The sequence below is a fragment of the Notamacropus eugenii genome, chromosome 1 (assembly GCF_028372415.1).
Source record: "Notamacropus eugenii isolate mMacEug1 chromosome 1, mMacEug1.pri_v2, whole genome shotgun sequence".
NCBI lineage: Eukaryota > Metazoa > Chordata > Mammalia > Diprotodontia > Macropodidae > Notamacropus > Notamacropus eugenii.
Window position 1 is genome coordinate 13,760,983 of NC_092872.1, and position 71,817 is coordinate 13,832,799.

General features: G+C 42.9%; 2 protein-coding genes across 2 annotated transcripts; both read left to right on the plus strand.

Moving 5' to 3' along the window:
* Nucleotides 1-1,678: 1,678 nt before the first annotated feature.
* On the plus strand, nucleotides 1,679-41,012 carry LOC140533871 (protegrin-2-like). Its single transcript, XM_072654210.1, has 4 exons — nucleotides 1,679-1,904; nucleotides 39,219-39,326; nucleotides 39,585-39,656; nucleotides 40,797-41,012. The coding sequence occupies exons 1-4, from the start codon at nucleotides 1,719-1,721 to the stop codon at nucleotides 40,929-40,931; spliced, it is 501 nt and encodes a 166-aa protein (XP_072510311.1). The 5' UTR covers nucleotides 1,679-1,718; the 3' UTR covers nucleotides 40,932-41,012.
* A 24,811-nt stretch (nucleotides 41,013-65,823) lies between these two features.
* On the plus strand, nucleotides 65,824-69,463 carry LOC140533879 (cathelicidin antimicrobial peptide-like). The gene is made up of 5 exons (XM_072654223.1): nucleotides 65,824-66,147; nucleotides 67,688-67,795; nucleotides 68,053-68,124; nucleotides 68,316-68,342; nucleotides 69,257-69,463. The coding sequence occupies exons 1-5, from the start codon at nucleotides 65,977-65,979 to the stop codon at nucleotides 69,377-69,379; spliced, it is 501 nt and encodes a 166-aa protein (XP_072510324.1). The 5' UTR covers nucleotides 65,824-65,976; the 3' UTR covers nucleotides 69,380-69,463.
* The last annotated feature ends 2,354 nt before the right edge of the window (nucleotides 69,464-71,817 follow it).

The window sequence follows — 71,817 nt, forward strand, 5'->3', positions numbered from 1 at the left end:
CCCCCTGGCTTCTATCTGTAATGCCAGCTCTTACCACAGTACCCCACACATAGTAAATGCTTAACAAATGTTATTGACTTCACCTCTTGGTGCCCTTGGCAACTCTTCTTTTTAAATATGCTTGTTCTATTTCTAGGACTTGTTACACAAGATGGAATTCTGCAGATACACTGACAGTATTCTGCGCAGAGACTGTCAGGCAATCGCCTGCTGGGAAGTCCATGCGTCCCTTGGACCAGAGCGCTCCTGCTCCTGCCACCGCTGCCCCCCTGCACCAGAGGCTGCCCCAAATCGCGATCAAAGCCGCTCTCCGCGCACTCGCTGCCCTGTTCACGGAAGTGTCAGCCCAAGGACTTTGGCTGCCTTCCGATGAAGGACCCCCAGGAGCCACTCCGCAGACACCCCCGCGGCTGCCTCCTCTCCCACCCCCACCTCCCTCCCCGTTTTCTAATTGGTAGATCTGGAGTCATCATTCTGGCTAGAGATGTGCTTTCTCCCAATGATCCATAAAAGCAGTGAACAAATTATCTTTCCAATGTTGATAAGAATTATTAGAACTTAACTTCCTTAACTGTCCTTTCAGTAATCCATTCCTTCTTCCAATTAAGCCAGATGTTTGTGCATAATATGGAATATGATGTATTCACTCTCTGTTGCTTAATATACAATATCTCTTCATTTCATTACCTTTCAGATGTGACCCATTGTCACTTTGAATCTGCATTCCATCATAAAGACTTGTAATATCTAGAATTTTACAGATGTTTTTCTGGGTCACATTCTCATAAGGACAAGCCATTGTTACATCTCATTTGGTCTCAAAACAAGAACATATAAATTTGCATCCTTTATGTTGGGCTAGGAGTCCAATATAATCTACTTGCCAGATTTGGACTGGGACTTTTCTCCTTGCTCTCATTCCATTTACTATCCAAGGAATAGTTCCTTCCTTCTCCAGTTGACATGTGACATTCCTCAGCCACCTGTTTCAGCATTGAATGAGAGACAGTAATCCCTCAGTCTCATGCCCACTGGTAGGTGGCCACCCCTAAATGGCCACCTGTTGCTGGACTCATTTTGCTAGCACCAGATCATCAGTTCGTTTCAGAGTAGGGACAAGATGTTGAGGACCAATCTTTGCTAGTAAATGAACATATGCATTGTACTCATGTTCTGGTGTAATGAGGGCCACGGGAGGATCTACAGGAAAAACTGACCAATTAGTAACCTGGGGCCTGAGCATTTGGGAAGGATCAGAGTAGAATACAGAGGTCAGTTTAAACAACTCTAACTCTGTTGCAACGTTCCTTGAGTAACTGGAAAGGCAACCCAATATGCCAGCTGACTGAACTATCCACCCATCTGCCAGGCCTGCAGGTCTTTGTAAAACAGAGAGAGATGGGGAACATATTTATTTTTTCACCTCCCTTTATCTCTCTAATATACTGCCTTCCTCTTCTACTTTTTCTCCATACTTCCCCTCTTTGTCCAATCCTTCCTTTTGATTAAGTCAAGGGCTGCATGATGAAATGGAAGGAGGAGACTCCCAGCCCTGGGGACAAGAGGTGACCAATCACAAAAGTATGGAGGAATTCACACACCTCAGGCAACTGTTAGAAGCCAATGCCTGCAGGTATCCATCATCCTTCTGTAAGGCTGGGAGGAGCCAATGAATAAAGGATAACACCTTTCTGCCCAGAGCATTGAGCAACAAGAGGATGAGGGGCTCAACCATGCAGGTACTCCTATTGGTGTTGGGGCTGCTCAGCCTGATGACTCCACTTGCCTGTGCCCAGGACCAGCCATACCAGGATGTGCTGAATAGATTCATTCAGGAATACAACAGAAAGTCAGAATCAGAAAGTCTCTTTCGTCTCTCAACTCTGAATCTGCCACCAGAGGAGGTGAGTAGCATTGGAATGGTGGGGGAGGGCTCCCTCTGCCAAGATTCTGTAACTCAACCTCTTCACTCCAGAAAAACTTGATTTCCATTTGGGGAGCCATTGAGATACAGTGGAAAAAGTCAGGCAGCTAGGTGGCAGAGTGGATAGAGCACTGGCCCCCAAATTCAGAGAGACCTGAGTTCAAATGCACTCTCACACACTCACTAACTGTGTGCCTGGGCAAGTCATTTTACCTCTGCTTGCCTCAATTTCCTCCACTGTGAAGTGGAGATAGTAAAAGCCTCTACCTCCTAGACTGTTTGTCAAGGTCTAATGAGATAATAATAGTAAAGCACTTAGTGTATTGCCTGGCATGTAGTAGCCAGGCACATAAATATATATGTGTATGTGTATGTATGTATGTGTGTACGTACATGTATAAATATGCACACATGTATTTGTACAGGTGCTTGCTGTTATTATTGGCATTATTGGCCTCAGAAGATCAGAAAAGGCTTTTCTGGATCCAGTGCTTTCCCGTTCTTCATGATTTCCTATTTGTCCTGCACACAGCTTGCTTTGTGTATATTCCCTTGCATGCTGTCTCCCTCTCATTACATTGTAAGCCCCTTGAGGGCAGGGTCTGTCTTTTGCCTCTTTTTGGAACTCTAGGTCTTAGCAGGTTACCTGGCACACAGTAGGTGCTTAATAAATGTTTAGTGATTGATTGAATGCCTTGTTATGTCCTAGGAACAATGCTAAGTGCTCAGAATACACACAAATTCCAGGTCTTCAGACTCCACATACAGGACTCTTATCCCTACTGGAACAGTCATGTGGCCCAGTGCAGGTTTAAACTTGTATTGGTTTTTTTCCTTTTTGAAGGTTTTAGTCTCCCTCCCAGCCTGAGGTGCTCGCTGAGGACCTGGAATGTGGAAGCTGAGCACAGAGGATACCCCCAGGTCCCTCAGTAGACTCTGTTCCGGATGCCCCTGTTCTGATCCTGCTGCCAGTGTGACCTTGAGCAAGTCACCTAATTTTCCTAGGTCCTAGTTTTCTCATCTAGACATCCATGGCGTCAGAGTAGGTGGGCAGGGAGGGTGCTGAGCTCTGCTTTTTGCTGCCCTGAAGAAAGTGATTTGTCCCACATGAGAAGCAGAAAAATTCTCCTAGGGGGCTGGCTGGGGCAAAGCTTGAGCTTGTTGTCAGTCCTGGTATGTGAGGGACACACATTACAGACTGGCAGTCCTGAACTCTCTCTGCCACCTTTCACAGCTGGTGAAACAATGCATTGGAACCAATGACCTGGATTCTCCCAATCCCTCTGTTGATATTTCCTGTGATAGGGTAAGTGAGGAATCCTCCTTGGGGGCCTGGGAGACGAGCCTCAGCCTCCATTTCCCACTAGCTGTCCATGATGCCTTCTCCCTTGGAAGCTGCTGGGATTGATGTGTAGCTAGAGGGGATTGGGATCAACTTTGACCCTTCTTCCCTCTTTCCAACCTTAGTGTCTGCCTAGCTCTCTTTTCTTCCTTCAGGTTGCAGGAGGGGATGTAGATACAGAGGCAGGAACATTTCTCTTCTCCAGCCCACTTCCATCTCACCCAGCCACAGATATGCAGATAGCGAGTTCTGTAACTTCAGAGTCCAAGGGAAAGAGGGGGAAGTAAAGAAGGCCAGTTGTACAGAAAGTACTACTAGATATGCATTTCCAGAGAATCAGTCTGGGGAATTTGAATTGGAGGGAGACCTAGAAATTATCTAGTCAAATACAATTTATAAAGAAACTGAGGTTCAGAAATATGTATTGACCTTCCCTGAAGTCATAGTGCTAGCTAACATCTGAAATGAAATCGTTCTTCTGACTCCAACTACCTTGGCAACCCAAGAGCTCAGCTCTGGCCCCAGTGATGAAATGGGTTAACAGATCTAGGTTGGGGTGGGCTAAGGGGTGCAGGCAGTGACCCTGCCAGCCACTCTGAAGTCGGGGCTGTGAGATCAGGAGTGGTCATGTCAGGGGCAGAGTCAATGTGACCTGGTCCCAGGGTGTTCCTGGAGGGTAGAATCAGTGAAGGGGTGGGGTAAGGATTTCTTGTTCTCCTTTGCATCTTCTGCGCAGGAAGAGGAGGAGGGTGTCATGGGAAGACTTTTAACATTTTTTCAAAATGAACATGAGGAAGGCCCTGAGGATTTAGCTTTCTCTGCTGGGGGAACACTGCAGTTAGAGTAGAAGGCTGCCGATTTGGGTTTGACCCCCAAGTCTGTACCCTGCCAGCTATGTTAGGATCTGTCTCCTGTTTCCTCCTTTCCCATGGGGAGGTTGCACCAGATGACTGTGGAGGGTCCTTCAAACTCTGAGTCTCATGAAGCTCTAAGTTATACTCTCTGCCCCTGGGGTGGGAGGTGGGTGGGCCGGTTTTTCTTCCCTCTTCAGGTGGACCCCCAGAGGCCCTGGACAAAGGGGCTCTTGTTTGTCTTCCCTCTGCAGCCTGCGAAGGTCAAGAGAGGACTTTGGGACAGTATAAAGAAGAGAATGGAGGTACTCCGGGAATACATTCAGCAGTTTAAAATTAAAATTTAGTGTATGAGACTGAGCCTCAGTTTACATCTTAAGGCCTTATACTGTGCCCTCATTGCTCAGATTAATAAACCCCAATTTTACTCTCTCTGCATGTTTTCTCAGACTTCCTCCTCTATTCAGTTCATTTCTCACTGAACATTTAATTACTTATCATGTACCCTTGGACTGCACATTAAAAGGTGAAAAAAAAGCTAACCATCATGTCTGCCCTGAAGGAGCTTATAGTCTAGGAGGGGTGGGAGCAGGAACAGGACTGCAAGCATACAATGTGATGTGTGGCAGTGGGCTGGGACCAGGACTCACCTAGACAATGTGGTCTAGACAATCTGAGAGAGATCACTTTATGGTTAGGCCTTGTGGGGAGGAGGGGGTGATTGGGAGGGGGAGTGGGTGGGGGGGGTGGGAACAATAGACCTGTGAAGGCTTCAGGAAAGTAGGGAGGTCTGAGCTGGGCCTTGGAGGAAGAGAAGGCTTTGAGTGGGCAGAGATGTAGAAGGGGTCCATTCCTGGCAAAGGTTGAGCAAACAAATCTAGTTTGCCAGCAAAATTATTACAGCTCAAGGAATGTAGTTTCTAAGGTGGTGTAGGTAGGTTGGGGCCAAGAGGGCTTTATTAGCAGATGTTCTCCACACATTTGTAATTTATCCTCTAGAAAACAGGGAGTCCCTGAAGGTTTTTATTTCTTTCCTTGGCTATCTGTTTTAAGCAGGGAAGTGACAAGATCATATGTTTTCAATAGGAGAATAATTTGATTAGGAAACTGGGTGCACAATGGAGTTGAAAAGGTTAGGATTAGGCACAAAGGGATCAGTCAGCAGGTTATTGCAACAGGTGTAAAGTGATGAGGGCTTGCTCTGGGCTGGTGGTGATTAGAGGAATGGAAATGAGGGTTTGGATGGGAAAGGTGAAGTGGACAGGACAGGAGAGAGAATTGACCAGATTTGGTAACTGACTGGATGAGGCTCATGGTGGAGAGAAAACAGTGAAAGTTGACTCCATTGTCTTGGGAATGAGCTGCCTACTTAGACCCAGTTCACTTTAGAGAACCCAATCCAGTGGTTCTTGTGAGCAAACCAACCATAGTGTATACAGGAAGGGGGAAAAGGAAGACTTGTCCCTTTGAACAAGGAAGAATTTTACTAGCAAGAAGTTTAATCAGATGGAGATCTTTTCTCCCAGTTTTCCAAACCAATATCCCACTAGGCTCCAAAGCCTCTCAGACTGTCAGGGCTCCATTCACAGGCTAGGATGGAAAACCCCTCACTTTCCCTATTATTTACCTATCACCACTTCTCTGAATTAGATACTCCTCCTATTCTACATTTAAAAATAGGCACACAGTCAACAGAACTCCCAAATTTCCCCACACACTCCCTCACTGTCACCTCTAGTGAGAGTCACCTCAAATACCAGTGAATGTGATAGTGAAGACTTCTCAGGGACCTAAGTCTAAAGTAGATTGACCCTAGGACTGAGTTTCAATTCCTTGGGAATCAAGTGACATAGGGGAACTCGAAATTGTGAAACTACCTGAAACCATCCCTCTCCCCTTGTTCACTATTTCCTTAATCCTTGTATCTGGGGCAAATTTCTGAAAATAAGTTACTTGATCAAACTCTTGACCAAAAGGGTAAAGGGGGGGTGGGTTTCTGGTTTGGGGCTATATAACCATCCTTCTGCTTCTGTATTGTATCTCCCTTCTCTAGACTGCCTAGTGAAGGTTGACACCTGCTTCTCTTGGGAACCTAATAAAGGACTTCCTGTTTGTACCTTGAGACGCCTCTGAGTAGACAGTTTGAGAAGGGGTCTCACCATCCCACACACCAGGAAGCCTCAAAATCTACTGCTTTTTCTTCAGCAACATCAAGGGAATGAATGCCTATGAATGCATGGCCAGTTGTAGCCTGACAAAAGAACCTAGACAGAGCCATAACTAGGATAGAGTGGTGGGGCTTTGTTCAGGGAATGGACTTCTGCAGGCATGATTAATCTCTGAGGCAGTCCTCAAGCTCATCCCCCTGTCCCTCATCGGGGCCCAGGCTGCCACCAACCTTCCCCAGGGTCTCACTGTTCTAGATCCCTTCTCCCTAGACTTCTACTCCCCAAACACCCCTGTCTACAAGCCATCCCCTTCCCCACCCCACTGCCACATCCTCCTAGGGAGTGGAGGTCTGGGCACCATCATCTATTCTTTCAGACCATGGGGTACAACTGCACCAGGCATAGACTATCTTTTAATCTCAGTTCTATCCATCCCCAAGTAAATTTGTCTTAGGCTTAAGATTCGTACTTTTGATTCAGATCCTGTCCCAGCGTCTGAGGCATACTGACTTTGCTTTTAAACTAGACAGTCCCCACATTGCATCACACACATTCAAAGTAACTGGGAGAGAGTCTTTCTTTCTGGAATTTTTCACACTCTGACTTATCTATGTGATTATCTTATTACAAGGAAGTATCTCTGTGTTTCTCCTACTCTTGCTTCAAATTCCTTGAATTTGTTTTCTTTTCCAGCACCTCGAACAGTACTTTGCACATTATAGAAGCTTCCCAGGTATTTTTAATTGAATAACTACTTTTCAAACACATTATGGGAGATAAGCCTGAATTAAATGAAAGACTGAACTCTGTGGCCTCTGAAATCCCTTCCAGTGCTGACATTTCATAGATTGTCGTGCCCTCTAGCCTACAAGCAGACTTCTTGGGGCATTGAAGCCAACACTGTTCTCTCTTCCTTCCTCATTGCCATTGCCCTACTTCTCTTTATAGTCACTAGTGAAAGCTTTTTGTAGCATTTTAAAGTTATTAATCCTTTTCCATGTGTTATCTCATTTAAGGTAGGTAGCACAGAAACTATTATTGATTATACACATGAGGCACCTGAGACTCAGAATCAGCAGATGACTTGCCCAAAGTCAGCATCCAGGAAACACCAGAGCCAAGACCTCAGCTCTCATCTTCTGACTCCAAGGCCAGCACTTATTGCATTATACTCACCTTCCTTTGGTGCTGTCCACAGGCCTGTGACCAGAGATGAATATTTCCAACAGAACTCTTAGGTGTGATGCCTCAGACTTCTTTGGGGAGCATCTAAGCCTGACCTTGACCCCTGAAGAGGGCAGAACTAGGCTCTCAGTCAACCCAGATCATACTACTTTTTTCCTGCCAAAATGCAGGTTTCTTCTACCTGCGGTAACTACTTCTCTGTCTGAAAGAAAATGGTCTGTTAGCCTGAAACAGTGTTAGAGCAAAGCCTGAGGGGGAGCCTCAAAGATGTCAAAGGGAAGAAAGGAGAGAAAGGGCAGAGAAGCTGAGAGATGACATCCTGGCCCCCAACATGACAGAGAGAGTCTGACATCCTTCCAGCCTTCTTTTCCCTTCCTGCTCTTCTCATTTTCTATCCTCTAGACAAATTGGACTATTTTTTGCTCTCTCACACCACCCTTTGCTGTTCCCCCACATGTATTTGCCTAGGCTGTGCCCTCTGCCTAGAAGAGAACTTCTCCCCATCACCCATTGAAATCTATTGACATCTTTGCCCTTCTATAAGATCCAATGATCAAGTTTTCATGAAATCTTCTCTGATCCCTCCACTTAGAACTGATCTCTCCCTCTTCAAATCTTAGCACACTCTCCTTGTATATTCTATTTGTGTAAAAAATGCAATTTATGTAACCCTCTGATCAAAGATGATCTGTGTAAGACTTTCCTCACTGGTGGAAATTGATTACTTAATAATCTGAGTGTGTGAGATGAGTGGAGTTGGTAACACCTTGAAGGAAGAGAGATCTTGGTTTTCTGACTTCCAGCACCTAGAGAGAAAAAAACAACAACATGGTTCCCTACTCTCTCCAAGGAAAGGTGCCTGTAGGATCATGGAAAGACCAATTTTCACTCCTGAGGTTATTCTTATGCAAATGGACAGAACTTCATATATTTTAGTCCATAAAGGCAACTCTACTTGGTTTGTAAAAATGCCAATGTATTCATGCTTTGAAGAAATCTAACTATATCAGTGTCTGTGGAGTTCTCTGGGAGTGCAAAGATCTGTGGTATGAAGACTTGCTCAGGGCTACTCATCCATTTCTTTTCCATCTGACACCAAACTCTCTCTGCAGCAGGGCAGAGATAACCCCTTACCAAAACAATCTGGGTACACTGAGTAAATCAGATTTAGGGTGACCTTTAGGCCTCATATTCATTGGGAAGTCAGGGAGATTTCTACCTCAGGTATGTGAAGATGTTCCCCCTTAGAATGCATTAAGGAAACCAACTTTTTCCAAAGGCCATGAAGGGGGCTGATGTAGCTGCTGTGAAACTCACAGAACTTGGTCGGAGATCAGATACCAAGTTGTTCCATTACTCCTCCAGCCATTACCACTCACCTTGACTTTCGTCTTGCCATTGGACTAATGTAAGGACTAATCTAAGAAGAATGAAGATATCAGGAAATCCCATTCAAAATAACTACCAAATGCATAAGAGTTGCAGGTGGTCAACCTATCACTAAACTCAGTACTTGGACAGATATACCTATAAAGCACTCTTTGAATAAATAAAATCCAACTTCAGTAGCTGGAGGAAGATTCAGTGCTCATGCCTGGGTCATGTCAAAATTACAAAAATGGCAAGACTATCAAAGGTCATTTATAGTTTTTATGCTATATTAATCAGATGATGAGAGGGATGGTATAGAGAACTCACCATCACTCTGACCAGCCCATTCCATTTGGGGAGAGCCCTATTCCTTAGCAAGTCTTTCCTTATTACCAAGCCTAAATTTGCCTCTTTGCACTTTCCCCCATGCCTGGATGGCTCTGCCTCCTTCCTTTTGATTCCTGATCTATCTGGATCCCTTCAAGCCCCTACTGAAATGACATCTTTCCAGGAAGGCTTCCCTACAGTATCTTCAGGCACCAGAAAGTGCCTTCCTTCTGTTACTTAGTTCCTCTTCATCATGTATGTAGCTCATCTTGTCTGTATTTGTTTACTCCGTGTGTCCTTCATTAGATTGTGAGCTCCTTGAGTCAGGTCCTGTTTTTTGCCTCCTTTTGTATCCCCAGTGCTTAGCACAGTGCCTGGCACATAGCAGGCACTTAGAAAATGTAAACTGACCTCCAAGACAGTTGAGAAAGACTCATGGGAGACAATGTTCCCCACATCCAGAGAAAGAGCTGATGGACCCTTAATGCAGATTAAAGCTTCCTGGTTTTTTCTTTATTTATTTTCATGATTTCTCTTCTTTTCCAAAGTAGAATTATTTTGACAAACTATTTCTTCTTTCAGAACATGTCCAATATGCAAAAAATGTCATAGGTTTGCATACATTTAAAGTATATCAAATTATTTGTGGAGGGGAGAGGCAAGGGAAGGAGGGAAGACATTTGGAACTGAAAATTTTATCAAAAAGGAAAATTAAAAGTTTTCTTTGCATGTAATTAGAAAAATATTATTAAGAAAGAAAAGATATTTCTTGGTTCATGTCTGTAATATTTAATTTTAAAGATTTCTAATAGGCACTGTGTGACTTGTCCAGGGTCACACAGCCAGTCTGTATGAGTGGCAGGACTCATACCCAGGTCTTCCTGCTCCTGGGCCAACTTGACAGCATTTCCTCTTTTTCTCATAATCCCCACTTTAAGTTACTCTCCTCTTCATTCTGGGGCAGCTAGGTGGTGCAGTGGATAGAGAGCCAAGTTTGGAGTCTGGCGAATCTTATTATAAGTTAGACCTCAGACACTTACTACCTGTGAGACCCTGGTGAAGCCATTTAACCTTGTTTGTCTCAGTTTCCTCCTCTGTAAAATGAACTGGAGAAGGTAATAGCAAACTACTTCAGTATCTTTGCCAAAAGCACCCCAAATGTGATCATGCAGAATCGGACATTTAAGAAATGACTAAATGACATCAGGATTGCATTCCAGCCAAACTGAACTCCTCACCCAGTTCCCCAAACTGAAGTCTATCTTCCATGTTACTCAAATGACAAAGGCCACCCCACATGCCTGGAGTGCACTCACTTTTCAGGTCTTCCTCTCAGAATCCTGATCTTCCCTTAAAGCTCAACTCAGCTCCAACTTCTCCTGTGAGCCCTTCCCTGATCCCCTGTTAGTGGCCCCACTGTCTCCACAGATCTATTCACTTTTCATGTTGGGAATGTCTGACTGGATACTTTCTTCTTGGGACAGTGTATGGTAACTGGATAGTCCTGGCCCTACTGTGAGGGCAAGATCGGTTATATTGCATTCCCTCCGCTTGTCTAGTACCCTGAAGTGTTTCTCGTTTGAGCCATCATCTCTTGTTTGCTCACTTACCCAGTTATTATGGGTCCAGGCACGAGCACCTCATTTTTTTTTTAAACACTTCATAGCTCCATTAGCTATGACACAAGGATATTTACCTCAAAGATATAGCAAAAAGAAACATACAAACATTCCACTCAGTACTTGGGAAGCCTCACCCTCAGGCACACGCCACCTGTCTCTGGACAAGGAAGTGAAGTTCACAGTAGAACTCAGCTCCTATGTAACATTAATCCACCAAGTTCAAATCTGAAGCCTAGCTAGCATAGTGTTCCCTGATGATTGCACCTCAGGATTTCTCTGCTGAGTTGACTGTGACCCCCAGCCTGGATTCCCTGATGTCCAGTATTCAAACTGGGGAATTCATTCCTTGCTCCTAGAATGGCAAAAGTCAAAGCCTCTGGATCATTTCCAGGTGCTGCATGACCTGACCAGGCAGGGACAAGGAGGTAGGCCACAGTCTCAGGGTAGAACATAAAAAAAGTGCCAATTGGGCTCAGTCTGGCAATTTAAAACCCCAGAAAACTTCCCACTAAATGGTCAATGGACAATGTCTTCTCCCTCCTCTTGATAGTTCAGTGTAGAATGTCCTTGCATGAGCCAATTCTCCTGTCTTTAAGAAGAGTCTTCTATATAGGATATGATGCCATCTTAGATGGTCTCCGCTTGTGCCATATTCCCATTAAACAGTTTCTCCACAGACAATGCCAGTTCAAGAGCTTTTTCTGTTAAGTTTCTAAGCCAAGATGCCCCAGAATGGTTTGACTCAGTGTGGGACAAAAGACAAGGAGCAGTGTGTGGAATTTAGGGCAGAAGGAAATGGTTGATGAGACCATCCCACAGCAGTGCCTGTCCTCTTGCAGCTCTCTTACCTTGGACTGTGAGACACAGACAGTACTATATGGGTGTTAACTTTCAGGTGGTCCCTGGAGGATTCTAGGAATAGATGACAATATAGTGCAGAAGAGGATTCAGAGAATGATGGCCAGGCTGGATGGAGTCCTGGGTGTTCTCTAGAGGTGCTCCCTGGAGGGCTTTAAGCAAAGGCTGCATCATCTTTGCAGGGAGTGAGATGAAAGGAAGTCCTCTTCAGGTATTGGTTAGATGAATTGAGTTCCCCTTCAACTCTGAGATTATATGATTACATGAATTCAATTTAAACTACATTTATGGAGAATGTATACTGAGCAAACCACTAGTAAACCACAGTGTTAGTTATTATGGCTTGAAAGCAAAAATGAAACAGTTGACAAACTATTCAGCACCTCCTTGGAGGAGGTTGGGTTTTGCTGGGAGAAGAGAACATGGCCCTAAATACAGATATGTAATGGACATGATCGTATAGCCAACCACTATTTATGATCTTTCAGTCAGTAATCAGCTCTACACACACAAGAGCACCTGCTACCACAGGTTTTTTGACCTGCTTCTCTGAAAGGAAACAGAAATTTTTAAAAATTTATTCATTTATTTTTAGTTTTCAACATTCATTTCCACAAGATTTGGAGTTCCAAATTTTCTCCCCATCTCTCCCCTCCTCCACCCCAAAACATCATGCATTCTGATTACCCCTTCCCCCAATCTGCCCTCCCTTCTGTCACACCCCTCCCTTCCCTTATTCCCAACTTCTCTCTTCTTTCTATACCCCATTACCTCCATTTCTTATTTCTCAGTTGCATGCAAAATCAATCCTCAGAATTCATTTCTTAAACTTTGAGTTCCAACTTCTCTATCTTCTTCCCTCCCATCCATCCCCACTGAGGAGAGAAGCAATTCAGTATAGACTGTGTATGTGTAGCTTTGCTAAAGACTTCCATAACAGTCATGTTGTGAAGGACTAACTATATTCACCTCCATCCTATCCTGCCCCTTTTTTATTCTATTCTCTCCTTAGACCTTGTCCCTCCCCTAAAGTGTCTACTTCTAGTTACTCTCTCCTCTCATTTTCCTTCCCTTCTATCATACCCTCACCCCACTTATTCTCTTCTCCCCTACTTTCCTATAGAGGATTTAGACAGATTTTCATACTAAACAGTGAGCATGTTACTCCCACCTTAAGCCACATGTGATGACTGTAAGCTTCACTTTTTCCCTCTCAACTTCTCCCTTTTCCCTTCCATTGGAAAAGCTTTTTCTTGCATCTTTTATGAGAGAAAATTTGCCCCATTTCATTTCTCCCTTGGACAGGCAACTTTTGAGGGGTTAACAATCACTTGAATCAAAGACAGGTATCATTCATTTAGTTTAGAGGAAAAACTAAGCTCCCTGATCTTTGGAGAAAATACACAGAAGTAGAGATCAACAGACCTATCTGACCAGAATCTCTGTTTGACCATAATCAATACACATACCAGAGATCAACAGATGGGTCCAACTGTCTGAACACAGTTATCAGAAAGGGAAGCAACAACATTTGGGTTTTCCAAGCTGGGGGAGGACTTCGCAGAGTCCTCCTTTGGCCAAACAAACACTTCCAGTCAGTAAGCCCCAAACTAAAACCTCAGCTTTCAAGTATTTATACACTTTGGGGGCAGCTAGGTGGTACAGTGCATAGAGCACCAGTGCAAGAGTCAGGAGAATCTGACTTCAAATCTCACCTCAGACACTTGACACTCACCACCTGTGTAACCTTGGGCAAGTCACTTAACACCAATTGCCTCACCCTGGGTCATCTCCAGTCATCCTGATGAATATCTGGTCACTGGATTCAGATGGCTGTGGAGGAGAAGTGAGGCTGGTGACCTGCACAGCCCTCCCTCACTCAAAACAAAGTCAAGTGCAAGTCATATCATGATTTCTCTGATGGCTTGGTCTGCTTCAGAAAGGCAGGAGGAACACACACTTTTCAGAGCCAGAGGGCCTGACCCTCTGACCCACTGCCTCAAGAGAAAAAAAAAAAGGTACTTGGGAACCTCCTACAAAACAACTCCCCTCATCAAGCTTCCCTCAATGGACAGGCTCATCAATGGGTGGGGAAGATCTCCTTTAGTCACTTTCAAATAGAGGCATTATACTTCTGGATTATACTAAAAGAGAAACAGCAAAAGATCCTTCCTTGCTTGGCCTCACAGGACTCTAGCTTAGGGGATAAACAGCAGCCCCCCACCTGCCTTGTCAATTGCTTTAAATTGACAGGACCCCAATCACATACATTCCGTCACTCCTCTTCTGCCCTCTTGGAATAGAGTTTTTATGAGTTTTCAAATGAAATGTTGATATATTTTATTTTTTACATCACCTATATTTCATAATGCATTCCATTTCCCTCCTTCCGAAGAGTCAACATTTAGAAAACAAAAGTAACATAAGGGGAAAAACTTCGACAAAACTAACCCACTTATTGAAAAAAACCTGATGGTATATGGAACATGTCATAGCCAGTGTCCTTCATCTCTGCAAAGTGAGAGGGGAGGAGGGGAAATGGTGCCTATAATTTTTTCAGTTGTTTTCAGCTGCATTCCATCCCTGAGTAGAAGCCTTTATTCCTATGGTTTCAGCTGTTGTCCTGAAATCCAGGTTCCATGCTCAAACAGCATCTTCTGAATAAGCTGAATTGTAGGGAATTCAACTGAGTCATGTGAGGTTGGTAACACAGGTCTGATTCTCTCCATTGTATAGAGGAGGAAACAGACTGATGAAACTTCAATGACTTTTCCCACTTGGCAAGTTTGAGGTGTCAGGATGGATTAAGGAAAGTGTGGAGCCAAGCTGCTCTTTAGTTCAGAGTGTAGATAGAACAAAGACACACATATATACACACACATTATCTCAATCTCCTCAGATAGCTATTGCCAAGACTTGAGCTTAGACCTTCTGTCTCTCTAAGTCACTAGTCAAAGGGATAGTTAATTTGCATTTATTAAGTGTTTAGTATGTTATTTTAGTTGCTTATTATTAAGTAAGTTGAATTGCTAGTTTGGGATAATTTTACTTTTGGGGGCTCAGGCTTTTTTAAAAAATATATACATGTATTTCATTTGTTTTTCAGTTCTTAATATTCACTTGCACAAGTATTTGAAATCAAAATGATCTCTCCATCTCACCTCACCCTCCAGTACAGGACAGAATGCACCCCATCCATCCCTTCCTCTAGTCTCTCCTCCCTTCTATTACCCACCCTTCTTCCATCCCCCTTCCCCTCTATTTTCCAGTAGGACAACATAGATTTCTATAGTTCATTGCCTGCATAGCTTAATTTCCAGTTGCATGCTAAAACAATTTTTAACATTCATTCTTAATGCTTTGAGGTCCATATTCTCTCCCTACCTCACCACCCACCTTCATTGAAAACACAAGCAATTCAGTATAGATCATCTATATGTAACAATGCAAAGCAATTCCATAACAGTTATGTTGTAAAAGACTAACCACATTTCCCTCTGTCCTATCCTGCCCTTCATTCATTCCATTCTCTCCCTTGACCTGTCCTCCCACAATAGTGCTTGCTTCTGATTATCTCTTTCTCCAATTTGCTGTCCCTCTCCTATCCCCCTTCCCCTTGTTTTCCTGCAGGGTAAAATAGATTTCCATATCCAATTGAGTGTGTGTTATTCCCTCCTTCAGTCAAATCCCATGAGAGTAAGGCTCACTTATTTCCTTTCATTTCTCGCCTTCCCCTCCATAGTAGAAACTCTTCCCTCTTGTATGTGAGATGATTTGCTACTTCTATCTCCCCCATTGTCTTATTGCTAGTATATTCCATTCAATAGTAAACTTTATTTTTTTAAGTATTCTCCCTTCATATTCAGCTCATCTTGCACCATCTGTCTCTGTGTGTGTGTATATACATATATGTAATTTACACTATATATACACCTACACATATATGCATATATGAATGCATACACATATATATACATATACACATACATATACAAATCCACACCTATATAATATACATATACATACATATCCATATACACCTACACACACACACACACATACACACACACACATCTATATATATGCTCTCTAAGTACCGTAATAGTGTAAAAGGTCTCATGAGCTTCATATAACATCTCCCTCATCCATGGAGGAATTTAAGCAGTTCAACTTCAATAAGTTCCTTATGGCTTATTCTTTCTTTTTACCTTTTCATGTTTCTCATGATTCTTGTATTTAAAGATCAGATTTTCTATTGACCTCTGGTGTTTTCTACAAGAATGTTTGGAAGTCCTCTACTTCACTGAAATTGAATTTTTTCCTCTGAAGTATTGTACTCAGTTTTGCTGGGTAGGTGATTCTTGGTTTTAGTCTCATCCCCTTTGACCTCTGGAATATCATATTCCATGCCCTTCCATCCCTTAATGTAGATGTTACTAAATCCTGTGTTATCCTGATCATATTTCCACACTACTTAAATTGTTTCTTTCTAGGTGCTTCTAATATTTTCTCCTTGACCTGGGAACTCTGGAATTTGGGTATAATATTTCTAGGAGTTTTCCTTTTGGCATCTCTTTCAGGAGGTGATCAGTGAATTCTTTCTCTTTCCATTTTACCCTCTTGTTCTAGAATATCAGGGTGGTTTTCCCTGATCATCTCTCAAAAGATGATGTCTAGGCTCTTATTTTGACATTGATTTTCAGATTGACCAATATTTTTTAAATTTTCTCTCCTGGATCTCTTTTCCAGGTCGGTTTTTTTTTTCAATAAAATATTTCCTATTGCTTTCCATTTTTTCATTCTTTTGGTTTTGTTTTATAATTTCTTGGCTTTTCAAAAAGTCATTAGCTTTCATCCATTTTGTATTTCTAGGGATCTGCAAGTTCTCAGTTTCTCCAAGGCAATACAATGAAGGGAGAGGAGTTTATGCCTCTCCTAGGCTGAGCTCTGTTCTGAGAGCAACCACAAGCACTCTTTTCTGCCCGGGATCTGTGAGTAGGATTACCTCTGCAGAGCCTCCACCAGCTACACCATGCCAGTGTTCCTCCTCATCTGAGGACTGCCACTCAGGACTTGGTTCTTTCACATTTGTTCTTGCTTCCCTTTTACCTTTTCCTACATAATTTTGTTTTTTAGGATCACTCTATTATACATTACTCAGTCACAAGTGTTCTTTCAAACTAATATAGGATTATGACAGCTTTAAAAATTCTGATAAGAGGGGGACGGAGCCACGATGACAAAGTAGAAAGACACACATACACTAGTTTGGAACCCACAGCCCATAAAATATCTGTAAAAAAGAACTACCAACAAATTCTGGAGAAGCAGAAGCCACAGAACAACGGAGCGGATGAGATTTCTGTTCCAGAGAGCCTGAAAACCTCTCGCAAAAGGTTCTTTGCCCTGCAGACCCGGACACAAGCCCAGCCCTGTGTTGGCTGCCTGATGCCGAGAGGAGCAGATCCGAGCAGGCTTCAGGGATGGAATCTCCAGTGGCCGGGCGGGTCCCTCCACTCACAGGTGACAAGGGTTGGTGAGAGGGTCTCTTTGGTGGGTTGAGAGGAGGGTGGGGTGCCCCCATAACTCAGGCCCCCTCGGGAGGCAGCAGCGGAGGCGGCAGCAGAGCTGGGCTCCCCAAGCAGGCAGGAGCCTGGATCCATTGTTGAAGGTCTCTGCATAAAACCTCTGAGGGAACTAAGCCTGTGAGGTGGCCCTGCCCCCACCTGAGCACTTGAACTTAATCTCACACTGAATAGCAGCCCTGCCCCTGCCAAAAGCCCTGAGGCTGGGAAGCAGCATTTGAATCTCAGACCCCAAGCACTAGGTGGGAGGATCTGGAGGCAAAGTAGGTGTGAAGAGAATACTCAGAAGTCAAGTCACTGGCTGGGAAAATGCCCAGAAAAGGGAAAAAAATAAGACTATAGAAGGTTACTTTCTTGGTGAAGAGGTATTTCCTCCCTTCCTTTCTGATGAGGAAAAACAATGCTTACCATCAGGCAAAGACATAGAAGTCAAGGCTTCTGTATCCCAGCCCACTCAATGGGCTCAGGCCATGGAAGAACTCAAAAAGGATTTTGAAAATCATATTAGAGAGGTGGAGGAAAAACTGGGAAGAACAATGAGAGACATGCAAGCAATGCATGAAAAACAAGTAAACACCCTGCTAAAGGAGACCCAAAAAAATGCTGAAGAAAATAACACCCTGAAAAATAGGCTAACTCAATTGGCAAAAGAGGTTCAAAAAGCCAATGAGGAGAAGAATACTTTCAAAAGCAGAATTAGTCAAATGGAAAATGAGGTTCAAAAGCTCACTGAAGAAAATAGTTCTTTCAAAATTAGAATGGAACAGATGGAGGCTAATGACTTTATGAGAAACCAAGAGATCACAAAACAAAACCAAAAGAATGACAAAATGGAAGATAATGTGAAATATCTCACTGGAAAAACAACTGACCTGGAAAATAGATCCAGGAGAGACAATTTAAAAATTATGGGACTACCTGAAAGCCATGATCAAAAAAAAAGCCTAGACGTCATCTTTCATGAAATTATCAAGGAAAACTGCCCTCAGATTCTAGAACCAGAGGGCAAAATAAGTCTTCAAGGAATACACAGAACACCGCCTGAAGGAGATCCAAAAAGAGAAACCTCTAGGAACATTGTAGCCAAATTCCAGAGTTCCCAGGTCAAGGAGAAAATATTGCAAGCAGCTAGAAAGAAACAATTCAAGTATTGTGGAAATACAATCAGGATAACACAAGACCTAGCAGCTTCTACATTAAGAGATCGAAGGGCATGGAATAGGGTATTCCAGAAGTCAAAGGAACGAGGACTAAAACCAAGAATCACCTACCCAGCAAAACTGAGTATAATACTTCAGGAAAAATTGGTCTTTCAATGAAATAGAGGACTTTCAAGCATTCTTGATGAAAAGACCAGAGCTGAAAAGAAAATTTGACTTTCAAACACAAGAATGAAGAGAAGCATGAAAAGGTAAACAGCAAAGAGAAGTCATAAGGGGCTTATAAAAGTTGAACTGTTTACATTCCTACATGGAAAGACAATATTTGTAACTCTTGAAACTATTCAGTATCTAGGTACTAGGTGGGATTACACACACACACACACACACACACACACACACACACACATAGAGACAGAGTGCACAGAGTGAATTGAAGAGGATGGGATCATATCTTAAAAAAATGAAATCAAGCAATGAGAGAGAAATATATTGGGAGGAGAAAGGGAGAAATGGAATGGGGCAAATTATCTCTCATAAAAGAGGCAAGCAAAAGACTTATTAGTGGAGGGATAAAGAGGGGAGGGGAGAGAAAAACATGAAGTTTACTCTCATCACATTCCACTAAAAGAAGGAATAAAATGCACACTCATTTTGGTTTGAAAAATTAACTTACAATACAGGAAAGTGGAGGATAAAGGGATAAGCAGGGTGGGGGGGATGATGGAAGGAAGGGCATGGGGAGGAGGGAGCAATTTGAGGTCGACACTCATCGGGAGGGACAGGATCAAAAGAGAGAATAGAAGTAATGGGGGGCAGGATGGAATGAAGGGAAATATAGTTAGTCTTATACAACATGACTATTGTGGAAGTCATTTGCAAAACTACACAGATTTGGCTTATATTGAATTGCTTGCCTTCCAAAGGGAAGGGTTGGGGAGGGAGGGAGGAAAAGAAGTTGGAACTCAAAGTTTTAGGAACAACTGTCGAGTAGTGTTCTTGCCACTAGGAAATAAGAAATACAGGTAAAGGGGTATAGAAATTTATTTGGCCCTACAGGACAAAAGAGAAGATGGAGACAAGGACAGAGAGGGATGATAGAAGAGAGAGCAGATTGGTAATAGGGGCAATTAGAATGCTTGGTGTTTTGGGGTATGGGGTGGGGACAAAAGGGGAGAAAATTTGGAACCCAAAATTTTGTGAAAATGAATGTTAAAAGTTAAATAAAGAAAGAAAGAAAGAAAAAAAATTCTGATAATATTTTTGTGTTTATAATAAGGAAACATGTTGACCTTCACGAGTAATTAAGAATTGGACTTTTGTTCTGGATCTTTTAAATCAAATTTTCCAATGAATTCTTATCTTTTTGTTACAAATAATTGGAAGTCTTTCAAATTGTTGAACGACCATTTTTTTCCTTTGAACTTCACTGACTAAGTTGATCTCGAATATGACTTTTGCTCTATCAGATAGAATGTTCTAAGATGTACTTTGAGAGTCTTTCCTAGTAGATGTTGCTAAGTCTTGTGAAATGTTAACCATGTTTTCACAGTTTTTCAATGGTCCTTTTCTTTTATTTCCCAATTTATTTATTTATTTTTAGTTTCCAACATTCCTTCCCACAAAACTTTGAGTTTCAAATTTTCTCCCCATCTCTCCCCTCCCCACACCCCAGAACACCTTGCATTCTGATTTCCTCTTCCCCCAATCTACCCTCCCTTTTATCACACCTCTCATTTCCCTTATCTCCATCTTCTCTCTGTTCTTTAGGGCAAGATAGATTTCTGTACTCCATTACCTGTACTTCTTACTGCCCAGTTACATGCAAAAACAATTCTCATTATTTATTCCTAAAACTTTGAGTAATAACTTCTTTCCCTTCCTTCCTCCCTAACCATCTCCATTCAGAAGGGAAGCAATTCAACATAGGCTATATATGCGTAGTGTTGCTAAAGACTTCCATAATAGTCATGCTGTGAAAGATTAGCTACATTTCCTTCCATTTTGCCCTGCCCTCCCATTTATTCTATTCTCTCTTTTGATGTTATTCCCTCCTCAAAAGTGCTTACTTCTAATATCCCCTCTCCTCTCATTTTCTTCCCTTCTATCATTCCCTCACACCCTACTTATCTCCTTCTCTCCTTCTTTCCTGTAGAGTAAGAGAGATTTTCATACCAAATTGAGTGTGCATGTTATTCCCTCCTTAAACCAAATGTGATGATAGCAAGTTTCACTTTTTCCCTCTCACCTCCCCCCTTTCCCCTCCATTGAAAAAGCTTTTTCTTGCCTTTTGTATGAAAACTGATTTGCTGCATTGCATTTCTCTCTTTCTCCTCCCAATATATTCCTCTGTCACCAATTAATTTTATTTTTTACATATCATTCCTTCCTATTCTACTCACCCTGTACCTGCTGTGTGTGTGTGTGTGTGTGTGTGTGTGTGTGTGTGTGTGTGTAATCCGTCCAACTTCCCAAATACTGAGAAAAGTCTGAAGAGTTACAAATATTATCTTTCCATGTAGGAATGTAAACAGTTCAGCTTTTGTAAGTCCCTTATGATTTCTCATTCTTGTTTACCTTTTCATGCCTCTCTTTATTCTTGTGTTTGAAAGTCAAATTTTCTATTCAAGTCTGGTCTTTTCATCAAGAATGATTGAAAGTCCACTATTTCACTGAATAACAATTTTTCTCCCTGAAGTATTATATTCAGGTTTGCTGGGTAGGTGATTTTTGGTTTTAATTCTAGTTCTTCTGATCTCTGTAATATCATATTGCAAGGCTTTTGATCCCTTTATGGAGAAGCATCCAGATCCTGTGTTATCCTGATTGAACTTCCACACTACTAGAATTGTTTCTTTCTGGCTGCTTGCAATATTTTCTCCTCGACCTGGAACTTCTGGAATTTGGCTTCAATATTCCTAGGAATTTTTTGAATCTCTTTCAGAAGGTGATCTGTGAATTCTTTCAGTATTTATTTTACCCTCTGATTCCAGAATATCTGAGCAGTTTCCTTGATAATTTCATGAAAGGTGATGTCTAGGCTCTTTTTTGTATCATGGCATTCAGGTAATCCAACAATTTTTAAATTTTCTCTCCTGCATCTCTTTTCCAGGTCATTTTTTTCGAATGAAATATTTCCTATTGTTTTCCATTTTTTAATTCTTTTGGTTTTGTTTTGTAATTTCTTGGCTTCTCACAAAGTCATAAGTCCATCTGCTCCATTCTAATTTTAAAGAACTCTTTTCTTCAGTGAGCTTTTTAACCTCCTTTTCCATTTAGCTAATTCTGCTTTTTAAAGCATTCTTCTCCTCATTGACTTTTTTGTCCTTTTTTGTCATTTGTGTTAGTCTATTTATAAAGGTGTTAATTTCTTCAGCATTTTTGGGTCTCCTTTAGCAAGCTGTTGACTTGTTTTTCTTGCATGGCTCTCCTTTCTCTTCCCAGTTTTTGCTCCACCACTCTCACTTGATTTTTGAAATCCTTTTTGAGCTCTTCTAAGACCTGAGAGCACTGCAAATTCATTTTGGAGGTTTTGGATGCAGAAGCCTTGAATTGTAGGTGTTCCTCTTATGGTATGCATTGTTCCTCCTCATCTGAAAGGATGGAAGAAAATGCCTTCTCACCAACAAAGTAAACCTCTATTGTCTTATTCCTTTTCCAATTTTTGGTCATTTTCCCAGCTACTTACTTGACTTCTGAGTTTTGTCAAGAGGAGGGTATACTCTGTTGACCTGTAACTTCTCAGTTCCTCCAGGGGGCACAATCAAGGGAGAGAAATTTGCTCCCCTCCTGGCCTGTGCTCTGGTCTGTGAGGAGGGTCTCCCCTCCACAGCTTCTACCAGCTCCACCATGCCAGCCCTCCTCAACACTCAGCTTCCACTCAGGCCTGAGATCCAGAGCAGCTGCTCAATCTCCCCAGGATCTTTAGACAGAGTGTCCAACAAGAGCAGCAGCTGCTTGGAGCTGGGGCTAGACTGTTGTTTTCCCTTCTCACACAAGTGAAAGAGCTTTTTCTCTGACCTTTGAAGCTGTCTTTTGCATTTGTGAGTTGAGGAATCTGGGACACGAAGCTGCTGTTGGTGATGCCTTGAAACCTGCTCCAGTCCTGTCCTTGCTGGGCCACAGCCAAAGCTGCACTGTGCTGTGCTCCTCACCCGGGTGTGATACAACTTGTCTGTCAGCCTTCCAGGCTAGAAATCTCTTTAACTTTGGAAAAGCAAGGATAGAGACAGTGGGGGCATTAACAGGATCAGGGAAAGGCTCACAGTAGAAGTTGAAGTGAATTGAGCTTTGGGGAAGATAAGGATTCTGAGAGGAAGAACTGAAGAGGGACTGCACTCCAGGCATAGGGGATAGCCTGGGTAATTGAATGACATGCAAGATAGAATTCAATTTGGGGACCTGGGTGAGGATTTCAGTTTTGCTAGAATGCAGACTTGATACTGTTTATTCATTTCCTAAATGCCTGTCTCTGCATGACCTTATTTGGGGTACTTTTGGCAAAGATACTGGAGTGGTTTGCTAGTACCTTCCCCAGCTCATTTTACAGAGGAGGAAACTGAGACAAACAAGGATAAGTGACTTGCCCAGGGTCACTCAACTAGTAAGTGTCTGTGCTCTGACTTGAAATCAGGTCCTCCTGACTCCAAGCTTAGCTCTCTATGGGCTGCACCACCTATCTGCCCCAGAATGCAAAGTATATTAACTTAATTGAAGGAGTATCAGAAAAACATGAAATGCTATCAAGTTGGCCCAGGATGCAAGGAGACCTGGGTTCAAGTCTTGTCTCTCACACAGACTGGCTGTATCACTGTAGACAAGTCACTCAGTGGTTTTTTGGAATTATTTTTTTTAATTAATTAATTTTTAGTTTTCAACATTCATTTCCACATTTGAGCTCCAAATTTTCTCCTCATTTCTCCCCTCCCTCCACCCCAAGACACCATGAACTCTGATTACCCCTTCCCACAATCTACCCTCTCTTCTACCACACCCCTCCTTTCCTTTCTCCCTATCTCCTCTATTTTCTTGCAGGGCAAGATAGATTTCGATATCCCCATTGCCTGCATTTATTATTTCTCACTTACATGTAAAAGCAATTTTTAACATTCATTTTTAAACCATTGAGTTCCAACCTCTCTCCCTTTCTCCCTCCCCACCCATCCTCACTGAAAAGACAAGCAATTCAGTATAGGCTATACAAGTGTAATTATGCAAAAGACTTCCATAAGAGTCATGCTATGAAAGACTAGCTATATTTCCCTCCCTCCTATCCTGCCCACTATTTATTCTATTCTCTCTTTTGACTTTGTCCCTCCCCAAAAGTGTTTACTTCTAATTACCACCTCCTCCCATTTGCCCTTCCTTCCATGATCACCCACACCCTGCTTATCCCCTTCTCCCCTGCTTTCCTGCAGTGGAAGATAGATTTTCATACCACATTGAGTGAGCATGTTATTCCCTCCTCAAGCCAAATGTGATGAGAGTATACCTCACTTTTTCCCTTTCACCTAAGCGCCTTTCCCCTCCATTAAAAACCTTTTTCTTGCCTCTCTTATGAGAGATAATTTGTCCCATTCCATTTCTTCCCTTCTTCTCCCATTATATTCCTCTCTCACCCCCAAATTTTATTTTTTTTAGATATTATTCCTTCAAATTCAACTCACGCTGTGCCCTCTGTCTATATGTATCTAATTCTTCCAACTACCCAAATATTGACATAAGTCTGAAGAGTTACAAATATTATCTTTCCATGTAGAAATGTAAACAGTTCAACTTTAGTAAGTCCCTTATGATATCTCTTTCCCGTTTACATTTGCATACTTCTCTTGATTCTTGTGTTTGAAAATCAAATTTTCTGTTCAGTTCTGGTCTTCTCATCAAGAATGTTTGAAAGCCCTATATTTCATTGAATGACCATTTTTTCCCCTGAAGTATTATACTCAGTTTTGTTGGGTAGGTGATTGTTGGTCTTAATCCTAGCTCCTTTGACTTCTGGAATATTATATTCGAAGCCCTTTGATTCCTTAAGGTAGATGCAGCTAGATCTTGTGTTCTCCTGATTGTATTTCCACAATACTCCAATTTGTTTGTTTCTGGCAGCTTGCAATATTTTCTCTTGCCCTGGGAATTCTGGAATTAGGCTGCAATATTCCTAGGAGTTTTTCTTTTTGGACATCCTTCAGGAGGTAGGATTGATGGATTCTCTCAATATTTGTTTTGCCCTCTGCTTCCAGAATATCTGGGCAGTTCTCCTTGATAATTTCATAGAAGATGATGTCTGAGCTGATTTTTGATCATGGCTTTCAGGTAGTCCCATAATTTTTAACTTGTTTCTTGTGGATCTGTTTTCCAGGTCAATGGTTTTTCTAGTGAGATATTTCACAATGCTATTTTTTCATTCCTTTGCTTTTGTTTTATAATTTCTTGACTTTTCATGCAGTCATTAACTCCTATCTGCTCCATTCTCATCTTTAAGGAATTACTTTCCTGAGTGAGCTTTTGGATCTCCTTTTAAATCTAACCAGTTCTGCTTTTTATGGCATTTTCTCCTCATTGGCTTTTTGGATGTCTTTTGCCATTTCAGGTAGTCTATTTTTTAAAGTGCTATTTTTTTCAGCATTTTTGCATCTCCTTTAGCAAACAGTTGACTTGTTTTTCATAATTTTCTTCCCTCATTCTCATTTCTCTTCCCAATATTTGCTTTGTTTCTCTTACTGGATGTTCACAATATTTTTTGAGCTCTTCCATGACCTGAGATCTCCAATCTGGCTGGAGGAACTTTGACTTTGTTTTCTTCTGTTTATATGCTTTTGTCTTCCTTGTCACCAAAGCAAGATTCTATAGTCTGATTCTTTTACTGGTTTTTGCTCATTTCCCCAGTCATTTACTTGACCTTTGAGCTCTTTGTCAAGGCACTTCTTTGCTTCCAGTGGGGGTGGGGGAGTGTACTGTCAGTCATGGATCCCCCCACAATCTGTGGGCCTAGAACTCTAGAAACAGTGGCTGCAACTGTCACTGCTGCTGCTGTGGGTGCTGTGGGTTCCTTTGCATCTCCTCCCTCCAAGGTAACTGGGGCTGAGGCCAGAGCATTCCACTCTCCTGCTCTGGTCCCAGAGGTATTTCCCACTTACCTCCTAATTTATCCTCAGTGTTTTGTGGTCATGAAGTGTGGAAATCACCCCAGGTCCCTGAGATTCATTCCCCCTGAGGCCTAAAATGGTCTCATCCATGCCCAGGCACAGCCCGTGGTGCACTGTGTTCTCCTCACTTTCCAGCTTGAGAGACACATGCCAGGAACCTTCCAGGCTGTCTTGTGCTCCAGAATTGCTTCGCTTCATCATTCTGTGGATTCTGCAGCTCTAGAGTTTGTTTAGAGCCATTTTTTACAGGTATTTGGCTGGGCTTGGTGAGAGCTCTTTAGAAGGTGAATGCAATTGCTCTGCCACCTTGACTCTGCCCCCAGGACTTCACGAAAATTTAAACCTACTGATGTCAATCAAGAAACTTCTTTTCTTATTTTATAGTATTTTTCAAATTGCATGCAAAGAAAATTTTTACCTTTGCTTTTTTATAAAGTTATGAGTTCCAAATATCCTCCCTCCTTTCCTTTCCTCTCCCCTCCCCAAGAATTTTAATACAGTTTATATACGTGGAATCCTGTAACACTATTTTCATATCAGTCACATTGTGAAAGGAAACAGTTTGCCAAAATAATTGTACTTTGGAAAAGAAGAGAAATCACGGAAATAAATAAAGCAGAAACAGGAAGCTTTAATCTGCATTGAGTCCAGCATATCTTTCTCTGAATGTGGGAAACATTTTCCACCATGAGTCTTTCTGAACTTTCTTGGAAATCAGTTCACATTTACTCAGTGCCTAGTATGTGCCAGGTAATGCGCTAAGCCCTGGGGATACAGAACGCGGCAAATATAGCACCTGGTTCAAGGAGCTCACAATCTAATGAAAGACATAAGGTGCAAATACAGACAAGTTCAGCTACATACAGGATGAAGAAGAACTAAGTAATAGAAGGAAGGCACTTCTAGGACCTTAACACACTGTAGGGAAGACATCCTGGAAATGATGGCATTTCACTGGGGGCTTGGAAGGAGCCAGGGAGGTCAGCAAGCAGAATGAAGGAGGGAGAGCATTCCAGGCATGGGGGACAGCCAGAGAGAAGCCCCAGAGGAAGGAGATGGGTGTGACAGTGGTGCAGGACTTGAAGAGCTGTCCTGGGGGAGAGGGATTAGATTGGTTCAGTTCAGCCAGAGAAGACAGGACTAGAAGTACTGGGTGAAAGTGTGATGTGCCAAATTTAGGCTGGATAATAAGGAAAGAGTTGCTGAGGAGTAGGGCTCTCCTCAAATGGAATGGGCTGCTCAGAGAGATGGTGAGTTCTCTAAACTATCCCTTTCATCTTCTGATTGTTATAGGATAAAAACTATAAATGAACTTGGATAGTTTTGCCATTTTTATAATTTTGACATGACCCAGCCATGAGCACTGAATCTTCTTCCTGCTACTGCAGTTGGGTTTTGTTTCTTTAAGGAGAACTTGATATCTGTGCAAGTACTGAGTACAGTGATAGATAGACCATGCTCAAATTTTATGTATTTGATTGTTGTTTTCAGTGGGATTTCCTGATATCTTGATACCTCTTAGATTAGTCATTAGATTAGTCCAATGGCAAGACAAAAGTCAAGATGAGTGGTAATGGCTTGAGAAGCAATGGCTGAACTTGGCATCTGATGTCTGATCAAGCTCTGTGAGTTCCACAGTGGCTGCATCAGCCACCTTCATGGCCTTTGGAGAAAATTGATTTCTTCAATCCGTTGCACTGGGGAAATCTTCACATGCTTGGGATAGAAATTCCCCTAACTTCCCAATGGATTTGAGGCCTGTGAATTACCATAACCTTATTTAGTCAGTCTGCCAAGGTAGTTTTGGTATGATGTGGTTTCTCCCCTGCTACAGATTTTGGAATCACAAGAGAGGTTTTGGTGTCAGATGGACAGAAACAAATTGATGAGTATCCCTCAGTAAGTCTTCATAACACAAATCCTAGCACTCTCAGAAAAGCCCATCCTTCCTTATAAGGTTAGACTTGTTGAAAGGAAGAATATTTTGGCATTTTTGCAAACTATGTAGAGTTAGATATATAGAGAAAAACAGAAAAAGTGAAGTCCATTTGCCTAAGAATCAATGAAAGATTGGTCTTTCTTTCTCATGGCACTTCTTCTTGGAGAGAAAAGAGAATCATGTTTTTTTCTCTCTGGATGATGAAAATCAGAAAACCAGGATCTCTCTTTCCTCAAGCTCTTACCAACTCCACCCATGTCATCGGTTTAGCATATAAAGAAATCAGTTTCCACCAAGGTAGAAAGTCTTATACAGATCATCTGTTGTCAGAGGGTTACACAAACAACATTTTTTACACAAACAGAATACAGAAGGAGACCATACTAAAATTTGAGAAAGGAGAGATCAGTTCCAGGTGGAGGGATCAGAGAAGACTTCATAAAAACATGACCAATGGGTCTTATAGAAGGGCAAGGATGTCAGTAGACACAAATGTGTGAGAGGGAGAAGCTCTCTTGCAGGCAGATGGCACAGCCTATGCAAATACATGGAGAGGGGAGAGCAAAGGGTACAATGAGAGAGCAATAAATAATACAGCTTGTCTAGAAAACAGAAAATGAGAAGGGGAGAAAGGAAAAATGAGGTTGGAAGGATGTGAGACTCTCCCTCTGTCATGCTGGGGGCCAGGATGTCCCCTCTCAGCTTGCCTGCCTTTTCTCTCCCTTCTCCCCTTTGACATCCTCCAGGCTCCCCCTCAGTCTTTGCTGTGGCACTGTGCTTCAGATCAACAGGTCATTTTCTTTCATGCAGGGAAGTAGTTTCTGGGCTGGGGAGGAAGAAACCTGCATTTAAGCAGGAGAAAAGAAGTAAAGTCTGGGTTGACCTAGAACCTAGTTCTTCTCTCTTCTGGGGTCAAGCTCAGACTTAGAAGTTTCCCAAAGGAGTCTCAGGCATCACATTCAAAAGTTGTATTGGAAATATTCATCTCTGGTCACAGGCATGTAGACAGCACCAAGGGAAGGTGAGTATAAAGCAGTGAGTGTTGGCCTTGGAGTCAGAAGGTGAGAGTCGAGGTCTTGGCTCCGGTATTTACTGGATGTGTGACATTGGGTAAGTCCCCTGATGATGCTGAGGCTCAGGTGCCTGATGCATATAATCAATAATAGTGTCTGTGCTACCTACCTTAAATGAGATAATGATTGTAAAGGGACTGGTAAACTTTTAAGTGCTACAAAAATCTGTTATGACTGAAGATAAAGACAAGTAAGGAAAGGAGAGTGGGGAAGAAAGAGCATAGTGTTGACTCCAATGGCTCAGGAAGGCTACATGTGGATAAGAGAGCATGACAGTCTATAGAATGTCAGAGCTGGAAGGGATTTTAGGGAGCCTAGATGTCACTTTTTCATTTAATTCAGGTTTGTCACCCATAATGTGTTTGACAAGGAGCTAATGAATTAAAAACACCTAGGAAGCATCTACAATGTGAAAATTCCTGTTCCAGGTGCTGGAAAAGATGAAAAAAATAAAAAATTGCAGCAAGAATAAGAGAAACACAGAGATGCTTCGACTCCCTTATCATAAAATAATCACATGAATATGTGAGAATGTGAGAAATTCCAGAAAGAAAGGCTATCTTCCAGTCACATTGAATGTGTTGGTAGAACTTGGGGACTGCCTGGTTTAAAAGCAAAGTCACTAGGTCTCAGAGCTTGGGACAGGATCTATATGAAAAGTAGGAAGCTTCAGGCCAAGGCAACCTCAGTTGGGGGTGGGTGGAAGTGAGATTAAAAGATTGTCTGTGCCAGGTAAAGTTGTGCCCCATGCTCTGAAAGAACAGATGATGGTGCCCAGATCTCCACTCCCTAGCAGGATATAGCAATGGGGTGAAAGATAGGATGGGTTGTAGATAGGGGTACTCTAGGAATGTAAGTCCAGGGAGACGGGTCCCAGAAGAGGGAGAGCCTGAGGAGATTTGGTGGCAGCCTGGTGCCAGATGAGGGAGGGAGGAACAGCTGGAGGACTGCCAAAGGGACTAATCATGGCTGCAGAAGTCCATTCCATGGACAAAACCTCTACCACTCTATCCTAACTGTAGCTCTGCCTAGGTTCCTCTTTCAGCCTACAACTGGCCATACACTGAGAAGCATTCATTGCTTTGATCCTGCTGAAGGAAAGGCAGTACTTGGAGAGACTCTCTGGCATTTGAGTTGAGTCTCTGTAGAGGTCAGAGTGAGGGAATGTTCAGGAAACTTGGTAGTTCTGATGACTGTTTGTCTCTCTTTAAGTCTACTGTAGGGAGACGGAGTCTCTATTTCAGAGCATTGATGATGAATAAACTCTAGGGCAAGTGAGGGGTTTTCCACCCAGGCCTGTGTCTGGTGCCCTCACAATCTGAGAAGCATTGATATTGATATGGGGAGGAGGGACAAGAGATCTGGATCTGATTTCACTTCTTGCTAGCAACATTCTATTATTCGAAGGGACAAGTCTACTTTTCCCCTCTCTCCACTGACACCACAGATGACTTACTCACAAGAATCACTCGATTTGGATCTCTAACGTGACCTGGGTCTAACTAGGCAGCTCATTCTCAAGACAATGGAGCCAACTTTCACTCTGCTTTCAGATGCCAAATCTGGTCAGTTCTCCCTCGTGTCCTGTCCACTTCACCTTTCCCATCCAAACCCTCCTTTCCATTCCTCTAACCACCACTCCCGAACAAGTCCTCATCACTTTTCACCTACTGCAATAACCTGCTGACTGATCCCCCTGTGCCAAATCCTAAATTTCTTCACTCCATTGTCCACCCAGCTTCCTAATGAAAACATGTGATCTTGTCACTTCCCTCCTTAAAACAAATAGTCAAAGAAGGAAACAAAAACCTCAGGTACTCCCTAGAGTCTATAGGATAAATGACAGACAACTGGACAACACATCATATTTAAGACCTTCTTGGCACCTATACCACCTTACAAACTACATCCCTTATTGTTCAAAATATTTTGCTGGCAAACTAGATTTCTTGCTTTTCCATAGTCTTATCTTGCTGTGTCTAGAGTTCCCTGTGCCAGGAATGAATCCCTGCCCATCTCTGCCCACTGAGAGCCTTCTCTTCCTCCAAGGCCCAGCTCAGACATCACTTTTTTCATGAAGCCTTCACAGGTCTATTGCCCCTCCACCCCCACTCCACAGTCCTACCCATGAAGTCATCTCTCTCAGACTGTCTTGACCACTTCATGTCTAGCTGTTACCTGGTCCCAATCCCTGCCACATGTTCCATTGTATGCTTAGAATTCTGTTCCCGCTCCCATGCTTCCTAGATTCTCAGCCACTTCAGGGGAGACATTTTGAGTGGGGGGTTTTCCATCTTTTTCTGTGCAGTTTAAGAGTACATGAGAAGTCCTTAAATGAGAAAACATGGAGGCAGAAAGTATAAGTGAAGGGTAAACTGCAGCAAGTAAGAGACCTGGGAATGGGCGAATGAACAAATGAATGAAGGAATGAAAAGACATTTCTGCTTTCAGTGCTTTCCCTCTCTTCATGATTTCCTATTCATCTGCTCACAGCTTGCTTTGCGTACATTCTTTTGCATGTTGTCTCCCTCTCATTAGATTGTAAGTTCCTTGAGGGCAGGGTCTGTCTTTTGCCTCTTTTTGGATCTCCAATACTAACAGAGTTCCTGGCACATACTAACTTACTAATTAATGTTTAGCAGTTAATTGAATGCCTTGGTGTGTCCCAGAAACAATGCTAAGTACTTGGAAAACAAATATAATCCATGTATTCTGGCTCCAAATCCACAATCCAAATCTAGGCGCCTGAAACATTAGTCTTCCTCATGAGAAGCCTTCACAAGAAGGTCTTCATCTTCCTCTGCCTTCAGTGACTGCTCCAACTCTCAGTGATCTCTGCTCCTACCTGGTTTTATAGAGAAATGGCAAAACAAACCTTGGTACTCAGGCCAGAAACCTGAGGAAAAGCCCCACCTCTGTCACCTCAGGCTGCACCATCACTGCTCAGTTCTTCATGTTTCCAATCTGTAAATTGGGGGCTCCACAACCAAGTTGGAGAGGCCCTGTGAGGTAGTAGATTGAGGACCCCCAGGAAGGAGTTAGGAAGCCTGGATTCCAATCCCCCTCTGACATAGTGGACATGCTGTGACATTCAACAAGTTGCTCCAAGCAGCCCTCCAAGACCACAAACTTCAGAACAATTGTCCGTCTGAATGGGTACAATGAGATTCTTCAGTAGAAACACCCTACATCAAGGAAATCAACGATCTCTACTGTTCCCCTACCTTGCCCCCACCCTCACCAAATCAAAACGTAAAATCACTCTGTACTTTACCAGATCATTGTGAGAAAACACTGCAATTTTTAAAGTGTCATCAGAATAGTACATGTTAGTATGTCCTATAATACCACCCGTATAATATTTTATTTTTATTTGATGATTTCCTTTGTATCAGCATTATCTTCCTCACTACCCAGAAGGATGAAAGTTGGAGACTGAAGACACTGGTGCAAGAGAGAGACCCTACTAAGCAGCAAAACCAGGATGGGCTTGGTTAGGGTCTCCTCATTTGGCCACCTATATTACCAATGTGATACTCACAGCAGTTGCCGTGAATACACAGGTGTATTTCCAGGGCTGAATTACAAAATATAACAAACTTTCTTCCTCAAAGGTAAAACCAAGATATTGATTCAGATACCAGGAAACCAATTCCACCATGATAATAAGGAAGTTCATACACATCACCAACCCAGGGAGCACTGACCTCCCCAAGCCTTCCCTCCCTTAGGCTTACCCACAAAAAACACTCCCCTAGGCAAAATTCTTCCCTCTCTCACTCATGCTAGCTGCTCTCTCCCAGCTCTGCCTCCCTGTCACTTCCTGCTGTATTCATTTGGCAAGCTCCTCCCACCATGGCCTACATGTGACTCAGGCTCCACATGACTCAGGCTCCATCACAGAAGTCAACTGGATTTGAGCTCAAAGCTGATCACATAGGCCCATTAATAGGTAGGATAGATCTTCCCATTCTTTTAACATTACATTCAGCCCCAAGACCTTTAATGTCCTTTATACAGGTCAATGGGAGTTTAGGGGTAAATGGTATCAACATAACTTCACACCAGTATAACTGGGATAACACAAAGTAAACATATAAAACAGTGACTTTGGGTGGGGTCTTAAGCATAAGCATTTCATCTTTCTCCCTCGAATGAATGAGACCAAAAATCCCTTGGAGTATGTAATGTTAATTAGAGAGTTAAAGATCTTCTCCACCCTGATGGGCCTCTCCATTAAGGGAAGCTTGATGAGGGGAAGCCATATCTATTGTTAATTTCCAATAATTTCATTCAAATGAGAATAAAATGTTCTAATTTCTAATGGTTCTCAAGGGTTGTGATGCCATCTGCTTCTGAAAAGTGTATAAATACTCTTAGGTGAAGTTTGACTTTGAGGCTCATTTATTGGAACTGTTTGTCTGGCCAAATGAGACCCTGGACAGCTGCTAAGGAGTCCCCCTACTTTGAAAACCCAAATGTTGGTGCTTCTCTCTCTGGTAACTACGTATGTATGGTCAGACAGTTGGATCTTTCTGTGGATCTGTGATGTATGTATTGCTTACAGTCACACAGTTGGAAACCCTGTCTGTATGCTCATCTTTCTTTCTCTGCTTGTCTTTTCTCTGGAGTTCAGGGTGCTGAATTTTTACCCTGAATTAAGTGAATGACACATGTGCTTGATCAAAATGATTGTTGACTCCTCAAAAGTTGTTTGCCTTTTAGAAAAGCAGATTAAGAACCTGTGTAGGTGGCCCTCCTGTGTATGTCAGGGTCCTTGCTGTTACAGGGTAAGGTATCATCCTTCTCTAATTACTTCCTGCTGAGCTTGGATGGAGAACTGTCCCTGCCATGACAGGTCCCATTCAAGGGTTCAGTTCTTTAACCAGCATCCAGAGCTTGGTCGATGCCAGGTCCAGGCATGATGTATCACAGTCTTAGAGAGACGAAGATATCAGTTAAGCAGTCAGTCATCTACAAGTGGAGTACACTAAGCCTGAAGCAGTCAAATCTAGCAAATAAGTTGTGCAGACAAAAGCCAAAAGGCATAAGGAGACAATAATGAGAAGCAGGATGGTTCTGGAGTTCATGAACCCACTATCATAGCCTTACTCACAGTAAAACATATGAGTTAAGGGCACAATTTGGTAATCATCGAGTCCTGAATAAACAGCAGTTACCAGTTTCTGGTATTACCAGTAATACCAGAAAAGTATTATCTTTTCCATGTGCTATAATCTCTGTAACCTTTGGAATATCATCTGGCATCTGTTTTACTCATCCTTTAGCTCCCAATTTTATTCTATCAGTGGAACCAAATCCTTCAGTTCCTCTGACAGTGACTGTGGAAGGAGGGTCAGTTTTCACAGGGGGTATTATTTCACAAGGAGTAATGATCACTTGAACTATTCTATCATTTTTACAAAACTATATAGGTTCTTCACCTAAATTTGGGAACATCATAATAATTTCTCCTTGATAATGAGAATCTATTACTCCAACCAACACGTGTTCCTTCCGCTGCTAATTCTGATTTAGATAACATTTGTCTAAAATTATTTTTACAGATTCTCATACATATTCCAGTAGAGATTTTTCTTATTTCTTTTCTATCCAACAAAAAGTCCTCTAAACAATGTAAATCATATCCAGCTGATCCAGGGGCTCCTAGATATGGTGCTGGGACATCGTGCCTTATAGTCCACTACTCAATATTTGGCATCTTATGTGTTTCCTGTTTTCTTTTTTTTTTTTTTAACTAGGATGAAAATTTTTATTTTAAAGTAAAATTATAATTTTTTTTGGAGGGGGCTGTCAATTGATGTGTCTAGTTGTTTTAGTGCTAGAAGTCTGGGATTATAACAGTCTCACAAACTTTTACCTAGGACATACAATTCTGAGACTTCACCTTAATGCCAACAATGTCCTTATATCAAGGACCTGTGATTTTAATATTTTGAGAAGTTCCTCCAGTCTGCAACCCAGTGTAACTTACAGCCTTAAGGCGTTTCCTAGGCTCAGAGAGGTCAGGTGATTAGCCTACTATCACACAAATATTCAGAAACAAGATTTGAACCCAGGTCTTCCTGATTCTCAGTTCTTTACTCACCAAATTATACTGCCTCTCATTCATAAGCAAGAGGAGTAAAAGGAATGTAGATAATGAGCTCCATTAACAGTTCAGTGTCAAAACCACAGCAGCTTTTCTGTTAGCAGCTAGCAATGATTTTTTTCTGTATTTCACTCACAGATCAGTTTTTGATACTTATCTAGCTCACTTAATCTAGCCAAAAAAGGAAAATTAGCTTCACTTCTTAACTTCCCATTAAATCTAAGATCAGCTACTTCCTTTTTTTCTATGAAGCAAAACCAAAGGAGAGATGTAAAATATATGTAGTCATTTAAAAAGTAAAAAATCAGATCTCTTATGAGTAAAATCACCTCCTCACAATGCCTGCCTAACAAAGCTATTAAAAGGTGTAAAGAGCTACTTGGAGTAAGGGGAGGAGAGCGTGACTTTCCTCTCAAGAAAGAGGGATTCTTGTTGAGGCATAGGTTGAACGCGATGACCTCTGAAAAGTCATTTTCATCTCTCACATTCTGTGATTTTGATCAAAAGAAAGCAGTTTTCCACTTTTTACTCCCTTTGTTTTGAAATAACACCCTCAAATTTATCTCTAACCACTGGTTCTCACAAGCAATTTAGCTTAAATCACTGTACACAGTACTGGTTTGCAAGAAGAGGGATGGAGAGATAGGCAGACGGGAATAAAAATGGATTTCAACAGTTTGATAGAAATATAATTAAAAATATCAATAGTAATATCACGCCATACATACACAATACATATACATGTGTGTATGTGTGTATATATATATATATATGCATATTTGTATGTATGGATGTGTGGTGCTTTATAATCTTTTAAGACTTTGACATCAAAAAAGTCAAGCTTACTAAGCATTCTCTCTGCATCTACACTGACATGTAGATATGTAGACATAAGTAACATGAAAATTCAAGTTATAAAAGAAAGAAATGGGCAATTACTCATAAAAATTATTTATGAAAGGAGCTTTATGGCTCCTTCAAATAATACATGTACAATTGTGCTGTTTACAAACATTTAATGAACATACTTTTCAGAAACACATTACATAAAACAAAACAATGTGTATCATGTATGGTGGTTTATGCATGCATGCACCTGAGTTTTCAGTAAGGGGTGGGCAGAGACAGTCTAAACCTATGGTTTTATCCACGAAGAAAATTCCTGGTCTACCAAATTTCCTTAACTGATGTGATATACAGCTCCTGTGTAACTTACGTTCTTAGAGAGTTACTTGTGACACTGAAAAATTAAATCACTTCCCCAGAGTCAAAAAGCTACCAAGTGTCAGAGACATAACTAGAAGTCAAGGCTATCTCAATTCAGGGACACTTCTATATTCAATATGGTAGGCTGCTCCTTTGCAATGAGTCCATGACTTGGGTCTGACACATACTGATTACAGGCAAGTTTATGTATTGTCTTCCCCCATGAGAATGTAAACTTGAGGGATGGAGCTGCCAGCTTCTTCTTCATCTTCTTGAAAAAATCCCCCTGGCTTCTATCTGTAATGCCAGCTCTTACCACAGTACCCCACACATAGTAAATGCTTAACAAATGTTATTGACTTCACCTCTTGGTGCCCTTGGCAACTCTTCTTTTTAAATATGCTTGTTCTATTTCTAGGACTTGTTACACAAGATGGAATTCTGCAGATACACTGACAGTATTCTGCGCAAGACTGTGAGGCAATCGCCTGCTGGGAAGTCCATGCGTCCCTTGGACCAGAGCGCTCCTGCTCCTGCCACCGCTGCCCCCTGCACCAGAGGCTGCCCCAAATCGCGATCAAAGCCGCTCTCCGCGCACTTGCTGCCCTGTTCACGGAAGTGTCAGCTCAAGGACTTTGGCTGCCTTCCGATGAAGGACCCCCAGGAGCCACTCCGCAGACACCCCCGCGGCTGCCTCCTCTCCCACCCCCACCTCCCTCCCCGTTTTCTAATTGGTAGATCTGGAGTCATCATTCTGGCTAGAGATGTGCTTTCTCCCAATGATCCATAAAAGCAGTGAACAAATTATCTTTCCAATGTTGATAAGAATTATTAGAACTTAACTTCCTTAACTGTTCTTTCAATAATCCATTCCTTCTTCCAATTAAGCCAGATGTTTGTGCATAATATGGAATATGATATATTCACTCTCTGTTGCTTAATATACAATATCTCTTCATTTCATTACCTTTCAGATGTGACCTATTGTCACTTTGAATCTGCATTCCATCATAAAGATTTATAATATCTAGAATTTTACAGATGTTTTTCTGGGTCACATTCTCATAAGGACAAGCCATTGTTACATCTCAATTGGTCTCAACACAAGTACACAAAAATTCTCATCCTTTATCTTGGGGTAGAGGTCCAACACAACCTATTTGCCAGATTTGGACTGGAACTTTTCTCCTTGCCATCTTTCCATGTCCTACCCAAGGAATAGTTCCTTCCTTCTCCAGTTGACATATATGACATTCCTCTGCCACTTGTTTCAACAATGAATGAGAGACAGTAATACCTCAGTCTCATGCCCACTGGTAGGTGGCCACCCCTAAATGGCCAACTGTTGCTGGACTCATTTTGCTAGTACCAGATCATCAGGTGGTTTCAGAGTAGGGACAAGATGTTGAGTAGCCATCTTTGCTAGTCAATCAACACATGCATTGTACTTGTGTTCTGATGTGGTGAGGGCCACATGAGGATCTACATGAAAAACTGACCAATTAGTAACCTGTGGCCTGAGCATTTTGGGAAGGATCAGAGTAGAATACAGAGGTCAATTTAAACAACTCTAACTCTGTTGCAAAGTTCCTTGAGTAACTGGAAAGGCAACCCAATATTGCAGCTGACTGAACTATCCACCCATCTGCCAGCCCTGCAGGTCTTTGTAAGACAGAGAGAGTTGGGGAACATATTTATTTCTTCACATCCCTCTACCTCTGTAATATGCTGCCTTCCTCCTCTACTTTTTCTCCATACTTCTCCTCTGTGCCCTGTCCTTGCTTTTGATTAAGTCAAGGACTGTATGATGAAATGGAAGGAGGAGACTGCCAGCCCTGGGGCAAGAGGTGACCAATCACAAAAGAATGGAGGAAATCAGACCTCAGGGAACTGTTAGAAGCCAATGACTGCAGGTACCCTTTGTCCTTCTGTAAGGCTGGGAGGAGCCTATGAATAAAGGATAAATCCTTTCTGCCCAGAGCATTGAGCACCAAGAGGATGAGGGACTCAACCATGCAGGTACTCCTATTGGTGCTGGGGCTGCTCAGCCTGATGACTCCACTTGGCTATGCCCAGGACCAGCCATAGCAGGATGTCCTGAATAGATTCATTCAGGAATACAACAGAAAGTCAGAATCAGAAAGCCTCTTTCGTCTCTCAATCCTGAAACTCCCACCAGAGGAAGTGAGTAGCATTGGGATGATGGGGGAGGGTTCCCTCTGCCAAGATTCTCTAACACGACCCCTTCACTCCAGAAAAACTTGATCTCCATTTGGGGAGACATTGAGAAACAGTGGAAAAAGTCAGGCAGCTTGGTGGCAGAGTGGATAGAGCACTGGCCCCCAAATTCAGGGAGACCTGAGTTCAAATGCACTCTCACACACTCACTAACTGTGTGCCTGGGCAAGTCATTTTACCTCTGCTTGCCTCAATTTCCTCCACTGTGAAGTGGAGATAGTGAAAGCCTCTACGTCCTAGACTTGTTGTCAAGGTCTAATGAGATAATAATAGTAAAGCACTCAGTACATTTAGTAGCCAGGCATATAAATACATGTGCATGTATGTATGTATGTGTGTATGTACACGTATAAATATGTACACATATATTTGTATAGATGTTTGCTGTTATTATTGGCATTATTGGCCTCAGAAGATTTGAAAAGACATTTCTGGATCCAGTGCTTTCCTGTTCTTGATGAATTCCTATTTATCCTGCACACAGCTTGCTTTCTGTATATTCCCTTGCATGCTGTCTCCCTCTCATTACATTGTAAGCTCCTTGAGGGCAGGGGCTGTCTTTTGCTTCTTTTTGTATCTCCAGTACTAAGCAGGTTGCCTGGTGCACAGTAGGTGCTTAATAAATGTTTAGTGATTGATTGAATGCCTTGTTATGTCCTAGGAACAATGCTAAGTGCTCAGAATACACACAAATTCCAGGTCTTCAGACTCCACAAAGAGGACTCTTATCCCTGCTGGAACAGTCATATGGCCCAGTGCAGATTTAAACTTGTATTGTTTTTTTTCCTTTTTGAAGGTTTTAGTCTCCCTCCCAGCCTGAGGTGCTCCCTGAGGACCTGGAATGTGGAAACTGAGCATAGGGGATGCCCCCAGGTCACTCAGTAGACTCTGTTTTGAGGAATGACTGTTCTGGATGCCCCTGTTCTGATCCTGCTGCCAGTGTGACCTTGGGCAAGTCACCTAACTTTCCGAATTCTCAGTTTCCTCATCTAGACATCCATGGGGTCAGAGTAGATGGTGTCTAAGGCCCTTCCACCACTAACTAGCTTGCTGATGGCTCCAGAGGGGCTCAGAAGGGACCTAGCTCTAAAAGGCTGCCCTGCCTTCCTCCCCAGAACAATGATCCTACTGCTCCACAACTTCTGAAATTCACCCTCAGAGAGACTGTGTGCCCCAAAACTGAACATCGCAATCCTGATGAATGTAACTTCAAGGCAAATGGGGTGAGAGTGTCCTGCACTGGGGAGGGAATATGAATGAATGAGGCTCTTTCAGGGGATATGCACCCCTTGGGGCAGGGAGGGTGCTGAGCTCTGCTTTTTGCTGCCCTGAGGAAAGTGATTTGTCCCACCTGAGAAGCAGAAAACCTTTCCCAGGGGGCTGGCTGGGGACAAAGCTTGAGCTTGGTGTCAGTCCTGGCATGTCAGGGGCAGAGGTCACAGGCTGGTAGTCCTGAACTCTCTCTCTGCCACCCTTCACAGCTGGTGAAAGAATGCATTGGAACCATTGACCTGGATTCTCCCAATCCCTCTGTTGATATTTCCTGTGATAGGGTAAGTGGTGAATCCTCCTTGGGGGCCTGGGAGAAGAGCCCAAACATTCATTCCCCACATTGGGTCCATGATGCCTTCTCCCTTGGAAGCTGCTGGGATTGATCTGTAGCTAGAGGAGATTGGGATCAACTTTGACCCTTCTTCCCTCTTTCCAACCTTAGTGTCTGCCTAGTCTCTCTTTTCTTCCTCCAGGTTTGAGGAGGGGATGTAGATACAGAGACAGGAGCATTTTTCTCCTCCAGCCCCCATGCATCTCACCCAACCACAGATATGGAGCTAGAGAGTTCTGTAACTTGAGAGTCCAAGGGAAAGAGGGGGAAGTAAAGAAGGCCAGTTGTACAGGAAGTGTCTAGATATACATTTCCAGAGAATCAGTCTGAGGAATTTGAATTGGAGGGAGCCCTAGAAATTATCTAGTCAAATACCCTTCCTCCAATTTATAAAGAAACTGAGGTTCAGAAATATGTAGTGACCTTCTCCCAAGTCATAGTGCTAGCTAACGTCTGAGCTGAAACAGTTCTTCTGACTCCAACTGTCTTGGTAACCCCAATAGCTCAGCTCTGGCCCTAGTGATGAAATGGGTTAACAGATCTAGGGTGGGGTGGGCTAAGGGTGCAGGCAGTGACTCTGCCAGCCACTCTCAAGTGGAAGGCTGTGAGGCCAGGGGTGGTCTTGTCGGGGGCAGAGTCAATGTGACCTGGTCCCAGGGTGTTCTTGGAGGGTAGAATCATGGAAGGGGGTAGGGTAAGGATTTCTTGTTCTCCTTTGCATCGTCTGCAGAGAAACAGGAGGAGGGTGTCCTGGGAAGACTTTTAATATTTTTGCAAAATAAACATGAAGAAGCCCCTGAGGATTTAGCTTTCTGTGCCGGGGGAGCACTGCTGTTAGAATAGAAGGCTACAGATTTGGGGTCAACTCCCGAGTCTGTACCCTGCCAGCTGTGTCAGGATGTATCTCTCGTTTCCTCCTTTCCCATGGGGAGGCTGCACCAGATGACTGTGGAGGGCCTTCCAAGCTCTCAGTCTCATGAAGCTTTAAGTTAGTCTATGCCCCTAGGCGCGAGGGCAGGTTTGTCTTCCCTCTTCAGCTGGACCCCCAGAGGCCCTGGACTAAGGAGCTCTGTTTGTCTTCCCTCTGCAGCCTGCGAAGGTCAAGAGAGGACTTTGGGACACTGTGAAGGAGAAAGCGAAGAAACTCAGGAATAGTATTAGGAGAAGAGTAAACGGTCTTAAAATTGGAGCTGCTGACCGAGTGCCAGGGCACTCTTTTGCATGAGACTGAGCCTCAGTTTCTATCTTAAGGTCTTGTACTACATCTGAGTCTGCTCAGATTAATAAACCCCAATTTTACACTCTCTCCATGTTTTCTCAGATTTCCTCCTCCACTCAGTTCATTTCTGACTGAACATTTAAATACTTATCATGTACTCTTGGACTGCACATAAAAAGGTGAAAAAAACCTACCCATCATGTCTGCCCTGAAGGAGCTTATATTGGAGGAGGGGTGGGAGCAGGAGCAGGACTGCCAGCATACAATGGGATGTGTGGCAGTGGGTTGGGACCAGGACTCACCTAGACAATGTGGTCTAGACAATCTGAGAGAGATGATTTTATGGTTAGGCCTGGGGGGGAGGAGGGGGTGATTGGGAGGGGGAATGGGTGGGGGTGGGTGGGAACAATAGACCTGTGAAGGCTTCAGGAAAGAAGGGAGGTCTGAGCTGGGCCTTGGAGGAAGAGAAGGCTTTGAGTGGGCAGAGATGAGAAGGGACCCATTCCAGGCACAGGTTGAGCAAACAAATCTAGTTTGGCAGCAAAATTATTAGAGCATCAAGGAATGTAGTTTCTAAGGTGGTGTAGGTAGGTCAAGGCCAAGAGGGCCTTATTAGCAGGTGTTCTCCACGCATTTGTAATTTATCCTACAGAAAATAGGGAATCCCTGAAGGTTTTTGTGTCTTTCCTTGGCTATTTGTTTTAAGCAGGGAAGTGACAACATCATATGTTTCAATAGGAGAATAATCTCATTAGGAAGCTGGGTGGACAATGGAATGGAGCAGGTTAGGATTAGGCAAAAAGGTATCAGTCAGGAGGTTATTGCAGTAGGTGAAAAGAGATGAGGGCTTGCTCTGGGCTGGTGGTTGGAGGAATGGAAATGAGGGTTTGGATGGGAAAGGTGAAGTGGACAGGACAGAAGGGAGAATTGACCAGATTTGGTAACTAAATGGATGAGGGTCATGGTGGAGAGAAAACAGAGTGAAAGTTGACTCCATTATCTTGGGAATGAGCTGCCTACTTAGACCCAGTTCCCTTTAGAGAACCCAATCCAGTGGTTCTTGTGAGCAAACCCAACATAGTGTATACAGGAAGAGGGAAAAGGAGGACTTGTCTCTTTGATCAAGGAAGAATTTTACTAGCAAGAAGTGAAATCAGATCCAGAACTGTTATCCCAGTTTCCCAAACCAATATCCCACTAGGCCCCAAAGCCTCTCAGACTGTCAGGGGTCCATTCACAGGCTAGGATGGCAAACCCCTCACTTTCCCTATTATTTGCACATCACCACTTCTCTGAATTAGATACTCTTCCTATTCTACATTTAAAAATAGGCACACAGTCAACATCACCTTTCATGAAACTATCAAGGACAAGTACCCTGATATTTTAGAACCAGAGAGTAAAATAAATATTGAAATAATCCACAGATCACCTCCTGAAAGAGATCTGAAAAGAAAAACTCCTAGGAATGTTGTAGCCAAATTCCAGAGTTCCCGGGTCAAAGAGAAATTATTGCTGCAAGCAACCAGAAAGAAGGCACAGGAACTAGGAGTAAAACCATGGATCACCTATCCAGAGAACTGAGTATAATACTTCAGGGGAAGAAATGGTCATTCAATGAAATAAAGGACTTTCAAGCATTCTTGATGAAAAGACCAGAGCTGAATAGAAAATTTGACTTTCAAACACAAGAATCAAGAGAAGCATGAAAAGGTAAACAGCAAAGAGAAATCATAAGGGACTTACTAAAGCTGAACCATTTACATTCCTACATGGAAAGACAATATTTGTAACTCTTGAAACTTTTCTCAGTATTTGAGTAGTTGGAGGAATTGTATACATATAGATAGAGGGCACAGAGTGAGTTGAGTAGAAAGGGATGATATCTAAGAAAATACAATTAAGAGGTGAAATGAATATGTTAGGAGGAGAAAGGGAGAAATGGAATGAGACAAATTATCTCTCATAAAAGAGGCAAGAAAAAGCTTTTTCAATGGAGGGGGAAAGTGGGGAGGTAAGAGGGAAAAAGTGAAGCTTACTCTCATCACATTTGCCTTAAGAAGGGAATAACACTTACACTCAATTTGGTATGAAAATCTCTTACACTACAGAAAAGTAGGAGAGAAGGGGATGAGTGGGGTGTGGGGGGAATGATAGAAGGGAGGGCAAATGGGAGGAGGGAGTAATCTGAAGTAATTGCTTCTAATGTGGGGATGGAACAAAGTCAATGCTGATATATTTTATTTGTAATCATCTAAAGCTGACAATGCATTCCTCTTTTGTGACTTTTCCAAGTTGTTAAGTTTGGGGTCCCAGAATGGATGAAGGATAGTGTGGAGGTGAAGCTGGTCTTTAGTTGTAAGCCTAGACTGTGCCACAGGGCCCTGGTGGTAGTAGAACAGGGCACTGAGCAAGGTAATGAAAGACAGATGGATGGTACCAAAGATGACCTAAGGAGATGTTGCTTTTCTGTTGCAGAAATAGAGGGCAACTGTGACTGGGATGGGAAATGCTTTGGTAGCACTTCTCACAAAGCTCCTTGCAATTATTTGTAGCAAATGTCTTTGGTTTGACCAATAATAGGTCACTGGTGAAATAGGAAGAGATTATGAAATGAGTTTTCACAACTGCTCATTTCTTTGTTTTTCCACAACCAGGGATGCCATCTGAGTTCAACTAGGCTGGAGAGTTATAGATTCAGAATCAAAGATGTGGGAGGGACTCCAGCTCCCACATTAGAATTCTTTTGGGACTTAGAGGCAGTCATAAGTTAATCCACACATTTCTTCTCTAACGCAGATCTCTTCTACATTCATTCATTCCTTCAGTTAATGATCAAAAGCAGAATAATAACCCTTGCTCCATCTGCCTCAGAGGGTTATTGAGCCATAGTCCTTAAGTCTTAAAATGCTATAGAAATGTTATGTGGTGTTATTATCCTAACTTTTACGGGAGTAGACTGAGCTCCTCCTCCCCTGCCTGTTTCCCCCTCCCCTTCCTTCTCCTCTCCAAAGGAAGGCAAATTTGAATGTCCAAAAGATGGCCAGTTGACTTGGGTTATACTGGGTAGTCTCCCTCCTTTCCATTTTCTACCCTCCCCTTCCCTTCCCTTCCTTGAACCTTGAGCCTACTGCCCTGTGAAGCTCAGATACCATAGGGCCCCTGTCCTCTGCCTAAAGGCTGTCTTCTGGACCCTCCTGGCTTCAAAGTGATTATCAGGGGTAACTGTTGCTGGTTCCCTCCCAGCCTCAGGTCTTTCTTTTCTTTACCTCATTAAAGGGGCCATGCCCTGGATACTTGTTAAACAGACCTATTCAGTGAATGGGCATTACCTCACCCTAAGTGAGTACCTGCATAGACCTTGGCCTAAAAGCACCAAGGTCTCTCAGTGCATCCTGGGTCATCTCCAGTCATCCTGATGAATATCTGGTCACTGGATTCAGATGGCCCTGGAGGAGAAGTGAGGCTGGTGACCTGCACAGCCCTCCCTCCCTCAAAACACAGTCAAGTGCAAGTCATGTCATCACTTCTCTGATGGCATGGTCTTCTTTGGCAACGAAGGACAAACACAAACTATCTGGAAACAGTATGCCTTTTATATTCAATTAAGGTAGTATGCTTTTGACATGTTTATATATGTACATATAAGCATATACATGTGTGTGTTTGTATGTATGTGCAGGTTAATGTATATTCACACATACATCTCTGCACGTATGTATGTATGTATGTATGCATGTATGCATGTATATATACACACATTATCTCACTTAATCTCCTCAAGTCATGACTTGCCCCTCGGCCTTCTGTACGTCTCTGACTGACTCTCTTGCCACTAGCCATAGGGACACTTAATCAGCATTTATTAAGTGTTTACTATGTTACTGTAAGTAGCTTATTTTTAAGTTTGAATTGCTAGTTTTGGTAATTTTGCCTTAGGCTGCAAATCTTCCTTACAGTTGTTTCTTGAATTCTGTCTGGGCTCCTTTTCTCTCCTACCCAGACTTATGGCCCCCAGCCACATTGTACCCAAAATGTTCTTGCTCCCTGAGTTACCACACTCACTAAAGTCTGTGAGCTCCTATTGACCTCTGCAGCCTCAGGCCTGGATCACTCTGGTCAGCACCACCAGGCCTGGCTTCTGCAAACAGCTGGGGGTGGGACAGTCTTTGGAACTTTTGCCACTCAGCTTTCTCTGTTCTTTAGATGAAAGTTTGTGAGGTCAAAGTTCCTGAGGTCAAAGCACCTGAGACTCTGAGGTGGAAGCTGAGATGAGATTTCCTGAGACTGAGTCCCCTCCCCCACAGAGCTGCTCTAGGCCTGTTTGTCCATTCAGTGAAACTGGCCTGGAGGTGTCTACACTTCCCTCAGGCCCCTGGAGGTCCTCTTCTTCCTGAGGTCCTCTCCATGTGTCTAGGACAGCTGCTTCACTCCTTCATTTCTGCTGCTTTACATTCATTTCATGACGGTTTTCTGTCTGTTTGTGCAGGAAATCTAGGATGCCTAGAAATTTCTGTCCTATTCTACCATCTTCACAGAATGCTCTCTGGAATAATAATAAGCTGCTAAAATTTAAAAATAAAAGAGTAAGCAAAGGAAAAAGATCCTATCAATACCTACTTTGGTATAAAATAAACTCTGGGTTCACATTCAGAGGAAAATAAAGAGGTAAATGAAAAGTCACTCATACCCCCAAAGAATAATATCAAATCTTCACAAGCCCAAAAAGAGTTCATGGAAGAACTTAACAAGAAATTTTAAAATCAAGTAACAGAGATCAAGGAAAAATTATGAAAAAGAAGAAAAGCAATTCATGACAATTATGAGAAGAAAATTAAGCAATTGGAAAAAGAAGATCAAAATCTTAAGGAATAAAATAACTCTTGGAAAACTAGAATCAAGCAAGAGGAATTGAATGACATTATAATGCACAAAGAAATTCCCAAAAGTAGAAAAAAAATAGAAGAGAACCTGAAGTATCTCATTAGAAAAACAACTGACTAGCCAGCAGAGTGAGGACAGATAATACAAGAATGGTTAAACTACCTGGACGTCATGGTCAAAAAAATGTCTGGGTACGATATTAGAAGAAATTATTTAGGAAAACTGCCCTGAAGTTCTAGAACAAGAAGATGAAGCAGAAATAGAAAAACAATTACCATTCACCACTTGAATGAGATTTCCAGAGGAAAACTTACAGGAAAGTCACAGCCAGATTTCAAAAATCCTGGTTAAAGAGAAAATATTGTTAAGAAAGAAGAAAAAGGCAATTGAAATACTGTGGAAATACAGTCAGCATTTCACAAGATCTGGCAGCTTCCACCCTAAAAGACTCTCAAAGTAGGTCTTGGAACGTGATATTTCAAAATGCAAAAGACCTGGGGTTTTATCCAGGAATAACTTAGGAAAGTTGAGTATCATTTTGAATGGGAAAAAAAAAGGTCATTCAATAAGTTGAAAGACTTTCAGGTATTTATAACAAAAAGACTAGAATTCCTGGGAAAATTCTATACAAAAGATCAAGAAGAAATATAATGAAACCATTAAAGACTAATTATAAATTAATCATGAAGGTCAAAGTGTTTGCTCATTATATACATGAAAATGTTATCAGTATTCTTAAAACTGCCATCATTCCTATGTTAGTTTGAAAGAAAAGTTGTGACTGAGTTGAGTATAATGGGGTGATCCTAAAAATCAAAATTAAGTAGGAAAACATAAAAGGGAGCCATTATGTTAGCAAATGGGGTGTGAGAGGAAAAACTAATCTAGAAGAAGCCAGTGAGGTGGAGAATTCGTAAAGCTGGAAACTTATTGTCATCTGGGTTGAAGAGGAAACAACATACACATCTGAAAGGATATAGAAGTGATCTGAACATGTAGAGAGGTGAGAAAACAGCAGGACAGGGTGGAGGGTAGACTTTGGGGGGGGGGGGTGAATTGGAATTTAGTAGTCTTGACCTGAAAACTTGGTTAGAGAAAAGGCAACAGGCTAAATGCATACATTTTATGATTTAATTTACTAATCAATTCCCTATAAAGAAAACGGTTACATAGCGCTGTGGAGCCAGGATCAGAACTGGCTGCCTTAGTACAGAAATTGACTGTCTTAAGTACATTTTGCCATGAGAAAGGAGTTCTCACATTGTAAACACATTGTAATTAGGTTTTGTGATCCCAGGCTATGGGCATCTTCCTTCCATAGCATGCCTTTGTGATTCAAGGTAAGGAAAAGTCCCATCACCCAGACTGCAGACATCCTGTCCTAAATAGGCCTTTGAAATTGTTTATTCACAACCCAAGGTGTAGGCATCCTCTAAACAAAGGAGACTATTAGGTCCAGACTCTTCTTAATTCAAACTTTGGCCCTTATTAAAGTCTAAAAATTATATTAAATATTAACAGTAGGGAAGGGGAAAAGAAAATGTGGCCTTTTGGAGAGATGGGTAGATGGAGATTGGGGATAGTGGGTGGAGGGGACTCTGGAAGGGGTGGATGAAGTGGGGGTTGGGAGGACAGGGGGAGAAGATAAGGTAACAAGGACAGGGTAAGAAGAGAGACTGAGAGAGAAAATATTGAATAAAAATAAGATGGAGGGAAATTCACAAATAGTGATTATAACTCTGAATGTGAATGGGATGTTTACAGCAGGTGTTTGTGGTGGCAATGTACTGGAAAGTGCAGGGATCCCCATCAAGTGGGAAATGTCAGAAGTGGTTGTTGTGTAGGGTTGTGATGGAATACTTCTGTGCTATAGAAAATGATGTACTCATTGACTTTAAGATGGAATGGAAAGAATTGTGTGAAATGGTGAAGCACCAAGTGAGCAGAACCAGGAGAACATTGGGTAGAGTTGTAACAAGATGGTTTGAAGAATGACTTTGAGCAACGAAGTAATTCATACTATTATAAATACACAAATTCAAAATAAAGGACATACAAAGAGTGATGCTGTCTATATTCAGAGAAAATGGATAAATAGAAGTACGTAAAGAATAATTTTACACACACACATACTCACACACACACATTTCTATTTGAGTTCTGTGGCAGTCAGCTCTATGGTGGTGGGTGGGACAAGGGAAGAAAAACAGGATAAAGGAAATTCATATGATTAATACATTTTACATTTGGAGAGCACAGCAAGTTGTACACGATAGATTTGCACTTTCGTGTACAATCATCTTTTTTATTGAACTGTTATGGAAAAGCTGGCTTTGTTCCCTGAATTGAAAACAAAATAACTTCACAAGAAGTGTTTATGATGGGCAGACATTATGATAAGCGAGGGAGATGTGAGGAAAAGCAAAAATCAGCCCTTTTTCTCAAGGAACTCATGGGTAACGTGGGAGATCACATGTCAAGAACTGTGTTAAGTAAGATACATGTGGGAGAAATTGATGATAGGCTCAGAGGGAAGGCTTCATGAGGAAGGGGAGTGAGACCTTAAAGAAGTCAGGAGGCTGCTTGATCTCTCCTCTGCTCCACCCTTGCTGGTCTCTGCACTGTCCCCTGGGTGTCCCTGGTGTATTCAGGCCCCTCAAACGTTTGTCTTCCTCATGAGAAGCCTTCACAAGAAGGCCTTCATCTTCCTCTGCCTTCACTGACTGCTCCAACTCTCAGTGACCTCTCCTCCTACCTGGTTTTATACAGAAATGGAAAAACAAACCTTGGTACTCAGGCCAGAAACCTGAGGAAAAGCCCCACCTCTGTGACCTCAGCCTGCACCATCACTGCTCAGTTCTTCATGTTTCCAGTCTATAAACTGGGGTCTCCATAACCAAGTTGGAGAGGCCCTGTGAGGTAGTAGATTGAGGACCCCCAGGAAGGAGTTAGGAAGCCTGGATTCCAATCCCCCTCTGACATAGTGGACATGCTGTGACATTGGACAAGTTGCTCCAAGCAGCCCTCCAAGACCACAAACTTCAGAACAATTGCCTGTCTGAATGGGTACAACGAGATTCTTCAGTAGAAACTCCCTACATCCAGGAAATCACAGATCTGTACTGTTCCCCTCCCCTGCCCTCGCCCTCAACAAATCAGAACATAAAATCACTCTGTACTTTACCAGATCATTGTGAGAAAACACTTTGCAACTGTTAAAGTGCCATCAGAATACTACATGTCAGTATGTCCTATAATACCACCTGTATAATATTTTATTTTTATTTGATGATTTCCTTTGTGTCAACATTATCTTCGTCACTACCCAGAAGGATGAAAGTTGGAGACTGAAGGCACTGGCCCAAGAGAGAGACCCTACTAAGCAGCAAAACCAGGATGGGCTTGGTTAGGGTCTCCTCATTTGGCCATCTATATTACCAATGTGATACTCACAGCAGTTGCTATGAATACACAGGTGTATTTCCAGGGTTGAATTACAGAATATAACAAACTTTCTTCCTCAAAGGTGAAACCAAGATATTGATTCAGATACCGGAAAACCAATTCCACCATGGTAACAAGGAAGTTTATACATATCACCAACCCAGGGAGCACTGACATCCCCAAGCCTTCCCTCCCTTAGGCTTACCCACAAAAAATACTCCCCTAGGCAAAATTCCTCCCTCTCTCACTCATGCTAGCTGCTCTCTCCCAGCTCTGCCTCCCTGTCACTTCCTGCTCTACACATTTGACAAGTTCCTCCCACTGTGGCCTGCATGTGACTCAGGCTCCATGCTCATGGAAGTGTCAGCGCAAGGACTGTAGCTGCCTTCCGATGAAGGACCCCCAGGAGCGACTCCACAGACACCTCTGCCACTGCCACCTCTCCCAGCCCCTGCCCCCCTCCCTGTTTTCTAATTGGTAGATCTGGAGTCATCATTCTGACTAGAGATGTACTTTCTCCCAATGGTCCATTATTCAAATTAAGTAAAGCAGTGAATAAATTATCTTTCCAGTGTTGTTAAGAATTATTAGAACTTATCTTCCTTAACTGTTCTTTCAATAATCCATTCCTTCTTCCAATTAAGCCAGATGTTTTTAGGTAATATGGAATGTGATATATTCATTCTCTGTTGCTTAATATACAACATCTCTTCATTTCATTACCTTTCAAATGTGACCCATTGTCACTTTGAATCTGCATTCCATAATAAAGACTTATAATATCCAGAGTTTTACAGATGTTTTTCTGGGTCAAGTTCTCATAAGGACAAGCCATTGTTACATCTCAATTGGTCTCAACACAAGTACATATAAATTCTCATCCTTTATGTTGGGGTAGGAGTCCAACATAACCTATTAGCCAGATTTGGACTGGGACTTCTCTGCTTGCTGTTTTTCCATTTACTACCCAAGGAATAGTTCCTTCCTTCTCCAGTTGACATATGTGACATTCCTCTGCCATCTGTTTCAACAATGAATGAGAGATAGTAATCCCTCAGTCTCATGCCCACTGGTAGGTGGCCACCCCTAAATGGCCAACTGTTGCTGGACTCATTTTGCTAGTACCGGATCATCAGGTGGTTTCAGAGTAGGACAAGATGTTGAGTAGTAATCTTTACTAGTCAATCAACATATGCACTGTACTCATGTTCTGGTGTATTGAGGGCCACATGAGGATCTGTATGAAAAACTGACCAATTAGTAACCCAAGACATGCCCCATATATCTTCCCATAATTCTTTGCTCCATATTTCTTTACCATGAATTTCCCAATTTTGATTTTTCCACATGGGCATCCATGTAGTTAACCATTTCTATTTTACCTTCTGGTTCTAGAATATCAGGGCAATTTTCCTTGATAATTTCTTGGAGGATGATATCTAGGCTCTTTTTTTGATCATGGTTTTCAGGTAGACTAATAATTTTTAAATTATCTCTCCTGGACCTGTTTTCCAGGTCAGTTGCTTTTCCAATGAGATATTTCACATTATCTTCTATTTCTTCATTCTTTTGGTTTTGTTTTAAAATTTCTTGATTGCTCATAAAGTCATTAGATTCCATTTGCTCCATTCTACTTTTGAAGGAATTATTTTCTTCAGTGAGCTTTAGGACCTCCTTTTTCATTTGGTTAATTCTGATTTTTAAGCCATACTTCTCATTGGTTTTTTAGATCTCTTTTGTCATTTGGGTTAATCTATTTCTAAAGGTATTATTTTCTTCAGCATTTTTGGGGGCTCCTTTAGTAAACTTCTGGACTTGATTTTCATGATTTTTTTGCATCACTCTCATTTCTCTTCCCATTTTTTTCTCTATTTCTCTTACTTGATTTTCAAAATCCTTTTTGAGTTCTTCCATGAGCTGAGACCACTTCATATTTTTCCCAGAGGCTTTGGATGTAGGAGAATTGACCTTGCTGTTTTCCTCTGGTTGTATGATTTGGTCCTCCTTGTAAGAAAATACCTTTCTACCAAGAAAGTAACCGTCTCTAGTCTTATTTCCTTTCCCCCTCCTTTCGTCATTTCCTAAGCCAATTGTTGCACCTTTAAGCTCCTTGTTAAGAGTTGGGTGTACTGCCCAAAGTTTCAGGGCCTTTCTACAGCTACTTTCAGAGATATCTCCAGCAACCTGTAAATTCTCAGCTCCTCCAAAGTGGTATAATGACAGGAAAAGAGTTCTTCCTCCCCTGGCCTCCACTTAGGTCTGTAAGCAACCACAAATAATCTTTCTACCCTGGATCTTTGAGTAGGATTCCTTCGCTACAGCTGTCACCAACTCTGCCACCCCAGTGCTCCTTTTGGGCCCAGTACTGCTCTCCAGAAGTATGACCCACATCACTCACTCAATTCCCCCACTGTCTGTAGGTCAAAGGCTCCAGAAGAATTCAGTCCCTGCAGCAGTGGCTGTCACTGCCCTGGGGCTGGGGCCAGACTACTTTCCTCTCTCACCCAGGTTAGGGAGCTTTCTCACTGACCTTTGAAGCTTTCTTTGGCATTTGTGGGTTGTGAAGGCTGGAAACTGTGGCACAGTGGTTCAGTGACCTCAGGCCTGCTCCAGGTCTCATCTGTGCCAGCTCAACCCAAAGTGGGCTGTGCTTCACTCATAACTCAGTGGAATTGGCCCCTCCTGTCAGCATTCCAGAATGTCTTGGGCTAGAAATCTGTTTCATTCTGTTGTTTTGGGGCTTCTACTGCTCTAGAATTTGTTCAGAGTAATTTCTTACAGGTATTTTGAGGGGTTTGGGTGGAGAGATCATGTAGGTCCCTACTTCTACTCCACCATCTTTTTACATCCATATTTCTAACACTTACGTCTGACCATGTCACTGCCCTGCCTTCCTATTGTCTTTGGGATGAAATCCAAACCCTTCTGTTGGACATGTAAAGCCTTTCACTGTCTGGTTCCCACCTTCTTTCTGCATGATTTCATTTTACTACCAGTCACATGGTCTACTTTTCTGCTAAACTGGATTATATGCTGTTGTCTGTATATGACAGATCATCCCGCATCCCTGTGCCTTTGTAGAGGTGGTCCACCACATGTGGAATGTTCTCTCTCCTCATATCCACCTTTTAGAATCCATACCTTGCTCCTGGTAAGGTACCACCTCCTACATCACACCTTTGCTGATTCGTCCTCTCCTGTGCCCTCCTCATGCCATGACTTGCTGACTATCTTTCCCCTGCTTGTACTCTCCTTCATCCTCATTCCATCTTCTACCTCCTCAGATCTGCATAGACCAGCACTATAGCTCTTCCACTCACAGTCCTTATTCTCTATCTGACTCTGCTTAGAGTCACCTCTTCTCTGAAGAAAGTCTAGTATATGAGCTGTGATATTTTATTAGATACATAAAATATAGGGCTGTTCTGTCAACAGGTAGATTTGTTGAGTTGAATGGGATGGAGGCAGGGGCCTAGTTCAGAAGTCTTTATTAGGGAGAATTAGGGAAACAGAAATCCCTGGTTGACACTTGAACCCTGTGATTTTTGAGAATTGGGGCCTGAGCGTTTTGGGAAGGATCAGAGTAGAATACAGAGGTCAGTTCAAACAATTCCAACTCTATTGCAAAGTTCCTTGAGTAACAGGAAAGACAACCCAATATGGCAGCTGACTGAACTATCCACCCATCTGCACACCCCCCAGAACTTTGTAAGACAGAGAGAGGTGGGGAACATATTTATTTCTTCACATCCCTCTACCTCTCAGATTTACTGTCTTCCTCTTCTACTTTTTCTCCATACTTCCCCTCTTTGCCCAATACTTCCTTTTGATTAAGTCAAGGGCTGCATGATGAAATGGAAGGAGGAGACTCCCAGCCCTGGGGACAAGAGGTGACCAATGACAGAAGAATGAAGGAAATCACAGACCTCAGGGAACTGTTAGAAGCCAATGACTGCAGGTACCCTTTGTCCTTCTGTAAGGCTGGGAGGAGCCAATGAATACATGATAACTCCTTTCTGCCCACAGCATTGAGCAACAAGAGGATGAGGGGCTCAACCATGCAGGTACTCCTATTGGCGCTGAGGCTGCTCAGCTTGATGACTCCACTTGCCTGTGCCCAGGACCAGCCATACCAGGATGTGGTGAATAGATTCATTTAGGAATACAACACAAAGTCAGAATCAGAAAGTCTCTTTCATCTCTCAAACCTGAATCTGCCACCAGAGGAAGTGAGTAGCATTGGGATGATGGGGGAGGGCTCCATCTGCCAAGATTCTGTAACTCGACTTCTTCACTCCAGAAAAATTTGATCTCCATTTGGGGAAAAATTGAGATACAGTGGAAAAAGTCAGGCAGCTAGGTGGCAGAGTGGATAGAGCACTGGCCCCCAAATTCAGGGAGACCTGAGTTCAAATGCACTCTCACACACTCACTTACTGTGTGCCTGGGCAAGTCCTTTTACCTCTGCTTGCCTCAGTTTCCTCCACTGTGAAGTGGAGATAGTAAAAGCCTCTACCTCCTAGACTTGTTGTCACGGTCTAATGAGATAATAATAGTAAAGCACTTAGTACATTGCCTGGCATGTAGTAGCGAGGCACATAAATATATGTGTGTGTGTATGTATGTGTGTATGTATGTACACGTATGAATATGCACACATGTATTTGTACAGATGTTTGCTGTTATTATTGACATTATTGGCCTCAGAAGATCTGAAAAGGCATTTCTGGATCCAGTGCTTTCCCATTCTTCATGAATTCCTATTTATCTGCACACGGCTTGCTTTGTGTATATTCCCTTGCATGCTGTCTCTGTCTCATTACATTGTAAGCTCCTTGAGGGCAGGGACTGTCTTTTGCCTCTTTTCGGAACTCTAGTACTTAGCAGGTTGCCTGGAACACAGTAGGTGCTTAATAAATGTTTAGTGATTGATTGAATGCCTTGTTATGGCCTAGGAAAAATGCTAAGTACTCAGAATACACACAAATTCCAGGTCTTCAGACTCCACCTACAGGACTCTTATCCCTACTGGAACAGTCATATGGCCCAGTGCAGCTTTAAACTTATATTGGCTTTTTTCCTTTTTGAAGGTTTTAGTCTCCCTCCCAGCCTGAGGTGCTCCCTGAGGACCAGGAATGTGGAAGCTGAGCAAATGGGATGCCCCCAGGTCACTCAGTAGACTCTGTTTGGAGAAATGACTGTTCTGGATGCCTCTGTTCTGATCCTGCTGCCAGTGTGACCTTGGGCAAGTCACCTAACTTTCCAAGTTCCTAGCTTCCTCATCTAGATATCCATGGGGTCAGATTAGATGGTGTCTAAGGCCCTTCCAGCACTAAGCAGCTTGCTCCTGGCCCCAGAGGGGCTCAGAAGGGGCATAGCTCTAAAAGGTTGCCCTGCCTTCCTCCCCAGAGCAATGACCCTGCTCTTCCACTTCTGAAATTCACCATCAGAGAGACTGTGTGCCCCAAAACCGAACATCACAATCCAGAAGAATGTAACTTCAAGGAAAATGGGGTGAGAGTGTCCTGGGCTGGGGAGGGAATCTGACTGAAGGAGGCTCTTTCTGGGGATATTCACCCCATGGGGCAGGAAGGGTTCTGAGCTCTGCTTTTCTGCTGCTCTGAGAAAAGTGATTTGTTCCACATGAGAAGCAGAAAAACTTTCCCAGGGGGCTGGCTGGGGACAAAGCTTGAGCTTGTTGTCAGTCTTGGCATGTCAGGGGCAGAGGTTACAGACTGGCAGTCTTGAACTCTCTCTGCCACCTTTTACAGCTGGTGAAAGAATGCATTGGAATGGTTGATCAGGATTCTTCCAATCCCTCTGTTGATATTTCCTGTGATGGGGTAAGTGATGGATGAATCCTCCTTGGGGACTTGGGAGAAGAGCCTCAACCTCCATTCCCCACTAGGGGTCCATGGTGCCTTCCTCCTTGGAAGCTGCTGGGATTGATCTGTAGCTAGATGGGATTGGGATCAACTGTGACCCTTCTTCCCTCTTTCCAACCTTGGTCTCTGCCTAGTCTCCCTTTTTTTCCTCCAGGTTCCAGAAGGGGCTGTAGATACAGAGACAGGAGCATTTTTCTCCTCCAGCTCACATCCATCTCACCCAATCACAGATATGGAGCTAGAGAGTTCTGTAACTTGAGAGTCCAAGGGAAAGAGGGGGAAGTAAAGAAGGCCAGTTGTACAGGAAGTGTCTAGATATACATTTCCAGAGAATCAGTCTGAGGAATTTGAATTGGAGGGAGCCCTAGAAATTATCTAGTCAAATACCCCTCCTCCAATTTATAATGAAACAGGTCCAGAAATATGTAGTGATCTTCCCACAAGTCATAGTGCTAGCTAATGTCTGAGCTGAAACAGTTCTTCTGACTCCAACTACCTTGGTAACCCCAAGAGCTCAGCTCTGGCCCCAGTGATGAAATGGGTTAACAGAAGTGGGATGGGGTAGGCTAAGGGCTCAGGCAGTGACCCTGCCAGCCACTCTGAAGTGGGGTCTGTGAGGCCAGGGGTGGTCATGTCAGGGGCAGAGTCAATGTGACCTGGTCCCAGGATATTCCTGGAGGGTAGAATCATTGAAGGGGTGGTGTAAGGATTTCTTGTTCTCCTCTACATCTGCTGGGCACAGAAACAGAAGGAGAGTATCCAGGGGAGACTTTCAACATATTTTCAAAATCAACATGAAGAAGCCCCTGAAGATTTAGCTTTCTGTGCCGGGGGAGCACTGCTGTTAGAATAGAAGGCTACAGATTTGGGGTCAACTCCCGAGTCTGTACCCTGCCAGCTGTGTCAGGATGTATCTCTCGTTTCCTCTTTTCCCATGGGGAGGCTGCACCAGATGACTGTGGAGGGCCTTCCAAGCTCTGAGTCTCATGAAGCTCTAAGTTAGTCTGTGCCCCTAGGGGGGAGATCAGGTTTTTCTTTCCTCTTCAGCTGGACCCCCAGAGGCCCTGGACTAAGGGGCTCTGTTTGTCTTCCCTCTGCAGCCTGCGAAGGTCAAGAGAGGACTTTGGGACACTGTGAAGGAGAAAGCGAAGAAACTCAGGAATAGTATTAGGAGGAGAGTAACAGGATTTACAGTTGGAACTGCTGTCCTAAGGCCTGGTGAGTCTCTTGTATGAGACTGAGCCTCAGTTTCTATCTTAAGGCCTTGTACTATGCCTTGGTCTGCTCAGATTAATAAACCCCAATTTTACTCTCTCTCCATGTTTTCTCAGATTTCCTCCTCCATTCAGTTCATTTCTCACTGAACATTTAAATACTTATCATGTACTCTTGGACTGCACATAAAAAGGTGAAAAAAACCTACCCATCATGTCTGCCCTGAAGGAGCTTATATTGGAGGAGGGGTGGGAGCAGGAGCAGGAGTGCAAGCATACAATGTGATGTGTGGCAGTGGGTTGGGACCAGGACTCACCTAGACAATGTGGTCTAGATAATCAGAGAGAGATGACTTTATGCGTAGGCCTGGGGGAGAGAAGCGAGTGATTGGGAGGGGGAGCGGGTGGGGCTGGGTGGAAAAAACAGACCTGTGAAGGCTTCATGAAAGAAGTGAGGTCTGAGCTAGGCCTTGGAGGAAGAGAAGGCTTTCAGTGGGTAGAGATGAGGCACAGGTCTAGCAAACAGATCTGGCTTGCCAGAAAAATTATTAGAGCATCAAGGAATGTAGTTTCTAAGGTGGTGTAGGTAGGTTGGGGCCAAGAGGGTCTTATTAGCATATGTTCTCCATGCATTTGTAATTTATCCTATAGAAAATAGGGAGTCCCTGAAGGTTTTTTGTTTCTTTCCTTGGCTATTTGTTTTAAGCAGGGAAGTGACAACATCATATGTTTTCAATAGGAGAATAATTTCATTAGGAAGCTGGGTGGACAATGGAGTGGAGCAGGTTAGGATTAGGCACAGGGGGACCAGTCAGTAGGTTATTGCAACAGGTAAAAAGTGATGAGGGCTTGCTCTGGGCTGGTGGTTAGAGAAATGGGAAAGAGGGTTTGGATGGGAAAGGTGAAGTGGACAGGACAGAAGGGAGAATTGACCAGATTTGGTAACTGACTGGATGAGGTTCATGGTGGAGAGAAAGCAGAGTGAAAGTTGACTCGATTCTCTTGGGAATGAGCTGCCTACTTAGACCCAGTTCACTTTAGAGAACCCAATCCAGTGGTTCTTGTGAGCAAACCAACCATAGTGTATACAGGAAGAGGGAAAAGGAAGACTTGTCCCTTTGATCAAGGAAGAATTTTACTAGCAAGAAGTGAAATCAGATCAAGATCTCTTATCCCAGTTTCCCAAACCAATGTCCTCACTAGGTCCGAAAACCTCTCAGACTGTCAGGGTTCCGTTCACAGGCTAGGATGGAAAACCTCTCACTTTCCCTATTATTTACCCATCACCATTTCTCTGAATTAGATACTCTTCCCATTCTACATTTAAAAATAGGCACACAGTCAACAGAACTCCCAAATTTTCCCACACACTCCCTCACTGTCACCTCTAGTGAGAGTCACCTCAAATACCAGTGAATGTGATAGTGAAGACTTCTCAGGGATCTAAGTCTAAAGTAAATCTGACCCTAGGCCCAAGTTTCAATTCCTTGGGAATCAAGTGGCATAGGGGAACTTGAAATTGTGAAACAACCTAAAACCATCCCTCTCCCCTTGTCAACCATTTCCTTATTTCTTGGATCTGGGGCAAATTTCTGAAAATAAGTTACATGTCCAAGCTCTTGACCAAAAGTGTAAGGGGGGATGGGTTTGTGGTTTTGGGCTATATAACCATGCTTCTGCTTCTGTACTGCACCTCCCTTCTCTAGACTGCCTAGGGAAGGTGACCCCTGCTTCTCTTGGGAACCTAATAAACCACTTTTGGTTTGTACCTTGAGATGCCTCTGAGTAGACAGTTTGAGAAGGGGTCTCACCATCCCACACACCAGGAAGCCTCAAAATCTACTGCTTTTTCTTCAGCAACATCAAGGGAATGAAGGCCTATGAATGCATGGCCCGTTGTAGCCTGACAAAAGAGCCTAGACAGAGGTGTAACTAAGATAGAGTGGTGGGGCTTTGTTCAGGGAATGGACTTCTGGAGGCATGATTAATCTCTGAGGCAGTCCTCCAGCTTGTACCTCTCTCTCTCATCTGGGCCCAGGCTGCCACCAACCTGCCCCAGAGTCTCACTGTACTAGATCCTTTCTCTCTGGACTTCTACTCCCAGAACACCCCTGTCTACAAGACATCACCTCCCCTACCCCATTGCCATATCCTCCAAGGGATTGGAGGTCTGGGCACCATTATCTATTCTTTCAGAGCATGGGCCACAACTGCACCAGGCATAGACTATCTTTTAATCTCAGCTCTACCCATCCCCAACTAAATTTGTCTTGGGCTTAAGATTCCTACTTTTGATTCAGATCCTGTTCCAGCCTCTGAGGCATACTGACTTTCCTTTTAAACTGGGCAGCCTCCACATCGTATCACACACATTCCAAGTGACTGGAAGATATTCTTTCTTTCTGGAATGTTTCACACTTTGACTTATCTATGTGATTATCTTATTATAAGGGATCATCTCTGTGTTTCTCTTAGTCTTGCTTCAATTCTTTGATTTTGTCTTCTTTTTCAGCACCTAGGACAGTACTTTACACATTGTAGATGCTTCCTAGGTATTTTTAATTGAATAACTACTTATAAGACACATTAAGGGGGATAAGACTGAGTTAAATGAAAGACTGAACTCTGTGGCCTCTGAAATTCCTTCCAGTGCTGACATTCTATTGATTGTCATGCCCTCTAGCCCACAAGCAGCCTTCTAGGGCCATTGGAGCCAACACTATTCTCTCTTTCTTCCTCACTGCCATTGCCCTACTTATCTTTATAGTCAGTAGTGACAACTTTTTGCAGCATTTTAAAGTTTACTCATCCTTTTCCATGCATTATCTCATTTAAGGTAGGTAGCACAGACACATGAGGCACCTGAGACTCAAAATCAGCAGGGTACTTGCCCAAAGTCAAATATCCAGTAAACACCAGAGCCAAGACCTCAGCTCTCACCTTCTGACTCCAAGGCCAATACTCATTGCATTATACTCACCTTCCTTTGGTGCTGTCCACATGCCTGTGACCAGAGATGAATATTTCCAACAGAACTCTTAGCTGCGATGCCTCAAACACCTTTGGCGAACCTCTCAGCCTGAGCTTGAACCGAGAAGAGGGAAGAACTAGGTTCTAGGTGAACCCAGACCATACTACATTTTTCTTCCCCAAATCCAGGTTTCTTCTATCTGTAGTAACTCCTTCCCTGTCTGAAAGCAAATGATCTGTTAGCCTGAAACAGTGTTAGAGCCAAGGCTGAGGGGGAGCCTGAGAGATGTCAAAGGGCAGAAAAGAAGGGAGAGAAAGGGCAGAGAAACTGAGAGGGGAAATCCTGGTCCCTAGCATGACAGAGGAGGAGTCTGAGATCCTTCCAGCCTTCTTTTCCCATCATCCTCTTCCCATTTTCTATTCTTTAGAAAAACTGGAGTATTTATTGCTCTCCCATTTCACCTTTTTCTGCCCCCCTTCCATGTATTTGCATAGGCTGTGCCCTCTGCCTATAAGAGAATTTCTCCCCATCATACATTTATATCTATTGACATCCTTCCCCTTCTACAAGATCCAGTGACCATGTTTTCATGATCTTCTCTCATCCTCCACCTCGAACTGATCTATATAAGATTTTCCTCATTGCTGGAGATTGATTGCTTAATACTCTGAGCCTCTGAGACAGGTGAAGTTGGTAAGAGCTTGAGAGAAGAGAGATCCTGGTGTTCTGGCTTCCAACATGAAGAGAGAACAAACCATGGTTCCCTATAATCTCCAAGGAGAGGTTTCTTTAGGGAGAAAGACCAGTCTTCACTAATGAGATGATTCTTATGCACATAGACAGAATTTTATATGTTTTTATGTATAAATACAATTCTACTTGGTTTGTAAAACTGCCAAAATATTCTTCCTTTGAACAAGTTGCTATCAGGGTCTATGGGGTTTTCCTCCTTTGAACAAGTCTATATGAGGGTCTATAGGGTTTTCTGGGAGTACTAGTATCTTTGGTATGAGGACGTGCTGTACCCTTTTCAGGGATGCTCACTCATTTTTTGTGTCCATCTGTCACCAAATTCTGCTGCGGTTCTGAAAAGTTGTAGGAAGGGCAGAGACCACACCCTGGTAAAATGATTTGGGCAGACTGACTAAATCAAATCCATTGGTAAGTTAGGGGGATTTCTATCCCCAACATGTGAAGACATCCTCTCATGGAATGAGTAGATGAAACCAATTTGTTCTAAAGGCCATGAAGGTGGCTGATGCAGGTATTCTGGAACTCTTGGAGTCTGGTCAGAATTCAGATGCCAAATTCATCCATTGCATCTCAGGCTACCATCAGTCATCTTGACTTTTATCTTGCAGTTGGACTAATCTAATGACTAATCTAAGAGGCACTAAGGTATTGAGAAATCTCATTCAAAATAACTACCAAATTTATAAAATTTGGAGGCAGTCAACCTATCATCCATCATGCTGAATACATAGACAGGCATAATTACAAAATATTCCATAAAGAAATAAAAACACCATTAGTACCTGGAAGAAGAGTCAGTGTTCATGGCTGTGCCATGCCCAAATCACAAAAATGACAAAATTATCGAAGTTCATTTATCGTTTTAATGCTATACCAATCAGATGATGAAAGGGACAGTTTACAGAACTCACCATCTCTCTGGGCAGGCCATTTCATTTGGAGAAAGTTCTACTCCTTAGCAAATTTTCCCGGATTATCAAGGCTAAATTTGTCTCTTCACAACTTCCACCCATTACTTCTTGACTCAGGGACTGTTTTTTGCCTCATTTTGTATGCCCAGTACTTAGTAGGCACTTAGTAAATGTGAATTGACCGCCAAGACAGTTGAAAAAGTCTCATGGTAGACAATGCTCCCCACATCCAGAGAAAGATCTGATGGACTCTTCATGCAGTTCAAAGCCTTCTGTTTTTACTTGATTTATTTTCATGATTTTTTCTTTTGCAAAATGTTTTTTTTTTTTTGCAAACTGTTTCTTCTTTCATAAGATGACTAATATAAAAAAAGTGTTACAGGAGTGCACCTATATAAACTATATCAAATGGCTTGGGGGGAAGGGAAGGAGTGAGGAACTTTGGAACTCAAAATGTTATAAAAAATGAAAGTTAAAAATTGTCTTTACAGGTAATTGAAAAAATACTATTAAAAAAGAAAAAAAAACTTTATTGATTTGTAATTTTTTTATATTAAAGAATTTCCGTGGGTACTGAGTGACTTGTCTAGGGTCACACAACCAATCTATATTAGAGGCAGGACTTGAACCCAGATCTCCTTGCCTCCTGGGCCAGCTTGATAGCATTTAATGTTTTTCTCATAATCCCTAAATTAAATTAATATACTCTGCATTCTGGTGCATCTAGGTAGTGCAGTGGATAAAGAGCCAGGCCCGGAGTCAGGGGAACTTCATTCCAAATCAGACTTCAGACACTTACTAGTTGTGTGACCCTGGGCAAATCACTTAATCCTGTTTGTCTCAGTTGCCTCATCTGTAAAATGAGCTGGAGAAGGAAATGGCAAACCACTCTAGTCTTTGCCAAGAACACCCCAAATGGATTCATGAAGGGTCAAATAGCAATGAAATGACTAAACAAGTCTGCATTCTAGCCAAACTGAACTACTCACCCAGTTGCCCAAACTGGAGTCTATCTTCCATGTCCTTTGAATTACACAGGTCACCCCCCATGCCTGGAGTGCACTCCCTCTTTATCTCTTCCTCTCAGAACCCTTATATTCCCTCAGAGCTCAGTTTGGCTACCACCTCTTCTGTGAGCCTTTCCCTGAACCCTTGTCAATTCCCCCACTGTCTCTGCAGATCTCTGTGTGTTTCATGTAAGGAATGTCTGAATGGATCCATTGTTGTTGTAACAGGATGTGGTAACAAAATTGCCCTGGTCCTGCTCTTAAGGCTACATCAGTTATATTTCATCCCCTCACCTTCTCTAGTATCCTGAATAGTGTCTCTTCTGTGCTATCTTCTCTGGTTCCCCCCAATTATTAGGGGCCCAGAGAATAGCACCCCAGTTCCATTTAACCACTCCACATACCCAATAACTATTACACAAGAGTATTTACTTTGAAGATATAGCAAAAAAGAAACATAAAAATTCCACTCAGTACTTGGGAGTCATAATCCCTAGGCATACACCACCTCCGTTTCTGGAAAGGGAAATGAAGTTCACAGTTGAGCTTCGTTTCTATGTAACATTAATCCTACCAAGTTCAAGTCAAGCCTTGCTGGGATAGAGTTCCCAGAACATTGTTTCTCAGGGTTTCTCTGCTGACTAGGCTACAATACCCAGCCTGGTTTCCCTGCTGCCTATGTCTTGTCCAGTATTCGAGCTGGGGAGCTGACTCCTTCCACCTAGAATAAAGGCAAAAGTCAAAGCCTCAGAACCATTTCTAGGGGCTCCATGACCTAAAGGTGAAGGAACAAGGAAGTAGGCCACAGACTCAGGTGGGAACATAGGAAAAAACCCAATTGTGCTCAGTTTGATAACTTTAAAAACCCAGAAAAGTTCTCACTGAATCGCCAATAAAGAAAGTCTTCTTCCCACCTCTTGGCAAACTAATGCAGAGTGCCCATGAGTGAGTTAATTCTCCTGTGTTTCAGAAGACTCTTCCACATGGGAGATGATGTCATCTTAGATGGTCTCAGCGTGTGCCAAATCCCCATTGAATAGTGTCTGCACATGGAATGCCAGGTCAGGAGCATTTTCAGGTTGGTTTCTGAACCAAAATGCTCCAGAATGGTTTGAGTCAGGATGTGACAAAAGACAAGGAGTAGTGTGTTGAATTTAGGGCATAAAGAAATGGTACTTGAGACCATACCACAACAATACTTGTCCCCCTGCAGCTTATCGATTTTAGGTTGTGAGAAATAGGGAGTACTACATGGGAATTAGCTTTCATGTGGTCCCTGGAGGATTGTAGAAATAGATGACAATGTTGGTTGGTTGGTTGTTGTCCTTTGATCTTGAAGAGGACCAAAGTGACATCACCATGATAAAGTCAAATTTCAATGTGTCCAACTGCGGCTGATCACACCAATTTGAGCTCAGAATGCTCTACCCCAGGTCAGTACAGATGTAGTGCGGAAGGGGATGTTCAGATGACGATGGCCAGGTGGGATAAAGTACTTGGTGATCTCTAGAGGTGCTCTCTGGAGGTCTTTGAGCAAAGGCTGGATAGCCCTCATAGGGGATGATTTCAAGGGAATTCCTTGTTAGTCATGTTAGTCTTTGTTAAGGGCATTCTTTCCCTGAGTATATTTTCAGCTGTGGCCCTGAAATCCAGGTTTCATTCTCAAATACCATCTACTGAATAAACTGAACAGGAAAAAAACAGGTGAAACTTTTGTGACTTTTCCAAATTCACAAATCTAACAAGGTATTCGTTGAATGAATTGATCTCAGAGCTCCCTTCCAACTCTGAGATCATGATTACATGAATTCTATTTAAGAAACTTTTATGGAAAATGTATACTAGGGAAATCACTGTGCTAGTCTTTGGGGACAGAAAGCAAAAATGAAACTGTTGGCAAACTATTCAGAAACTCCTTCAAGGGGTTTTTGTTTTCCTATGAGATGACAAGATGCTATAAATAAATATAGATAAAGGACCTGCTCCTGTAGCTAACCACTGTTTATAGTCTCTAGCTTAGTGGATAAACAGTTTCTCCCCTACCTGCATTGTCAATTCGATTAAATTGATAAGAGTCCAGACACATATCTCTCATTCCTTTTCTTCCATCATGGAGCATAGCTTTTGTGAGTTTTCAAATGAAATGTGAATATTTTTTGTTTTTATATCATCTATATTTCACAATGCATTCCTCTACTCTATTCCCCTCCTTCTATAAAGGCAATCTTTATAAAATAAAAATTAAAAAGGGGAAAAAAACTTCAACAAAACTAACCTGCTTGTTGAAAAAAATCTGATATTATATGTCCTTGTCCTCTGCAAACAAGTGAGAGGGGAGGGGGAGAATAACACTTATAATCATGTTAGTCTTTGTTAGGGGCATGCTTTCCCTGAGTATATTTTCAGCTGTGGTCCTGAAATCCAGATTCCTTTCTCAAATACTGAACAACCTGAACAGGAAAAAACAGGTGAAACTTTTGTGACTTTTCCAAATTCACAAATCTAACAAGTTTGTGGTGACAGGGTGACTGAAGGAAAGTGTGGACACGAAAGCCTAGACACGATGCCACAGGTGGTAATAGAACAGGGCATTAAGCAAGGTAAAGGAAGAGGGACGGATGATATCGAGGATGACATAACAATATATTGCTTTTCTGTTCCAGATTTCCCTTGCAACTGTGGTTGGCAACCTCTATGAAATGGCTTTAGCCATCCTCCTAAGCCCTCAAGCGCCCTTGCAGTTACCTCAAGCAATACAACTTTGACTTGGCCAATAAGCCACAGGGGAAATGGGCAGAAATCTTGAAATGAGTTTGTTCATTTCTTGTGCAATTGCTCACTTCTTTCTTTTTCCATATCCAGGGATGCAACCTGAGTTCACCCAGGCTGGAGAGCAATCGATTCAGTCATAGACTTGGGAAGGACCATAGAGATAAATCCTCTAGTCTGGTTCCCACATTTGAATTATTTTGGTACTTGGGGGCAGCCCTGACATAGTCCACATATTTCTTCCTCTGATGTAGATCTCTTCTACGTACATTCATTCACTCAATTAAAAAAGCAAAGAAGAAGATTCCATCTGCCTCAGAGGCTTATTGAGAGATAGCACTTAGAAGTCTGAAAACACCATATAAATGTTAAGTGGTGTTATTATCCCGACATTTAACTCTAAACAATTTGGCAACATGGGTTGATCTAGAATTCAGTTCTGCCCTCTTGGCGGGGCAAGGTCAGGCTTAGAAGTTCCCCAAAGCAGTTTGGGGATCACACGAAGAGTTCTGTTGGAAATATTTATCTGTCGCCACTAGGCATGTGCACAATGCCAAATGGTAGGCGATTATAATGCAATGAGTGTTGGTCTTGGAGTCAGAAGACGAGAGCTGAGGTCTTGGCTCTGGTGTTTACTGGATGTTTGACTTTGGACAAGTCCCCTGCTCATTCTGAGGCTCAGGTGCCTCATGTGTATAATGGAATAATACTGTCTTTTGCTAGGTACCTTCCAAGATTTTTCTGACAATCACATGTGATAATACAGGTTAAGAGATTAGTAAACTTTACAGTGCTATAAAAAGGCATCATTGCTGAAGATAAGGCAAACAAGGCAAGTGTTCACATGATGGTCAGAAGAAACAATACAAGGACATTGTCAAGGTCTCTCTTAAGAACTTTGGAATGGATTGTGTGACAGGGGAGTTGCTGGCACAGGACTACTGTTCTCCATACTTCCCCTCTTCCCCCAACACTTCCTTTTGGTTAACTCCAGGACTCCAGGAGGAAATTGAAGGGGGGGACTCCCAGCCCTGGGGATAAGAGGTGACCAATGAGAAAAGAATTGGGGAAACCACAGACCTGAGGGAACTGTTAGAAGCCAATGGCTGGAGGTATCCATTGCCCTTGTGTAAGGTTGGGGAGGAGTCAGTGAATAAAGGATAGCTCCTTTCTGCCCACAGCATTAAGGACCAAGAGGAGGAAGGTCTCAACCATGCAGGTACCCCTACTGGTGCTGGGGATGCTCAGCCTGATGACTCCACTTGCCTATGCCCAGGACCAGAGATACCAGGATTTGGTGAATGGATTCATCGAGGAATACAATAGGAAGTCAGGATCAGAAAACCTCTTTCGCCTCTCAATCTTGAATCTGCCACCAGAGGAAGTGAGTAGCATTGGGATGAGGGGAGAGGGCTCCACCTGCCAAGATGCCCTACTATGACCCCTTCATTCCAAAAAACCTTGATCTCCCTAGAGGGAGACATTGTAATTTGGTGGAAAGAAATACAGCTAGGTGTCAGAGTGGATAGAATACTGACCCTGAAAGTCAGGGAGACCCAAGGTCAAATGCACTCTTGGACACTCACTAACTGTGTGACCAGGCAAGTCATTTTACCTCTGTTTGCCTCAGTTTCCTCAACTGTGAAGTAGGGAGAATAATACCAACTACCTCCTAGAGCTATTGTAAGGATGAAATGGGATAATATTTGGAAAGCACTTAGTACATTGCCTGGCATGTAGTAGCAATATATAAAAATTTGCTATTATTGTTATTATTGGAGTCAGAAGACCTGAGTTCTCATTCCAGGCCTGACACATTTTTCTGACTCTAAAGAAGGTATCTTCCCTCTCTGAGTTTCAGTTTTCTTATCTGTAAATTGGGGATAATAATTCATGCCTTGTCTATCTCACACTGTCCTTGTCAGGACTCCCCTCTCTTGAAATCCCTTCCCTTTCCCCTGACTTTCCAATCCTGCTCCCAGCTCAGAGTAGAGCTCAAGCTTCCCCTCAGAGATGCCAGGTCAGAGGGATCTCTTTTTCTCTCTCCACATACCTTGCAGCACTGCACAGGGTCATAGGCTGTCAAGTTGGAAGGGACCTTAGATGTCACTGAGTTTAATCCCCTCAAATTCCAAAATAGGAAATGGTGGTCCAGAGAAATGAAGGGTAAACAGCAGTGAATGACAGAAATGGACACGAGTGAATAAACAAATGAATGAGTGAATGAATGAAAAGGCATTTCTGGATCCAGTACTTTCCCGTTCTTAATGATTTCCTATTTATCTGCACACAGTTTGCTTTGTGTATATTCCCTTGCATGCTGTCTCCCTCTCATTAGATTGTAAGCTACTTGAGGGCAGGGGCTGTCTTTTGCTTCTTTTTTGTATCTCCAGTACTAAGCAGGTTGCCTGGTGCACAGGAGGTGCTTAATAAATGTTTAGTGATTGATTGAATGCCTTGTTATGTCCCAGGAACAATGCTAAGTGCTCAGAATACACACAATTCCAGGTCTTCAGACTCCACATACAGCACTCTTATCCCTCCTGGAACACTGATGTGGCCCTGTGCAGGTTTAAACTTGTATTGTTTTTTTTCCCTTTTGAGGGTTTTAGTCTCCCTCCCAACCTGAGGTTCTCCCTGAGGACTAGGAATGTGGAAGCTGAGCACAAGAGATGCCCCCAGGTCACTCAGTAGACTCTGTTTGGAGGAATGACTGTTCTGGATGTCCCTGTTCTGATCCTGCTGCCAGTGTGACCTTGGGCAAGTCACCTAACTTTCCTAGTTCCTAGTTTCCTCATCTAGACATCCATGGGGTCAGACTAGGTGGTGTCTAAGGCCCTTCCAGCACTAAGCAGCTTGCTCCTGGCCTCAGAGGGACGCAGAAGGGGCCTAGCTCTAAAAGACTGTCCTGCCTTCCTCCCCAGAGCAATGATCCTGCTGTTCCACGACTTCTGAGATTCACCATCAGAGAGACTGTGTGCCCCAAAACTGAAAATCGCAATGCAGATGAATGTGACTTCAAGGAAAATGGGGTGAGAGTGTCTTGGGCTGGGGAGGGAATCTGACTGAAGGAGTCTCTTTCTGGGGATATGCACCCCTTGGGGCAGGGAGGGTGCTGAGCCCTGCTTTTCTGCTGCCCTGAGCAAAGTGATTTGTCCCACATGAGAAGCAGAAAAACTGTCCCAGGGGGCTGGCTGGGGACAAAACTTAAACTTGTTATGAGTCCTGGCATGTCAGGGGCAGAGGTTACAGACTGGCAGTCCTGAACTCTCTCTGCTACCCTTCACAGCTGGTGAAAGAATGCATTGGAACGGTTGACCTGGATTCTTCCAATCCCTCTGATAGTATTTCCTGTGATGGGGTAAGTGATGAATCCTCCTTGGAGGCCTGGGAGAAGAGCCCAAACCTCCAGTCCCCACTGGGGGTCCATGGTGCCTTTTCTCTTGGAGGCTGCTAGAATTCATCTGTAGCTACAGTGGCTTAGGAACTACTTTGACCATCCTGCCCTCTTTCCAAACTAGCCTCACCCTAGCCTCCCTTTTCTTCTTCCAGGTTCCAGGAGGGGATCTAAATACAGAGGTAGGAGCATTTCTCTCCCTCATTCCCCATCCACCTGACCCAAGCCCAGATATGGAGCTAGAGAGGTCTCTTACTTCAGTCCTAGGGAAAGTGGCCAGTGAGACAGGAAGAGTCTAGCCTTGTGTTTCCAGAGAATCAATCTGAGGATTTTGAATTAGATGGTGCCCTAGAAATTATCTAGTCCAACTCCCCTCCCCCAGTTTACAGAGAAGGAAACTGAGGGTCAGAGATGTAAAGTGATTTTTACTCATAGAGCTAATGAATGTCGGAGCTGAGACAGATCTTCTGACTCAGTCTAACTAAACTGTTAACTCCAAGAGCTCAGTGATGAAATGGAGTAGGGAAACTATGGTGGGCTGGGCTGAGGGTACAGTCAGTGACCCTGATAGCCACTCTGATGCAGGGGCTGTGAGGTCAGGTGTGCTCATGCCAGAGCTGTTCTCAATGTGACCTGGTCCCAGGGTGTTCCTTGAGGGTAGAAGCTTGGAAGGAGTGGGGTGAGGATTTCTTGTTCTTCTCTACATCTGCTGGGCACAGAAACAGGAGGAGGGTGTCCTGGGGAGACTTTCAATATTTTTTCAAAATGAACATGAAGAAGCCCCTGAGGATTTAGCTTTCTGTGCTGGGGGAGCGCTGCTGTTAGAGTAGAAGGCTGCAGATCTGGGGTCGAGTCCCGAGTCTGTACCCTGCCAGCTGTGTCAGAATCTGTCTCCTGTTTCCTCCTTTCCCATGGGGAGGTTGCACCAGATGACTGTGGAGAGCCTTCCAAGCTCTGAGTCTCATGAAGCTCTAAGTTACTCTATGCCCCTGCAGTGGGGAGGTGGGGAGTGGGGGGGGGGCAGGTTTTTCCTTCCTCTTCAGCTGGACTCCCAGCAGCCCTGGACTAAGGGACTCTATTTGTCTTCCCTCTGCAGCGTGAAAAGAAGAGATTCGGATTTTTAAATTTTATTCGGACCCTATTGAGGAGAGTGGGTGAAAAAGTTAAGACCAGATTTATTGCTGCTATTGAGAAGTTAATTGACACTTTTCTCCCATAGGAAGTGAGATTCCTATGTGAGACTGAGCCTCAGTTTCTGTTTTTAGGCCTTGGTCTCCTCAGATTAATAAACTCTGGTTTTACTGTCATGTTTTTCTCTCCATGTTTTCTCAGACTTCCTCTTCCATTCAGTTTATTTCTGGCTGAACATTTAAGTACTTATTATGTATTCTTAGACAACACACAAAAAAAGATGAAAAAAATTACCCACAGTCTCTCCCCTGAAAGATTTTATAATCTAGGAGAGGAACAGAAATGGGAGCACGCGATGTGACATGTGTCAGTGGGTTGAGACCAGCCCACATCTAGATAAAGTGGTCTAAGCAATATGAGAGAGAGATCACTATATGGTTAGGCCCAGGGTGTTATAGGGGTGGGGAGAGGAGGGGCAATAGACCTGGGAAGGCTTCATGAAAAAAGTGAGGTCTGAACTGGGCCTTGGAGGAAGAGAAGGCTTTGAGTGGGCAGAGATGAGGAGGGATCCATTCCTGGAACAGGGAACTCTCTTTAGATATGTCAAGGTAAGACTATGGAAAAGAAAGAAATCTAGTTTGCCAGCAAAATACGTAGAGCATTAAGGGATGTAGTTTGTAAACTGGTGTAGGTAGGCTGGGTCCAAGAAGGTTTTAAAATGAGATCTTCCCTGGGAGTTTGTAATTTATCCTACAGACAATAAAAAGTCCCTGAATGTTTTTTGTTTGTTTGTCTGTCTGTTTGAAGCAGGGGAGTGACAAGATCATATATTTTCATTAGGAAGCTGGGTGGACAATGGAGTGGAGCAGGTTAGGATTAGACACAGGGGCATCAGTCAGGAGGTTATTGCAGTAGGTGAAAAGTGATGAGGGCTTGCTCTGGGCTGGTGGTTAGAGCAAAGGAAAAGAGGGTTTGGATGGGAAAAGTGAGGTGAACCGGACAGGAGGGAGAATTGACCAGATTTGGCATCTGAAAGCAGAGTGAAAGTTGGCTCCATTATCTTGAGAATGAGCTGCCTACTTAGACCCAGGTCACTTCAAAGAACCCCATCTGCTGTTTCTTGGGAGCAAATCATGAATTTTACTAGCAAGTGAAACCACATCCAGATTCCTTATCCCTGTTCGCCCAAACCAATATCACGCTTTACATATACTATATCATTTGATCTTTACTACAACCCTTGGAGGCAGATAGCCCAGACAATATTATGGATTGTACACATGAGGCCCTGAGGCTCAGAATCTGCAAGGGACTTGCCCAAAGTCAAACATCTAGTAAATACCTGAGCCAAGACTTCGGTGCTCGTCTTCTGACTCCAAGACAAGCCCTCATTGCATTATACTTGTCTACCTTTTGGTGTTGTCCACATGCCTCTGTGGCTAGAGATAAACATTTCTAATAGAACTCTTAAGTGTGATGCCCCAGAATGCTTTGGGGAACTTCTAAGCCTGACCTTGATGCATTAGAGGGCAGAACTAGGTTCTAAGTCAAACCAAATCATACTTCTTTTCTCCTCCCAAAATTCCCCAGTAACTACTTCTCTGCCTGAAAGAAAATGACCTGTTAGTCTCCAACCCTCCAAAGCAGTGTCAGCATAAAGGTTGAGGGGGACCCTGAAAGATGTCAAAGGGAAGAAAAGAAGAGAGAGAAAGGGTCGAGAGGCCAAAAGGTGATATCGTGGTCCCCAGCATGACAGAGGGGAAGCCTAAGGTCCTTCCAGCCTTATTTTCCCATCCTTTTCTTACTGTTTTTCATTCTCCAGACAAATCAGACTATTTACCATTCTCCCATTCCAACCTTTTTTCTCTACCCTCTGTATATTTGATAGGCCATGCCTTGTGCCTGCAATAGAACTTCCATTTCCATCTATTGACATCCTTCCTTTTCTTCAAGATCCAGGGGTCTTGTCTCCATGAAGTGTCCTCTGATCCTTTCAGCCAGAACTCATCTCTCCCTCCTCAAATCTTAGCATGTTCTATTTGGCTTCCCCTTGTGTATTCTAATTGTGTAAAAAATGTAGTTTCTGTAACTCTCTGATCAAAGATCATTTATATAAGACCTTCCTCATTGGTAGAGGTTGATTACTTAATACTATGCCTGTGAGATGTGTGGAGTAGGCAAGAGTTTGAGAGAAGGAAAATTCTGGTCTTCTGGCTTCCATAATCTAGAGAGAAAAAAACCAAACAAGCAAACATGGTTCCATACTCTCTCCAAGCAGAGGTCCCTTTAGGGACAGATAAAGACCAGAATCTCTTTTCTCTCAAGCTCTCCATGAACTCTACCCCTCACCCAGGTGTAGAGCATTGAGTAGTCAATCAATCTCCACTAAGGGGGCAATTCTTAAGCAAATGGAGATGTTTGTCTATAAATATAGCCTCTCAGCTTATATAACTGCTAAAACATTCTACCTCTGAGCCTGTCTAACCAGGTCACTCCTTTGCTCAAAATCCTTCCGTGCCTCCTTGG

Coding starts and splice junctions, on each gene's coding strand:
- LOC140533871 (XM_072654210.1), top strand. CDS start 1,719: ATGAGGGGCTCAACCATGCAGGTACTCCTATTGGTGTTGGGGCTGCTC. Junction 1,905..39,218: donor TGAATCTGCCACCAGAGGAG/GTGAGTAGCATT, acceptor CTTCCTCCCCAG/AACAATGATCCTACTGCTCC. Junction 39,657..40,796: donor TTGATATTTCCTGTGATAGG/GTAAGTGGTGAA, acceptor TTCCCTCTGCAG/CCTGCGAAGGTCAAGAGAGG.
- LOC140533879 (XM_072654223.1), top strand. CDS start 65,977: ATGCAGGTACCCCTACTGGTGCTGGGGATGCTCAGCCTGATGACTCCA. Junction 66,148..67,687: donor TGAATCTGCCACCAGAGGAA/GTGAGTAGCATT, acceptor CTTCCTCCCCAG/AGCAATGATCCTGCTGTTCC. Junction 68,343..69,256: donor GAGGGGATCTAAATACAGAG/GTAGGAGCATTT, acceptor TTCCCTCTGCAG/CGTGAAAAGAAGAGATTCGG.